Source organism: Poecilia mexicana, unplaced genomic scaffold (assembly GCF_051168715.1).
Source record: "Poecilia mexicana isolate PSO_F unplaced genomic scaffold, ASM5116871v1 scaffold_23, whole genome shotgun sequence".
Classification (NCBI taxonomy): domain Eukaryota; kingdom Metazoa; phylum Chordata; class Actinopteri; order Cyprinodontiformes; family Poeciliidae; genus Poecilia; species Poecilia mexicana.
In genome coordinates this window covers 7,478,582-7,541,160 of record NW_028263392.1, presented here as the reverse complement: position 1 = coordinate 7,541,160, position 62,579 = coordinate 7,478,582, and the positions used below count along the sequence as shown (strand labels likewise).

Here is a 62,579-nt window from a genome sequence, read left to right as displayed (position 1 = left end):
AAGTTCCTACAGCAACTAACTGTACTGCAGTGCACAACAAAAAAACTCGTTATGTTATTGTTTTTAAGTGACTTGCATCATGCTGTAGGTAAGAACTTGCAGTGGAGTTAATTTTCTGTATAATTTAGCCACTTCAGTGGAAGCTTTGACCCCAGCCATCCTCCCAATTCCAACAGTTAACGAGTGAAAGGCTTTAATGACCAAATTAGACCGGTCACTCTCACTGAGCCCGGTTCTGCTGGAGCTTCCTTCCTGTTAAAACGGAGTTGCTAATTTCCACATTCTTCCTCAGCATGAGGGAGTCCTGCAGAATCTTTGACTCAATGCAATCATCTACCCACTCTTGCAACTTTGCTTGCTCAGGAGGAGGAAGTGTTGCTGTCAATATAAATAACTTAAGCAACTTTTTTTTTTTTTACCAGTTAGTATTGAGAACCGAATTGGATTTTCTTTTATACATTTAAGATCAAAGTGAATCGCGTGTCACTGAATACAATCTGTTTCTATGTTCACTGAGTGTTTATGTAAAAAAAAAAGAAAAGAAAAAAAAAAAGAGTTGGATTTTTTTTTTCTTTCAAAGTGCCTTCAGATGCCATTTGTTTGGAAAACGGCGGCTGTATAAATAAACTTAATTGGATAGATTTAATAGGACAGTAAAGTCATTACAAGTCAGCCGTTTCCTTAATGCGTAATGCAATCAAGAGGCAACAGTTAAGGATAATGGGGGAATCAAGAGTTGATATCTGGAGGGAAACGTAAAGAGAAAATGACAATTGTTTGTTGGGAGAAAAAAAAAAGACACTGATTGGAAAAGATTACCACAACCCTTTAGGATTGCGACACATTTATCATTTTAGGCAGTCTAAACTTAATAAGAAAATATCTGAAACACACGTCATTGTCTAATTTTGTGTGTCATCAGGAGTGAACTGAAAATCACCACTAATGAATAATTTTTAAATGCAGAACAGATAAAACTAGAAAGAAGAGTAAAACTATTAGCAATAGTAAAACTGCTAAATGTGACATTTGATGATTTTAAAATAAAATATCGAACAAAGGCAGAGGAGATAAATATAGTATTCAATCTAATTTAATATTTTATCAGCAGTGGGAATATTTATTGCTCTTTTAAAAAAAAGAATAAAATCAGTAAGATTGTGCTGAATATTTCTACTTTCGGCCAATTCCTATTAGTAACTCACTGTAGCACAAAAGAAACTATTCACTTCTTACTAAGGCAACGAAACGGTCACAACGTTGTCACCATGGTGAGACTAAAGCCATCTCATCTAAGACAACCGCCTTAAAGGCATGCAAGGGAAAGCAAAGACGGACACAGATGTTGAGGAATGGGAGTGGAGGTAAATGAGAATCAGACCGGTGGAAACGAGGATGAGAAGAACAAAAGCTCCGCGAACAAAGGAAAGCAAACGTTGATCTGAATGGACCTGAAGGATGAGTGGAAGATGTCTAATATTGACCGCATGTCTTCCAGCTCACAAAGACAAAAGGCAGAAAGAGGGGAAGGAGATTGAGGCCTGCTAATATTAGTAACGCCAGAGGAGAGGGATTTCTCCACTGGTGTGATCCCATTAATTTAGGACTGATGTAAAAAAAAAAAACCAAAAAAAAAAAACATCTCGTTCTCACAGTCGTGGAGCTGCGATGAGGAGCCGACACAAAAGATATCTGGGTGCAGACTGACACCCACATTCTGTCTGGCAGCGTAGCTGCAAGGAAGCGAGACTCGCATGAAAAAGATAATTTATTTTAAATGGTTCAACTGAGGATTGAAGCCCTGATTGAAGTTTTATCACAAAAGGCCCAGCTATCAGCTCTCTTCCTGGTGTCGGATCAGATACAAGACTCGCAGAAGGTTTCTATTTCTAGAATATCATGTTGACTTTGCCTTTCAAAGTAGTTATTGCCAATAAATACATAATAGATCTTTTAAATTTATTTTTACTTTTTTTTTTTTTTTGCTGTGCCATCCTAAATCTTTCACTGGTCCTCAGTCATTTTCTGTGTCCATTTATTTTTTTCCCCTCTTTGGGGTCAGACAATACAAGAGAATTAGGGGCATGCCAAAATTGTGGAGACAATCAGATGATTATGATGGCTGTTTCTGTGTGTAGAGAATTGGTGTAATTTTTTTAAAGGCACATGCCGAACACAAAGGCAACAAATTGCACTGCTGCCTTCTAGTTTGTGGCACACTGGACTCGATGCTACCAACAGACAAAGCAGAACTCCGTTTAATCAGCGGCATTATCCTCCGTATTGGGTTTGTGTTCAAGCTGATTTGTTCCCCGTGTTTTGTGCTTTCAAATTTATTTAAGTGTCGTGTTTGTTTACGGGGGCTTGTGGTCAATTAAATCCCAGCTGCCTCTCACCATAGCCCCGAGCTTTGTCAAAATGACAACATTCATTACGATGACAAAAGCAGACACATAATGACGCTCCGGAGCGCCGTGAGTCATGACTCCACCTGAGCAGCAAAAATAAACGGGGACGACGCAACCCTTTTGTTTGGCGTCGCGGTTCAGGGATCGTTCTCCCCTTCCTTTTGGAGCGGAGGGTCATTGTGCTGAGAACTCGGTGCAGTGCAGACAAATAAACCCCGCTTAATTTGCTTGTTTTCTTTTGCCTTGATTTCCATTAAACAAATTCTCCAACTACACTTAACCTGCAGTCAAATGAAGCGCACAAAACAAAAGCAACCAGTCCGCCACGTTGCTCTGAAGAGTCGCGGGTCTTGCAGCATGCAGCAAGACCAAACTCATAGATGTTTCTACCGCTTTGGTTCTGACGTGTTGGTTTCCACGTTCCTAAAACTCACAACTGGATGTTGCAGTTAAATAAGATAGACCAAAGAGACAATTTAGTCATTGCTTGTTCATTATGTAGCTTTAACAGTGTTAATAAAGAATAAATAAATTATTCTACACGCATCTCAAATCTGTGCCGTTTTCACTGTTGTTCAGGTTTGTTTCTTGCAAATGTGGGATGTCAGTGACTGTAGATCTTAGCAGAAAGCCTGACTATCAACTTTGGGCTCTCTTTTAATGTTTTACTTTTTTTTTAAATAACTGACCATTTTTGCCCTAGAGCTTTTTTATAGGTGAAGACTAAGCTTCTCAAGTTGATAAAATGCAACCCAGAGTGTTCAGAAACAATCTTGTTTAGCGTCAAAATTCTGCCATACAAGAAGACACAATTAAAAAAAAAAATGCAAAAGTGATGCGAGCTAAGAAGTAACAACATTTGCTATTGTAGATTTGATACTTTTGAATAATTTTCTCAATTGTCTTTGTTCTGACAGTATTGCGTTTTGGTGCTGGCACAGAAAATCAGCCAGCGTTGCACAGGACATCTGCTGCCTTGGCACACACCCAACCGTGTCTGACAAAGCTCACAATCTGACATACGGTCGGCTATACAGACTTTTACGCCCTTTTTTTTTCCCCCTCTAAAATTATACCGTATATGGAACCGATAAAAGTCATTCTTCGTCACCGAAACATCTGCAAATATTTCTCCAGTGAATGTAAACTCACCAGTCGGGTTCTCCTCCAACTGTATCTTAGAGTAAAAACAAAACAAAAAAAATGCAAGCGCTCAGGTTTCAGTCACAGCTCATATAATTACAGCTCATCTTTGGCAACAGATGCCAAACGCGAAAAGAAACTCAATCAATAATAGTTGCGGGAACGATTCAGAGCTCAGCTATGCGCTGCAGTAGACCAACCAAAGCAGCTGAACATGAGCAACTATCACTTCATCTCTCATCACACATGCATGCACAAAGCCAGGGATATTCAGGGGCTGGAATATGGTGCTGAGTTTGGGGAAGCCAGACAGCATGGACTCTCTACCGGAGAGGCTGCAGCCGCCTCTACACAAAGGCCCCAGTCAGCGATTTGGTACTTCAGACACAGACGGATGCTGCCTGCGCTAAAGTGGGTAGCTCAAAGCAAAGCAAAAGCCACTTTATATTGGGAACACACTGTGTAATTACATCCACAATTCCTTTTTGTGCGCTTAATCAAGAGGAATATTTATAAAATATTCTTTCTTAGCTTTAAATCCCTGAATGATTTGCACGTAAAACATAAAAAAAATAAATAAATAAATAACCTCAGGAGTTCTGCCTCAACCTACACACGAAAAGAGGTCAATGCATGAAATTCATTCGGTTCTGGTCACAACCGAATCCTTCTGCTTGTGGCTGTTGGAAACAAAAGGCCCGAGTGCGAGAGGTTTGGGCCGACGAGGATAAACCCAGCGAACCCACAGAGACCGCCGGTGCGACTGAGCTCCCAGGGGATCATTTCACTGTGTAAAACCAGCGAATCTACATTCGGCTACACTAATGCCCCCGAGGTCCCTGATTCTAATCCTAAAGTCAATTATCTTAGTGTCAATAAAACCTAAAGTCCTGCCACTTAACTGGATGTCCGATACCTGATCCTACGTATCAATCACTGTCCCCGCTGTCCCAAATACCTTCTCATCAGACACAGAGTGTGATGAAGCTTTGAATTATGACATACTGGTTATCAACAAATACAAAATAGATCAAAATTCGGATTGTAACCTGAATCGGCAGTTTTATGTAAATGCAGCCTCGCAAGTGGAAGATGTCAAATTCTTATAAAAAGAAAACAAAGGCGATCAATAATTTATCTGTAAGGAGACTCTTTAGTTGCTTGGCAACGATTCATCAAAAAGACTGTCAAATAAAGGCCCCTAGAGCCAATAAAACCTTTAAAATTATATATATATATATATATTTTAAAGAAGAATCACGTCTGACGACTGGAAGACATTGGACGTTCAACACCGCTGTTGAATAAAGTGAGGCGACCGTGAAAATCACTGGATGAGCAGTAAATACCGTTTAAGGTAATGGAAAGTTACAAAGCTGCAGAACATATTGCTAAGTTGCATCTATCTAATAAATTGCAAATAACAGCTATAAGTGTAAACAAATTGTTTAATTTGTTTACACTTATTAAAGTGTAAACTTTAATAAGTGGATCCATGGAGACATAGGCCGCCATGGATCCAGGCGGCCTATGTCTGTAATAAACCTAAGGATAATTGTTTAATGCAACATAAAGGTTTTAGGACTAACAGAGGTGATAAGTGGTAAAGTCATTAAGAAACTACAGCTACCTTAAGCAGATATAGCTTATCACTAGCTTCACCACTATTTGTGGATATCATTACGTTTCCCTAACAAGGTGCCACTAAATTTAACCAAAAGTGCTGATAAAACATCCAAACAAGGTCTAAAAAAATGCAAGCATTCAGTGTAAATTAATTTCACTTGTGTGTTTCTTAATGCTTAAAAAAAAAACATACAGTGAAATCAGCTGATGACTGGGAATAGGGAGATTTTCAGCTTGACCAACTCCACCGGTAGAAAAGCCGATCAGAATCTGAAAAATCGGATATTTTTATCGGTGAACAAAATACCAAATTGCCACCAGGTCAAGCTAACGCAAAGACAAAAAGTCTCCAGGTTAGCCATTTTCAGAACTGTCAAGTGTTTCATAAATTGACTTAAACTCTAAAGTGTTATTTTTTTTCCTGAGGATTTGATATATTTTTCTTTCACAGCCTCATCAACGGGACACATCTGTCAAGTTTTCAAACAGCGTGCCTCTGAGGAGTAAGAGCAGAAAATATTGAACAAAAGTGAGTAAGTGCAGCGTCATTTTCAACCGAAGACAAGGCAGTTAATCTGAACCAACGCTTCAAGGACACACCCTTGGTCACTTGATAGCTTGTGTGTATACAGAGGAAGACACCATGAGAAAAAAGCATACGATACCCATTTTTGGAAAGTTAGCTGCTCTCCTTTGTTTTAATGGGCCTTTTTGTAGAGCAGATATCTCGCAGGTAACGTATAGCTGAAACGGATGACCGGCTGGAGCGGATATGTAACAAAGCACAGGAGTTTCCTGAATTTTACTCTCGTTTCTTCTTTGTGCTAGGTTATTTCCTAGCCAAAAACAGGTCGTACAAGGGCAGCTAAAGCTTGCCGTTATATATACCGCATATATTTCTTTTTATACCCAACAACCATACCGCTGCCTGTTGAAATATCAAGTGTATAAAAGTGACGTAATAAAAGGCAGCTGTACAGCGAGACACGGTGCGTAAAAAAGTATCGGAAAGGACGAAAAATAGATACCGGGGTGCTTTTAGCCGGAGGGTAGAAACAAAGTGTTGGCTTGCATTTAGCTGGGTGAAGGTTAAATGGGCTTTGTGAGTCATGGATGAGACCGGAGAGTGGAGGAGAAATGGAGTGAGATGAGAGTCAATTCCAGTAGTGTGCGTATGGTGGGAATATGGTGTGGAGGAGAGCAGGGAAAAGAAGGTTTTTGCAAACAGTCACTATAGTATAATAAACCGCATGAAGCCTCCCAGGTGTCTGAGTAATTGTAATTTATGAAATTGTAATTTATTAGGATTTAATAAGGTTGTGCCAGATGTCAGCTGGAGAAAAAAAAAAAAACTTTGTTTTCACTGTATTTGTGTAAAATTAACTTTATGCAGAGAAATCTCACAAAAATTGAGAAAAATCCTACTTTTACATCAAGAACATTTAATTAGAAAGGGGGAAAAATGCCAAGCTAAAAGAATAATTTGACAAAATCAATGCTTTAAAATTAATAGTTCTTATCACTTTAGCTCAGTTATCCATGACTTCCTATTTCTGGATAACAGAATCAATCACTCTTTAAAATAGATAAGGCAATTCAAAGCTGGCAACAAACCACAACTTTCATTATATTGTATAATCACAAAAAAAGTCTAAAAATAAAGTTGGCTATCAACTGTTGCTGTGTCCCAACTTCTCTTTTTCACTTTTGACATTTTCCACATCTGCCTTGAAAAAAATTCAAAGATGTTTGTTTGACTGTGACCCGCTCACCCTACAGACTGACCATGACTAATGCAGACTGACATGGACTTTCCCTGATGGGGACTTGCGGGTAAAATGGGGTAAAACGTTGTATAACGTGGCCCCTGCTTCAGGCACATGTCTGTCGATGTTCGTAAGTCAGGCCCAACGTCGCTAAAGAGGCAAACACTCATGATAAATTATCCATACCTAAAGTGGGAGCAACAATTTAAAAGTTTAAAACAATACACTTGTAACAAACAAAGCCTTTTCAATCTAATAGTCGCAAACCTTTAAATCGTCAGTTTCCCAAACATCTCAGGAACATAAGTTTCCAGTCAAATTAGAACAAGATTGAACTTTTACAACAAGCAAAAGAAGAAAATTCCTCCAATGTTCCTCTACAGTGATGTAAAAGACTCATTGCCATTTGCCACGAATGGCTAATGACCGTGTTGATGCCAGAAGTGGCTCAATCAGTGGTTTGGTGGGAATATTCAATATTGATTTAGACAATCAAATCATTTAGACTGATTGGCTCAAACCAATCAGTGGTTTGAGCCACTTCTGGCTCAAACCACTGATTGAGCCAGAAGTGGCTCAATCAGTGGTTTGGTGGGAATATTCAATATTGATTTAGACACATTTTACCCCTTCATGAATTTAAAAAAAGTATTTCAAAACTGTATCTGTGTTTACGCCGAGTTTGAAATGACTCTGATGGCCTGGTTCCAGTGATTCAGAGCTGAACTTTGAGGAATCAGATTAGAGAGATGGATTGTCTGCTTCCTGCAGAAAAAAAACAAAAAAAAACAAAGATGCCTTGGAGCGCTAGCAGAACAGCAGCTAATGAAGTAGAAAATGGCTCAATCACAGTCTGCTCCTCCATTTGATCACATACACCCAACTGAGCGTCACAAAAAAGGGAAAAACAGTTCTTGATAAAAGTGCATTAACTAGAAATCACCAAGCCAGGAAAATTAAGCTAACTCTTAAGGTCAAACCTACAAAAGAAGCGCTCACGGACTTCAGCTGACTCACGTTCTTTAGTTGAACTGCAGTGAGCTCAGATGCTAAGACAGCAAACCGGGGAAGCATTGTGTCATGTAGCCAAAAGCCAAGGTGAGTAACGCCGCAAAACAACCACCTCATCAGTTCCAAGGGTAAAAGTGACAGAGAAGACACAGCAGCTAGACTGGCATGGTATGACTTTATCACTGAGGGGAAATGCCACTGGAGTACACCATGGCAGCAGTCCAGCTGCATCAAATCATGCTGAGCAAGGATAGATGTCTTACAGTAGAGACGTGTACCCCGCAATAAAATAAGATCATAAAAACGATACTCAAACTTTCGGTCCTCATTAGCCGTTTGATTAAGCGCATTGCTGTGGAAACAGAAATCAAAGGATATCTGTTGTCCCCGTTATCCGGCAGCTGTTTCAGCTCCAGTTACATTAAAAGTTAAGGATGTTTCCTACTAATGTGGGAAGATTTTTATGAGTGCAGATGTCCCTTTCCCGACTTTCCTTAATTGGTTTAAAACGCAGACAAGACTCGTCTTTAGCAGACCAACGGCCTCTACGTGGCGACATCCGCTCCTGTTCTTCGTCCGCCGCGTCTGTGTGCTTATCTTCTCCCACAAAGACATTCTTTCAGTTCAAGCAAAGGACTGCCGGTGAAGACAAGAGTGGCCTCAGAGCAGCCTCCCCCTGGGGGGGAAGAAGGCAAGCAGGGCTGAGAACTTGTGAGGACCGCCATCAGTTGGAGATAATACATTTACCACTTCATGATGACAAGCAGAGACTCACCATAGTGTGTTCCTCCAACAAACAAGACTAGGAGTTCATTTTATACAGAAAATACGGCTTACACCATGCAGCGATTTCTACATTTTACAATGACATAGGTATTTAAAGCTTTACATAAAATTAAATATTTTTTTTTTTAGTATACAAATCTCATTTGACTGAGCTTGAGCTATTAAGTGCATTTTATTAAGACAAATGCATAGTTACAAGCCACTTTATGTGACTCTATTACATAAAGTACAAAACTACAATGAGGTTTATTGTAATGACACAAGATGTGAAAATGTTTAATGAACTTTTAACTGCTACCAGTCTGGCATATCAGTGTTAACTGTGTTTCAGAGAGATTATAAACCAGATATCATGAAATACAGTACATTTCATGTATAGGCATTAAAATAGTTTTTTCATACCAGTGTTTTCTGTTCTATAAAAAAAAAAAAACTTTACAAGGGCTAATAGAGTTAACATTTTACAGTATGAAACCATTCCCCCCCCCCCCCCCCAATAACGGCTGAGGCAGAATTACTCCAGCACGTTACTGCACACGACTGTCTGAAACCAGCTGGGCTTTTTAGAGTGATGAGAGGAACTCCTTAAGGATTCCAGTGACCCAAATCTGTACTAATGATTTTAAAGCTGCGACAAAGATTGCGGTGCTGGGGGAGTGATATCATGCATAAGGCGAGAATACGACGAGCTAAAGGCCCACCGCTGAAATTTTAACCAACTCTCTCCTCCTCCTTTATTTGCTGGTAAGTTTGGTTTAGGAGACAGTACAGCAGAGTGTGTGACAAATGGAGTAAACAAGCCCATTAGAATAAAGTTATTAATCAAAGAATAAATTATATTGTGGCCAAATTTTAGATTTATTGTATGGCTTTACTTTCCTCAGTTAGCATTTGCAGCCTGTTTACATTGAATGTTGATTTCTTTTTTTGTTTTTTTGTTTTTTTTAATTTTGATAGTACTCATTTTTTTTGATAATTTTGTCATTTACAGCAACTTTCCATGCTTTATCTGGTTCATAAACAATCAAAATATCCAAAGAGTAAAAGTCAGACCTCGTTTTAAAGACATTCTTATATTTGACCACCTGATTCAGGACTTCAGGACAATCATCTGCAACAATTGTCTTAAAAAACCCTTTCGCTTTGTTGCTCAGAAGACTTGTTCCTTAGGCTGGTAGAGATGGAACAAGATAATCACAGTCTGCAGGCGACGGCCAAGGATTTATGTTTGGGTCGAGCTTTGGGTCAGTCAGGAGAGCTCGACCGTTGTCCCTAAGGATTTTTGCTGGTCGCCCCAGTGAAGAATTCAGCCGAGCAGACATTTTTGGGTGGATTCTAACAGACATTTACAAGTTTGCTCTACGACTCTCCAGCCAGACAAGTTGATGACTTTACCCGATAGCTTGTAGCTTGTTTCTCAGAGGTCGAAGCATGCACCAGGTGAAGCCAAGATAAAAGATTTGTCTATTTGTCTATGACTAATCAAGCAAGCTAGTTTTGTTTTTACTGAGGTCTTCATTCTTCAAAGTTCTGTTTTTTGGCAAGTGAAAAAATGATAAAAGCCTCATCAGTATTCAATGCGAGCCAAATTTAAAACTTTTAAAAAATTTAGAGTACAGTTAGTTTATAAATAGATTGGATATGCAGCACATTGCACCTACTCAGCTACCATAAATTAAATTAAAATGTAGTTTTATGATCATTTTATGTGCATGCGTGCGTTCAGTTTTTTCAGTCTTTTGGGCATCTTGTATAACTATTCCACGTCTTATTTTCTTGAGAACAGTTGTTTTTAAAGCTCAACATATGGTAAATGTTTGATGCTAAAAGATTCAACTTCAGCAGTAACCAGTTGTGTTACACAGATAACTGCAACCAAGCCACCTAAAATGCACCACCGCCTGTACGCCTTTCAAAACATGAAATCAAATCGGCCGATGTAAACCGGACACACGTTCTGCACTGCGACAACCATAACCAGTCTGGCAACCTTTCCACTTTCCCCATCTGCTGCCCACCTGATCAACACCAGCTCCTCTTTGACAGACTAAAAGCAGACTCAAACCTTCTGCTGGCGTTCCTTTCCGACGACTGGACAATTTTAGCTCCGTGACCTTTAAGGCACATTTACCGCATCATTGCTTTAACTACATATGCAAAACTCAGTAAATTAAATGTGCTTTTATGTCTTACGGCGGTTTAGGATGTTTAATTTATTCTAATCATCTATAGCCCATATCAAGTTTGCTCTAGCACAGCCACATGACTTTAAATTGCATACACAGGACAAATGGCGCATAGGCTACAGATGCAGAACAGGTAACGTGACACTATTGTGAAAAACTGAATCTCTTTCAATAGTAATAACACCCTCTAAAAAAAAACAACAACTAAAAAGCATCAATAAAAACCCATCTGTCCTGTGGAGAAAACAGTACTAACAGCAGCTGCTTTCTTTCAAATCAACCATCAGTCTTAGCTTTCATCCCCGTTTTCCAATTCATCAATCTCCAGTCAGTCTCGCCAATTTAATGCGTCGCAACGATGTAATGAAAACAGCCATCCAAACACGCCGAGTCGCAAGGCGCCGAGGCTGGTTATGCTCCTCCCACCTCCAGGAACTCACCATTATCGCCACGGGGGGCTATTAACCCAAAGTGCTAATTACATTCATTGGGCTGCAGATTGGATAAAACATATGTCCAAAAATTTTCAAAATCTTACAGTGATTGGTGTATTTATTTATTTTTCTTTTGCTGTATTTTGTTTTTCATGTTGTTTTCTTGTCCATTTTCATGTCTTAAGATTTGAGAGTTCATCACCATCAGCACCTGCAACACTTTCCTTATGAAGAAAATCAACTAAATAACCTCTGGGGATGAATTAATAAGAGGCATTGTTTCCTTGTTTGGGTACTGCCTCGGGCAAAACAGGCTATGAGAACATAAATCTTCATTTTAATCTTGCTTGCATTGAAATTAGAACATTAAAATGAATAAAATAACAGTCATTTCCACATTTTTGTTTGTATTAAACACATTTAAATAAATATTAGTGGAAAGGGACACAGTGCAATATCTTGTACTAATATTTAAACTAATTGTTTATGAAACTGTTGATGAAAAACATTTTAAAAATGTCAGCTAGCATCTTTTAAGATGTTTGTTTACCCTGTAAGAAGCCAATACTCAGTTGTCCACTTCAGGTCAGTAATAAACTCTGAATAGAGCATAGACGTTGGTGATCTAAAGTAGGTATTTAGAAATAATGCTCAGAATAATGTGAATAACTCATTAATAAACAGCAAGTGTTAGTTATAACAAAAGTTTATAGAGACTGTTACTTAAAAAAGGAAGGCATATATATTAGATTTGTTATATTTGTACATCTGTTCGCAGGATGATAAATATGGGGACTTGAATAAATAAATAAAAATTGTCAGAAGAGACGTCTAAAGCGATGTGGCACCAGGGCTTCATTTTAGCTTACCTGCTACAAAGAATCTTAACCAATGATTTGATTTGTTTGTTTTCATTTTCTCATGTAGAATCCACAGAACCAATAAAATTTGACATTTCCTTACGCCCGAAGAGACTGAAAGCACATTCATCCGCTTTGGGTTGTGCCGTCGCTTACAGGTACGGCAAACAGAACGAGGAACGCGCCCAAGCCAACCATAAACTCTTATCCACTCGGTTTCCCGTCTAATGAGCCGTGGACGAAAACAGAGGAGAGCCGGGATGGTGACACCACATCTGCCGTGAGTAATGGCTCCGAGCTGACTCTGCTGTGACAGCCTGGTGGTTGGGATGGGGTGGTGGATGGAGGTGGGGAGGGGGTAGCTGTCAGAGGAGACTGAACCCACGTCGTCTGATCTCCTACTGTGAGAAGAACTTGAAAGAGGTGGAAGCAATGGCCGGCACACACAGACACACACACCACATGCCATGCCAAGGTATGAGCCAATTTGTTCTGTAAATGATTCCCCGTCCAGCTAAATCAGCAGTAGTCACACAGAAGGTGAGTTTTGGCAAACCAGATTTTCCAGATTAGTATCTATTGACAAATTTCTTTCTATTACTATTCATTTTTGTCAAGGTTAGACAGTAAATGAACTTCTCTACAGTAGCACCCACAGCTAAGATAGATAGCTAGATATTCTGTTCATCTATCAATATGTTTACCAATCATTTTGCCATCCTTCCTTCTCTCCAGGTTCTACATTTGAATCCCAGTAAGTGAATAATATATGCCAAAAAAAACATCTTAACACAGAGCTATGCCTGTCAATCTATCACCATCTAACATAAAGACTCATAAACTCATAAAGACATGAGTGGAGACCCAGTTGCTACATGCATCCACTCGGTCACTGAGCAACACTTGCTGCGATTGTTTATTGTGCAACACATACAGCCAGAGAGGAAAATGCTCCAATATGCAATCTCCGAGCATCACTTCTCTAATTTGCCATGCCATGCATCTGACAAATTCACGCTTGGGTCAATTTTCAATTATCCCTACTGTCAAAATTGGTCAAATTAGCCAGATTGTGGCAATGAATTACATTTTCTATGCGCTTATATGGGCCAGATCAGATGGGATTGGAAGCAACTCTGAAAGCGTGATGAATTAAAACAAGGCCTTTGTTGTCTTTCTTTAAGTCCAAATACTAAAAGGGAACTCGGAGGAGGAGGAGCGGGGCTTCCAGCTGGCTTCGTCCGACCATCCGCTCAGCTTCTGCGGGGCCTTCCTGCACCGGCCGGCAGTAGGCAATACAAATCCTGCCGCACCACCGGAGGGTTGGGGCGGTAGGGAGTGGGGGGGGAAGCGAACCCACAACACACCGCCTTCCCTCCCTCCGCTCGCCTTTGATGGCAGCTCCTCAAGATGCAGTGCGTGCCGCGCAGCGAGCGCCCAGACCGCAACGGTCTCTCAGCCCTTTGATGCTCTGCAGAATCGACGTTAAAAACACGCACACGCAATCTCCCGTCCTCAATCACTCGCACCTGACGTCGTTCTTGATGGTAATTACGATAGTGAGGATGCCGCATCCAAGGAATGACTTGAATGACCCATACCCGCAATATATGTTTTTTGTTTTTTTGTAATAATCATTATAACAATGGGAAATGAAGCCATCGTTTTTTAAGGAGAGCGGGGTTAAAAAAAAGAGATAATCGCATGTCCTCACTTACCGTTTTCTGCAATCCGGTTGCAGTTTCCCTTTTCTTTCAGCGAGTGTGTCTTGATGCTGCTGGAAACGATGAGGTGTGTGTGTGTATGTGTGTGTGTGTCTTTGGAGGGAGCGTGCCCCTGCTGGTGCGTCCGTTCCCCCTCAGCCCAGCCGCTGCAACAGCAAGCTGTGTATTTTCACCAGCTTCCCCCGCCGCTGTCATAAGCAGCAGCAGCTGAGGAGACGATCTATGATTGGGAGGGCGCACTCTTCTGCGAAAAATACCACCGCTCTCCTGTGTGTTAATTCTGTGAAATTTTTATGATCTCTGTTTTGGATTATTAATGTCAGGATCGAATTTTGTGAAATAAATTATCATTGATGTTTTATTATCTTTCACATTATATTTGATTGTAAAATAAAGCGACATGTTTTGTTTTTTTGTTGTTTTTTTTAAAGTGGTACTACAATGTTACTATACGCAGCTACGGATGACTATCGGAAAACGTTTGTTCCAACAGAAACCTGTACATCAGAATAATATCCGAGTGACAGATCTTCAAGTTAAATTGTCTCCAGAGAATAAATAAACCGCACCGACAGCGCCATCTCCTAATGAGTGGCGTAAATGGGAAGTGCAAAACTTGAGATGAGTATTGGAAACAAGAAACTTCCAGAAGAGTGGAGTTAACAAAATATTGTACAAGGAAGGACCTAATCAAAACGTCATAGGTTGGGGGGAGCAGAGGGCAACTTAATTCACTCTTGGTCTTTGCCATTTTTAATTCTTGAATAATTTTGTTAATAGCTAGTGGTGTGTGAATATCTAAACTGCTCTACGATAGATTGACAACATTAAAATCAGAACCACCAGACTGCCACACAGCTTTCTGCTTAGAATCGTTTAAATGGCAGCACTACGAGTCCAAAATGGTGAATAACACTTGTGAAATGGTTTCCATTTTCCTCATCTCTCACCAATGTAATTCACATTTTAAATAGCAGAGGATTCCTCTAAACAGCACATTTCACCAACACTTACCTCTCTCAATTGAAGTCAGACAATGGCTCAGCGTCTCTCTCAAGCAATAAGACTGCTGTCACTAAAACAGTCGTCGCTAAGTGCACAATGTTTGTTATTTTATATGGACAAATTGGAGAATTAACCATAAGAGCGCATTCGGATTAACAGTAATGTGTGAAAATGTGCTAAAGGTGATGATAACGTAGGCCGACAGGCCACATTTAGCAATGTGAGCTTATAAGATATGGAAGTCACTGAGTACAAAAAGTGTCAACTGCATGCAGGAAAACAAAAAAACTGTGGTTTCGGACTTTCTGCTAAGCACACAACAGCTCCACGGCGTGTTACTTTAGTTTATCTTTCAACACTACCTTACTGTTGGGGGTCAAGACTCCATAAACGTCCAGACTTTACACCAGTGGGCACAGGCACCTTTGACGACAGACAAATAGGATGCATTTGTGTGTCCAGGTGTGTCCCCGGACTAACCGAGTGGCAGGGACACGCGGAGGGGCCACACCACCGTCTGAATGTTTCTGCTCAGAGAGGAGACGTGGAGGCGGCCCCCGTGTTTTCCTTGCAGACATACCATCCCAGTGCTACAGTGCTCACAACTTACCCATACTTTAAGCAGACGTCACATGAAGCTCAGAAAGTAAATCACCTGAAAGACAAAACGTTTACTCTCAGAGCTGTTTAACAATCACTGGATCCACTCCAGAGTTTCTTTTAGGAACTGGCCTGTTTAAACAAAGACAAAAGATAAATCAGGATGAGCCCATGTTGCTTTGACACTCACCAGACTTAAGCTACCCCTACTGGTGTTGTTTGCACGGCAGCCATCTTGACTTGATTTGATAAACGCCGACGTGAAGCAGTCTTCAGTCTTCCCATTGTCGATGCCTCTGGGTCTTTATCACACATCTTATCCTGGCAGGACTCGGACGAGGGACCGGAAACTACAAAGAATGTTTCGCATTTGCTCATCAGGTGTCAGACTTCATAAAAGTTTATTTGCGGGATCCAATCAGCTGCAACCTAGAATGTGAAGATGTGTTCAGAAGTGGCTTCTATAAAATTAATTCATGTCAAGACTTTAAATTATGTTTGCAAGAAAGAAAGGACATTTGTTGTGACAAAATGTGAAAAAGTACAGTGCGTAAGAACACTTGCTGCCAGAATGAACAGTGAAAGACAGGGATCCCATCATGCATTTCAAAACAACACACATCCATAATAACACAAGATCACACAACTTGTACTAAACAAAGAGATTGTAAGCCTATCACATCCTTTCGTGCATGACAAAAATACACTTGGAGCAATAAAACATACACACAGCAGACACACGGCTTCTTGCTCCGTTTCTGCCAGATCCGGGACAATTATAGGCAAGCGTGGGTACATCGACAATATTGTAAATAAGACTGAGCTACAACAGTTGCTAGGGAACGCCACCGGACCACACAATCCAACCCGGCTTGTGGAGGAGGTGGGAAAGAGACAGACAGGTCCTGCCACAACAAGCGACTAATGATGCGGTGATGTGAGCGACAAAAATATATTTTTTGTTGCCTGTACCAGAGTTTTTGGCATTTTGGCTTTAAAAACTCTGAGAAAAGTTGTTGACAGACTTAAAGACTGGGGAGCTTTAGGCACCATCAGGTATTTATTCCTAAAAATAAATACCACTTCAAATTTAATGAAACAAAATTATTTTACTGGAGATGCTACAAAAAAAAAAAAATTGCAACCATTTCCACTGGTATTTACATATGTATTTTATTTCAAATTTATTTGAGCCAAGATATAAAACAATGTAACATTCACTTTGGAGATCCCTGCCATGCAGTGCAGCCTGTGGTTCAAATCAGGTTTGTGTGTTTATGAGACAAATTAACTTCATAAAATGCATGTGTGTTTTGACGAAGGGTAACAAATTTATAATCTGCTGCTGTGTAATGGCATAGTGACTTTGCAGTCTACTGCAAGCACTTAGAATGCTGAGGTGAGCGACCTTTCATTGGTATGGACAGAGTCCTGTTAGTGCAGTATTTTAGGGTTACTGCATTTAAAGTTGTATTTACAAGTTTCCAAAGAAAAGCAAAAGTGTCCATACTAACGTGACTTGTTTTGATTTTTAATATTTTTATATTTTTTTTAAAGCAACAGAAAGCTACATAAAGGGCTGATAAAGTTACTTCAAAATTTAGGGTATTTTTTTTCCAAACAAATGTAAAAAAACAAAAAAAAAAACAAAAGAAAGAATAAGAGAAGATCCTTCACTTTTAAATATCGGCAGACGTTGTGGGTAAGATCCATGGTGGCATATTACTCATGGTGGCCATAGCAACAACGGCAAGACATTTAGTGATGTCAAAGAATTTCACCAAATAATAATTACAGAGATCAAAAAATGAAGCGGGGAATTTGCAGCTGAAAGAAACGGGAAGACAATCAGCATTGAGTGACGACTTTATTGTGCAGTGTGAAAGTGTGTCAAACATAATAAGCGATACTGTCACACAGAGTGCCATCGACTCGGATGAGGCGACAAATCAAGTGCGTTTTAATAACTTTTATTGTTTCATGACATTGTGGATCTTTTTAAAATTCCATTAAGGAACAGAGACAGAAGGAATCACAGCAAGTTGATTCTCATAGCGTTAAACATGCTCACAATATGAAAGGTTTTACATAACGACGGCCCAAAAAGTCAATGCTTCAAGCAGAATAAGCATGCTTTGAAAAAATTTTAAAAATGAGGCCAGTGAATGCATTTGTTTTATTTTCTTCCTAAAATCTACAAAGAGGAACTTAAAGACATTCATGATCGTTTCAAATAATAATACATTTTCTCATTAGGATTAAAAAAAAGGTTATCCTACAAAGTGCACAAGTTTTCTGGTTTTACTTTTGTACAGTGTTAGTAATAGGCAGTCCTATTTCAGTTCCCAACGTGCAATCACATATCCTTTACACCCTAATCTGTTCAAGTTACCAAGGACACAAGCAAACATCACTTACAGGTAGAGATGCACCTATCAGACATTTCATTGCCGATACCAATTTCCAGTTTTCTTTGAGGTCCCACTTTCTCGTAATTTAATTCCCTTAACGACTTTCACATGAAAGATAAACGTTCTGCAGTTCCCGCGACCGAGGTAGAAGTTTTGAATTGTATAGACAATGGAAAATTTCCCAAATTCCTTGAATTTTTTTAATATTAATTAAGCGCAAGCGGCAGGTCAACGCATCGTTAGAATGTAAATAGCGGGACTTTGTCGATTTTATCCATTTAGTGCACAAGAGATAAAAAGAGTTCTGACTGATGGGTGCAGCTCTATTTTCAGGCATTTGTTACACATGTTGAAATGAACACGTCACACATCCACATGTCAGGCCATGAACATGTGTCTCATACATGTAAGTTATTTACATTTTCAATGTTCAAACTCAAGTCAACTCATACTTATACAAAGTTTTCTTTTTTTCCTTTAGAAATGCATACTTTTTTAAATCTTATATCAGCCATAATATTGTCTATCACACATAATCCTTTTAAACTACAAAAAAATATATAACACATTATTTAACTCCACTTCTTTCATCTCAATAATGTAATAAATAAACTGTTTTTAGCATTGGGTTAATATCATGATTAGCCCATGTAAACGTTTAGGAATGAATCAAATTCCAAATAAGAATGCGTCAGAAAATGCATCCCCCCAGCCCCCCCATTGCCCCTCATTGCCTTAAAATCTTACAGTTTGGACACGAAGGGGATTCCCTCGTACATGTCGGCCTTCAGCTTGGCCCACTCGGCCAGCTTCTGGATGGCGCCCTTCTCCTGGCCCAACACGCTGGCCGCCTTCTTCAGCTTGGCCTCGTTGCGCTCGAGGTAGCGATCCCCTTCGCCTTTGAGGAGGTTCAGCTTTTCCTGGCGGTTCTCGTTCAGCGGCACGTCCTCGCTCATGTGGGGGTTGAAGCGGAAGTAGGTGTCCGGTGGCAGCAGGGCGTCCAGCATGGTGTGCACCTCTGAAATTGAAAGTTCACGTCAAAAGCCAGGACCTACACTCTGATGTGAAATCAGTAAAACTCGCTTTAGATGGAGTCTGGCACCTACAGAAACAGCACTCTACGGTCAGTGGGTTAAACATGATATTTCAAAGATAAAATACGCAATCCGAAAACAACGTCTGAGCTGCAAACATGTCCGGTGACATCACATGGGGTAAAAACAGAGAGCTTGTCCAGATGTAGAGTATAAATAAGAGTCTTAGTGACAACATTTTTTAATAAAGAAAAATTACAACAGTTTGGAAGATTAGAGACACATTCATTATTTAGCCCAAACTCATTTGGGCTAAATAATAATACCAGCAGCTAGTTAGCGGTAGCCTCAACTTCCTCAAGTCACAAAACCCAATGAATATGTATGGGGGTGACTCAAACTTTACGTTGACAAAGTCATAGGACATACAAGGTGAGCTAGTTCTGCCATGGCAAAATTTAAGACCTCTGATTAACAAATTTAAGGAAAATTTGCATTTTTCAGAAAATAATTTAAGACATTTTAAGGTGACTTAAATGTGCAACTCTGGACAGAAAATAGAAAGACTTCAGTCTTCATTGGGTAGCAGCTTTAATCCTTTCCCCCCCGCCACACACATCTTACCTTCCGTATCCGTGGCACTGCTGATGACGTGAGTCAGCTTGGTCTTCAAGCTGGTGTAGTTCGTGCTGTTCGTGCCCACGGTCTCGTACCGCCCCGTCCCCAGAGACAACACGCACTCCAGGGGTGCGTTCGGCCACAGACACTTGCACTCGTGAATGGCCAGAGCCGTGGGGTTGTTGATGAGGAGTCCTCCGTCCTTAAGTGACAGCGGGAGAGATTAAGGTAAAGAATGGGGTGGGGTGCTTGGATGCGTAGTTTAAATATAGTCCTGGTGACAGATTTCTGGGGATAAATGAGGCGAAGTAGACAGGCTGTCACTGAGCCACACAGCTTTGGGTTAGAGATGTGCTACTCTGGCAAAAATAAAAAATAAAATAAAAAAAATCTGTTTACCCAGAAGTAAACAAGCTCCCTGAAACTAAAATAAGTAAGACATGACCTATATACTGAGTCACACAGCTGTGTTACTCTGAATTCAGCTTGATTCATGAATTAAATTGTCTCACAGTAATATAAAGTGACTGCATGTTGTGGGAGAAACTGTGGAGCGAAACAAAAAATAAGGACAAACTGTCTGAATAAATGGCAAGAAAGATTTAGCACTTTGACTTTATCTCAGATATTCCCCCTCCCTGAATCCGTGCCGAGACCTTTCCCGAGCCCCGACGTGCTTCTGATCCAGAGTGAGATAGTGACTGCGAGTGTGGTTGCTTATCTTCCTCTGCACTGCAGGAGGAAAGATTACTTCAATGACTGTGAAGGTGATGTGGAAGTCTGCCAGAGAACTGCAGGTCTTGGTTTGAGTCTGCGTTAGCCCCAAAAAGTTTTATGTGTTGATGCTTTTGTGATGGTGTACAGTCTTAAATAAACAACAACACATTAATCCCAGCTAGAAATAAAAGTCTAAACGTCTACAGCAATTTTAGCAGATTTATATCGATTTCTGTACCAGAAACTGTATCAGTGAGTGCGTGAGTCTCTCCAGTGTGGGTATTTTGGCATGATTTTCCTGCGAAATACCTCCGCTAGGTGCTGAAAACTCGAGTAGGAGTCAGGCCTGTGGGTGGTAACGTAAGCTCAACCTGCGCTGCTCCACAGTGAATGTGGACGACGAATCCGTCTCCATCTTTTCTCGCTTGCTGCCGTTCCCCGAGTTCGCTGGAGATGAGGCCACGCCCGTGCAAACGGAATGAACATAAGGATTCGATACATGCAGATGGGAATTGGCGAGAAACGGGATTTGACATAAAGGAAACCACGAGGCCATATGTTGTACGTCTTGCTTCTTGGAAAAGATGAAGGCAAACTGAGAGATTAGGATCTTTTATTGACCGAAACACAATCAGACGCCAGCCATACCAGCATCTGCTGAAGGAAACAGCAGAGCAATGGGGACCAAGCTAATTTAGCTTAAGTAGGTTATCAAAAAGAAGCTAAGCCTCCAGCCTAATTGCTCTCTAATAGGAGCGGCTAAAGATATCTGGCCTAATAATCGAACTTTATAGAATAACACCAGTCTGTTTGGCAGCTCCCTGGAGGCACAAACATACTCTGACTAAAAAGACTAAAGAGGTAGGAGGAAAAATGAACCAAGCATTATAAAAAGTATTCATCCCGCATCAATTTTGTTTTACAATCCCATGTTAAAACCCCAAACTTCAGTGTTTTAATGGGACATTAGGTGAAGAGGGAGGAAAATTCAACAGAGTTTTCACTTTGCAAATGAAAAACTGACAGCACCTTTAATCCGGAACCTGCACTGACTTAATTGCAATAAAAAAAAAACTATTCTGTGAAAATCTGGAAGGGTAAAATTGAACTCGTTGGCCCACATCAAAGCCAGTGCAACACATGGTGCTACTATCCCTTAACTAAGACAGTCATTAATCAAAGTGACACCGAGTGAAGTGAAAGTAATCAAAGAAAATTCTAGCAGCACTAGACTGCATCCCTTTGCAGTCAACTACAAGTCTGCAACGTTACAATTAAAAGCCATTGTTGAGATACTTTTCTGCACATCGTTTTTCATTTGAGTTCTATGCAATTGTACTACTTCCTCTTAAACGTCTGAGCCAAAGCTGAACTGAATTTGGCTGGACCGGACCTTTGCCGACCCATTTATCAGTCCGGTACCTGATGGAGGTCTTTTCCCAGAACAAATTCCTGGAAGTATCCGGGGGCGGCAGACGAGGCCCGGATGGCCTGCCACATCTTGTGTTTGCAGTCTCCAAGGTAGTGGGACCTCACTCCGGGCATGAGCCTGTAGTTCCTGAACACGTAGGCCTTCAGAGGCAAACCTCTGTTGACGATGGTGCTCACCGCTGCCACCTAGTGGACAAACACAAAAAACGTAGGAGATTTTTGGAAATCAAAACAAAAGAAACCAATCCCACCGTAGTTACAGAAAAAAGGTAAAAAATTCCAACAACAAAAAAACATAAATGTATTACTACTAGTTTTAAGAAATAAAATAATAAAATCTCTATTTACTAAAAAAAAAAAAAAAAAAAAAGAACTTACTTTGGGGCAGTGTGGGTCCCTTGCACTCTCAATCATGCGCCCCTCACCCATACGTTCCCTACAGGAAAAATAAGAGATCACAAAACAAAGTCAGCACATAAGCTGTTCCAGTTGCGAATGAGCCACAAACTTTAAAGAGTAGTTGGACAGAAAGAGACTAACTTGAGGATGCTCTCCCACATCTCGCTGTCGTAGAACGCGTGGCTCCAGCCCATCTTCACAGTTCCAACGATGACGTTCTGTTTGAAGATGTCCGAGCCCAGCTTTCTGTACATATCCTCGCACTCTTCTAAGGGGATCTGGAAAATCCCCAGCATGAAAGCCAAAATGGCACCTGTAGCAAAAGAAATAATTAGATGCAATTTATAAGTGTTCGTTAATTCGATCAAATAGTGGCTCGACAAAGTGAGCAAATCATACCAGTGCTGACTCCGCAGATGTAGTCGAACAGCTGATGGATGCGTTTGCCAGTCAGGTCTTGCAGCTTGTGAAGAGTCTGGAGGGCCAGCAGTCCTCTGCAAACCCAAATACAAACTTTAGATTCTAAAAGCATAACAAATGTCAGCTTTTTTGTTTTCATTGCTAATCCAACATACAGAGAGCAACAGCTAATTGCCTTTTTAAAAATGTCTCAGCTGTAAGAAAGAAAACATGTTCAAAAATGTTTTTTTTTTATTGCAGAACTAAAATTAAAAAGTTATTGCTTCTGTTTATACTTGTACATACAGCCTAATTTACCAATAGGATTGTAGTCAGTCTACTACTACAGGCTAGAATGTATGCCTGTCGACTGAAATGAAAATGATATCAGATTTGTTTGGCGTATGTGTTAATTAGGCTACAGGGTTTTGGTTAAAACATCAAACGATGAGCCATTTTCATTTTCCTGACACCAAAAGACTTTTCATGGAACATGTCCTATAATTTAAAATAATTTGGAATGTGTCTCATTACCATTTGATGTTCAGTAAAGTAACAGAGTAACTGTTTTCACAAAATATTCAAAAGGCTGCAGCTTGTATCTTCAGATTAACAATATCTGTTGCATAAAGCATCCTTTTTTTTTTCTATTTTAAAAAATTAAAGAGTTGTACCTTGTGCCTCCTCCATCTATGGCCAGCACCCTAATTCCTCTGCCTTTGACCGGGTCTGTGTAGCCAACCAGTGCCAGAGCTTCCCTAACAGCCGCCTGAAGGGAAAGGTCCCTGGCCTGGCGCAGCCGCAGCAAGCACGGCAACAGGTTCTCCTAAAAGACACAATGACAAGAATGTAAAACCCAACAACCACGTGGCAGTGAAGCAAACTGCAGGAATCGTCAGAAAGCTGCGTGTCCAAGCCGACCTTGACCGCCACGCCCCGGGTCTCGGGAAACTCCAGGAGGTGAAAGCTGAGCTCCTCCACTCGAGTGGTGAGGAGCTCCACGTCGGAGACCCTCTGCAGACCCTTCACCAGGGCTCTGGTCCTGTTGTCCACGCTCACTCTGGCTATTATCTGGTGGACAAATTAGAACTAAATAAATAAATAAACACCAATGTGGGACATGGGCATGGTAGCGTCATGCTGTGGGAATGCTTTTGTTTGACAAGAAAAAGCTGCAGATTAAATGCTGGGAAAACCTGTTCGAGGCTTCAAAAGACCCAAGACTGAGAACCAGAAGTGGAAGGAGAATATTAAACATATAGCCAGATACTTCACAAAAAAAGGGCAAAACTATCCCCCTATACCTATAGGGGGATAGTTTTGCAACCTGGTAGACATAATCCAAAAGACTTTAACAGAAGTTGCAATTTTGTTTGAAACATGACAAAAAAAATTTGCAAAAGTGTGAATACTTTTGCAATAACTCTACCTTTTCCCTTTGACTTAGCAGCTGCTGCTGCTTTGCCTTTTCAGCTTTTTCCTCTTCACCCTCGGTCTTCTCCACTGCTTTGTCCGCCGTGCGTTCAGCTACACAGTCTGCGGTGGACTTTTCCTTGTCGACCGTCGCTTTTTTCGGATCGCCTCGAAACTTGGGAACAAGGGGCGCGATGTAGCTGCCAACGAAGGCCTGGACGCTGGGCCGGGGGTACGACAGGTAGTGGGTGAAACCTTTTTTGGGGGAGACGGACGCAGCCGTGCTCTCACCAGCTTGGGCAGCAGCGGAGGTGGTCTCTTCGGCCGGACTGGGTTGTTCTGAGGGTGGAGAGGTAGTGGGCGCTTCGGTACTCTTGGTCTCCGAAACTGGAGACAAAACAGGAACGGGTTCCGTCGTTCTCAGGGTGGTAACATGTGGAACAGCCTCAGAGAAATGCTGCCTGTTCTCGCCACCTTCTCCCGGTGTGTTTGGACCAAAGTAACTGTTGATGTGGTTGGACAGAGTCTTGTACGTCTCGTCCATGTTTGTGGACAGAGCTGCTGGGTGAAACAGCTGCCTGGTTTGCTTTGCCACAGTCGAGGCAGAGCTCAGAGCGGCTGCGTTCGCTGCTGAAGTTGAGGTGGGCGATGACTTTTTTTGGGCAACGAAAGGCTGCTCTGCAACTTGCTCCCTCTGCTCATCTGCCTCCTCCATTGCTCCATTTGTCCCACCTGCCTTTTCCTTCATTCCTCCAGAAGAGGCGTCATTAGCACTCAGGGTCTCGGCTTTCAGCGGCGTTTTCTCAGCGAGGGCACCGTTGGTTGCGGCACCGCCAGGTTTGAAGCGGGAGAACCTGGAGATGAGGTCTGTGCCTCCCACTGCCTTGGTGACGCTGTCGATTGTGGACCTGAGCCGTGACATGCGTCTGACGACCCGCTGGAAACATTAGCGGAGAAGAGGAGAGGCTAAAATATTTGTTTGGAATGATGTGGCATCCTGGCAGGTTTGTCTTCTGTGATCTATGGTTGCTTTAGCTCCATTTTTAAAAGGAAAAAAAATTATTTGCACTGAAAGTTTCTGGTAGCTTTCACTTCCTGTAATAAAAACAAAACAAAACATTTTATTATTGTTGTTACACCAATAAGCCACCAAAATAGATGGTTCTATTTTCTACAGCAGGGGTGTCAAAGTCAAATGGACGGAGGGCCAAATAAAAAATTTAGCTACAAGCCGAGGGCCGGACTGATCGAATGTTCATTGAAATTTTTTTAAATGACGCATATAGTCTAGTGCAGGGGTGTCAAAGTCAAATGGACGGAGGGCCAAATAAAAAATTTAGCTACAAGCCGAGGGCCGGACTGATCGAATGTTCATTGAAATTTTTTTAAATGACGCATATAGTCTAGTGAACCTAATTGAACCTACTGAAAACCTAACAAATATATTCCAATATGATCAGATAAATAAAGCAATATTTTCTTATGGCTCTGTCAGTAATCTTTAATTTTCAACAGACACAACTGAAATATTTTTAAAATATAATTGGATTGAAATACAATAAAATAAAGTGCAAAAATCTACTAATCCACATATGTCAGAGTCAAGGCATTTAGATGTGTCGCCGGCGAATTACGGTACTGCAAATTTAGATGTGTCGCTGGCGACACATCTAAATTTGCAGTACCGTAATTCCGCCACACGTAGCGCTAAGTGGAAAAATTCCAACGGTTTCTGAAAGGGGAGACGTTGCACTTTCCAGCAAGTATCGGGTTAATACGGTAACTTCGCAGCTGCAGCTGCAGAGAGTGTAATTAATCCGGGGGGCACTCGTTTAATAGACGGTATATTTCGGCAATAACTTGGTGGATATTGAAAGTTCCGGTTGTTATGGATACATGGGTAAGTACATCATCTCACAGAACATTTAAAGAACTACTTACAGTTCAAATAAGGAAGTTTTTTTTTCAGACGTTGTGCCGGCTTGCTGCGGTCTGCGGGCCGGTTCTAATAATAAATCAAGATCATCCCAGGGGCCGCAAAAAAACTTCTCGCGGGCCGGATGTGGCCCGCGGGCCTTGACTCTGACATATGTGGTCTAGTGAACCTAATTGAACCTACTGAAAACCTAACAAATATATTCCAATATGATCAGATAAATAAAGCAATATTTTCTTATGGCTCTGTCAGTAATCTTTAATTTTCAACAGACACAACTGAAATATTTTTAAAATATAATTGGATTGAAATACAATAAAATAAAGTGCAAAAATCTACTAATCCACATATGTCAGAGTCAAGGCATTTAGATGTGTCGCCGGCGAATTACGGTACTGCAAATTTAGATGTGTCGCTGGCGACACATCTAAATTTGCAGTACCGTAATTCCGCCACACGTAGCGCTAAGTGGAAAAATTCCAACGGTTTCTGAAAGGGGAGACGTTGCACTTTCCAGCAAGTATCGGGTTAATACGGTAACTTCGCAGCTGCAGCTGCAGAGAGTGTAATTAATCCGGGGGGCACTCGTTTAATAGACGGTATATTTCGGCAATAACTTGGTGGATATTGAAAGTTCCGGTTGTTATGGATACATGGGTAAGTACATCATCTCACAGAACATTTAAAGAACTACTTACAGTTCAAATAAGGAAGATTTTTTTTTCAGACGTTGTGCCGGCTTGCTGCGGTCTGCGGGCCGGTTCTAATAATAAATCAAGATCATCCCAGGGGCCGCAAAAAAACTTCTCGCGGGCCGGATGTGGCCCGCGGGCCTTGACTCTGACATATGTGTTCTACAGTATTGGTGCCTCGATGTAAGACAATTCAAAAAGTAAAACCTTTATTAACCACACAATTATAATAACCAAACTATTTTTTTAATATATTTTTTTCGGCTGTAGTGCAATTTATTTCCCAGTAATCCAACAGGAAAGGCGCAAGGAAAAAGTGGGACAGAAATGCGGCGGTAAAGGAACCGAGGGCGGGAGTCGAACTCGGCCCGCCCGCTCAACCCAGTGTCCAACGTGACACCCCAAAATCACCAAACTTAATAGAAAACAAAAAACAAGTTGTGTGATGCATCTATATAATAAATGAGTTCCACATTTAGAAATTAATAGTTGTAAAAAAATAAAATAAAAAAGAAAGTATTAAGTTTACATCTAAATAATTTATATAATTGTATTGTTGTTACATAAAGAAGCCAGCAGAGGGAGACGTGTTCTACACTAAGTGTTAATGTTACAACAGCAGGTAGCCACTAGATGGCTCTATTTGACTTATACTTCTTCAGTAACCATAGAAACCGCTAATATAACAAGACTGAAACGACAAGATGGAGCAACCTATCAGTGGCACAAACGAGGCAGCGGAGCTCTCCTTACTTATAAAATCATTGCGGTTTGAGAGACTGTTAAAGGAGGAACTTGAAAACCCCCCGCCCAGTATGATGGACAGCACTGTGTGGGGCTTATGCAAAGACTTCACCATCGGAGGGGGGTACTTTAAGATTGATTCATATATTAAAACATGGGATATCAAGCCCGTTTGGGTCTACAACGTGGACTATCTCCGCACGGAACTGGAGGATGACTTTAAGATCCACCTCTACAAGGCCCTTTTCATGGCCCCTACTGCCAGAAAACCGATAGGGGACAGAGTCAACATCTACTTCGCGATGGAAATATCGAAAACCGAGCCCGAAGCTCCGGTGGAAGTCCGCTTCCTACTCGAGTCCAGGCGGCTCATACACACTCCGGGGAAAAGCAAGTTCAGCGAGAAGTGGTTGACTGACATTACCGACACCAAGGATTTATTCCAGAGAATGATGGAGTCATAAATCAGATGGCCACCATATGTAACATTCAGTTATATAACAGGCCCTGTGTATGGACTTTGGACATTTTTCTTTAGTCTCAGCTGAAACGACGGCACACCTGTTAAAAACACACCTATGTTAGATAAAAAGGTAACAACACACTGGCGATTGAGAGCTAATTCGTTCAGAGGCAGCTCAATAAAAGGACGTGTTGGCTTACCAAATAAAGCATACACACATAATCGTAAGAGTCTGTGTCGGCAAGTGAAATTGTACTGGTTAAAAATGTGTATGTAAACTTTATTCTTACCTCGTGAAACGTAAGGAGGTTTTTCTGAAATGTTTCATTGATTGTAGAGCTAGTACTTTCTGCCTCCACCTAAGCTAGTTGTGAATGATAAACAGGAAATGGAATGCTGCTCTACTGGAGCCAGATAAAATAGACATCACTGCCACCTACAGCCATGGAGGGAAATTAAACAAAAATAAATAAATAAATAAAAATAGCCACGGCAAAGACAACTCATTTAAAGGAATGGCAGAAAATACTGAAGCTAGAAAATTTTTGAATTAGTGGGGAAAATTTTAGAATCACTACAGAAAATGTATTGCAGCCAGTATTGGATAGGATACCTTCTTTAGTTGATAATTGTCCTTTTCACTTCCTAAATTTAAAGAAAACCAAAAAATATAATCGTTTTAAAAATTTAATGGGCACCAGATATGAGAATCTTATTGCTTCATTTAGCTTTTAACTCTAATATTGGAATACTTTCAATAAAAGTAACAGCAAATATTAGAAAAAGTGTTGGATTTAAACATAATGAAGCCGTTTTACGTATTCAAACTAAATAAATGCAATCAGTAAAAATGTATTCATTTTCTCATGTGTTCTGTTAATGTCTTGGTTAAACACCAGCTTGTTATGAATAAATGGTATTTGAGCAAATCTTTATAGAGGAGAGAATGTACTGGAGCTGGTTCTATTGATGGCATCTCTTCTATATGCCAATAGATGCAGACTGAAATATATAAAGATTTATTGCTTTTTCATTCATATGGGAAAAAAGCAGAGCTAATTATCAGGTCAAATCAATTTAAAAAGTGTCATTGGATATTTAATGTAATAATAACTCTAAATAAACACACCGGTTTAATAGATTTAATAGAACAAGAAACAAACATTCACTAATTTGTGATTATTACCTGCAAGATTTTTCTGAGCACCTAAAGAGCCAGTTCATTTCATGTGTGGAAAAAGAAATCTCCACTTCAGAGGCTCGCACATAAATTTCACAGTTCATAGGATGGGCCTCCTCGTATTTACAGTGATAAGAGACAGCCAGAGTCTATACTCTTTGGTGGGAGAATCAAAAAATAAATCCCCGAGCACTGATGGTGAAGCTCCACTTTGAAATGAACTTTTACACATGGAGCAAAGAAGACGTGTCACTTTGATCATTTAATTTATAGCTAATTTTGTATGTGCTTTAGATTTCACAAATTGGTAGAAAGGGAATGGGATGAAATTGAAAATGCTTCAAAATGCTTTAACAATGAGAAATTATCATGCAGTAAAGAAAAAAAAATCTAAAATTATGTTTGGTAGTAGAACATTTATTTATTTTACATATATGCACTAGAAAAATCTGAAATTAAGCATTTTTAAAAGCTTTAAAGCATTGAAATTCTTTATTTGTTTCTTTAATGATAAGAAATCAGGTTTTGGAAAATTAGGATAAGCCAAGTATGGACACAATGTTTAAGCTTAATAAAATAGGAATAATTCATATTCTCACAATTAGAGCTTAATGTTATCACAAATTCTTTCCACTGAATTTCTTCCTCCATATTATTATCCATCTATATTTTAAACAAAGAACAATAAGAAGTTGTGATCTCTGTGGGTTATAGTACATAGAAGGCAATAAATAAATAAATAAAATAGAACAGCCAATAAGAAGCTGATTTTTACACATAACCTCAACATTTATTTTACTTGGCATGAAACGGGAATATGCTGTAAGACTTCTGAGGTGTTACTCATTTTGTGTGACCTTCTGTTTGATGCATTTTCTTCCTAATTTGAGAGACGTGCACAGATAAATTCCCAGGGAAAGGTCAATGTAAAGACTAAGTACACGCTGTTCGAGAAGCAAATTCCTAAAACATTTCTGCTTAACAAAAATAAAAAATAAAAAAATATATGTTTTAGAAAATTGCAGAGATTGATTCTCGGAAAAGACACTCAAGTCTGTAAAAAGCGGTGTGTGGTGTGTGAATAGCTCGTGAAAAAGCCATTTTGATTTATTGATTTTCCCAGAGAAAAAGCAAAGTTTGACATAAGTTCTTAGAAACTACAATCTTACCAAAAGTAAACAAGAGAGGAGAGAAGCAATGCAAGAAAGAGAGAAAGAGAGAGAGCAAGAAAAAAAATCCTTCATTCACAACACCAACCTGCCATGAAATAGAGTACAGATTAAGAGTCATTTGTCATGAGTGGAGAGTCACTGCTCCACAGTGGAGTGGGGCCTGAACTGAGTTTCATTATCCTGTTGTATCAGGCTTCTCAGTAAAGCTGGCACAAAACGACAAAAGCTCACTGGGTTGAAATGTTCAAATAAATCAAGACTTTTAGCCGTCTAATCAAAACAGATGAAGACTAGATCCCAGTTGACTCTTTAATGGAAATCTCTAATCAAACATTTGGTTAATGGAAAAGCTAACTCTCTGCCGCTCGAGAGTCATAATTATTCATATTTTCTTCAGCTTTCAAGCTTTTAAGAGCGTTTTTCTTTTTTTTAGTCTGACATTTGGGCAAATGTGCCTTATACTGACGGATGTTTTTCTCTGAATTTCTATCAAAGAGTTCTGAAAGTCAACATCAGAACTTTTACCATGACCTCAAGCGCAATTAAAGCCAACAAACCCACACGCCATTATTATGATTCGATAGACTCTTGCTCAGTCGCGCCTTCGGATGCAAATAAAATGGCCGAGCTGCCACTTTCTGGGAGGAGGAGAGTAAAACAGATTTCATTATATGCTGCTAAAGAAACAGCAAGTTGCAATCAGTCTCCTTGATAGGCTGAATGCAAAAGGCTTTTGATGGGCCTGGCCAATTTTAAATCCACTTTGCTGACGTGCTAATCTGGAATAGAGAAGAGAGAATGGGAGAGAATGAGAGAGGGATTTCATATGAAACAAACACCATGTTGCGTGTTGCTGAGGAGGAAAAGTATTAAAAAAATGTTACGGTGTGAACAAAACGCTGTGGTATTCGGCCACTTTTATACTCTGTTCATACAAACCAATTGCACTTAACAAGTGAAGAGCCGCTGCTGAAAGAAATAAAGAGATAAGAGGATCAGTTTGCAGATTACCTCAAGTGCGCCATCACTCTGTGGGGAAGGTTTTGTTCAGCAGGTTACAGGGGAGCTTCTCAGTAGTTGCTTGGTGAAGATGGATTCAGGTAAATACAGAGAACACAACCTGTCAGAGGCTGAAAAACACTTAAAAGGTCCACCTTCCAGCAGGGCTGCACAAAGGGTGGTCAGTGTGTGCTCATGTGTCAGAATGGCCCTGTCAAAGTTCTGACTAAAATCTAGCTGAGAATGTCAGGCAAGACTCGAACATTTATGTCGCTTTCCATCCAATCCGGTTGATCTTGAGCTACATAAGTTCATTGTCTAGATGTGCAAAGCTGACAAAGACAAAAGCATGGATATTTTTCCCCCCTTCCACTTAATTATACACTACTTTGTGTTTATCACACAATCCCAATGAAATACATTCTATAAACATGGACGTTTTTGTAGACGGTTAAATTCATGTTTGTTACTCTCAAGTAAATCGTGATGATTTTAAACATTTATGTCAGTGTGTGTGTTGTATTGGCGATAACATTGACATTAGTCATACTTCAGCCCCCTCCTCTCCTCCCTTCTTTTCTCACAGTCACCGCTGACACCTGCGACGCGTTTCTTTTGTACGCACGAGAATGCTGCGCCAAAAAGGCAAAATCCTATTTTTGTAAAAGAGGTTATTGATTTCAAGCCAATCGGAAACGACAATATATATGTATATATTCTCCGTCTAAATGGATCCCAGCAGCAGGAGCAGCAGCAGTAGTCCTGCGGTGGCAGGAGATGAAGACGAAGCCGTCCGTTTTGCGCTCCTCAGAGCCGGAGTTCTGGGGTTAATTTTTGTGTTCGCCACATGTGGCAACCTTTTCTTCTTAGTCACCCTGTGGAAGAGGAGGAAGAGGAACTCGCGGACCCAGCTTTTCCTCTTGCACCTGTGTCTGGCGGATCTGGTGGTGGCCTTTTTCCAAGTCCTGCCGCAGCTTTCCATGGAAATTACGCACAGGTTCCGCGGGACGGACTTCCTCTGCCGCCTCGTCAAGTACTTGCAGGTGGTCGGGATGTTCGCCTCCGCCTACATGATTGTGGCCATGGCTATTGACCGCTACCACGCCGTTTGCAAGCCCATGGTCTCCTTCCTGGAGGGCTCCTTCCGGAGGTACATCTCCATAGGCGCAGCGTGGCTCATCTCGCTAGTCTTCAGCTCCCCGCAGCTCTTCATCTTCTCCCTCCAGGAGGTGGAGGTGAGCCTGTATGACTGCTGGGCGACGTTCGCCGAGCCCTGGGGGAGCAGGATCTACATCAGCTGGATCACTCTGGCGGTTTTCGCGCTGCCCGCGGTCATCCTGTTGTTTTGCCAGATGCGGATATGCACAACCATCTACTTCAACATGAAGAGGAAGGCTCTGCAGTCGGGGCGCGCGGGCACGAAGGGGGTCTCCAACGCAATGCTCAAGACGGTGAAGATGACTTTTGTGATTATAATGGCGTACACGGTGTGCTGGAGCCCCTTTTTCGTTGTGCAGCTGTGGTCGGCGTGGAGCCCGAGCAGCGCGCCGACGCAAGGTTGGTTTCAGGGTTTCAGCGGGGCTGGATGTAGGAGGATGTGGGCCTCCTGGGCTAGAGCCGTCCTTGAGTGCGCACTAGTCACTTAAGTTTGTTTTACGCATGTAACTTACAGTCAACATATGATTAAGTAGCTGAACGTAACATTTCTGGGACTTTTGAATTTCTCTCATTTCTGTTTCTAGAAATCATCTTAAGTTACCAAAATATTCATCCTCGAGGAAACGAATTTGCTTCAGTAATTTAAATGACAGAATATATTCACAGATGCATTGTATATTGAATAATAGATGTTCTCAGATTTCCTGGTTCATAAGTGGTTAAACTAGATATTGCTAGTGCACCTGTTTCTGCCACATGTTTTTCTTCCACTCAATTTTACATTAGTGTGCTTAGTTGCAGTTCTTAGGCACTTTTTGAGGCTTTCTCTCTGTGTTGAGTGGTTTCAGCTAACTGTCAAATCAGCAGAAATCACTACGCAATGAACCTATGCATTACTTTTATTATTAAATGAAATCATATTTTAAGAAGGTTCTCGTGCCTGTAGTAGCTACAACATGCTCGTCGTTGCATCAAACAGGAAGACGACCTGCAGCAAGTGCATAAACACTCCCAGGCTGTGAGTATGACATCAGTGTTTCATCACATTTATTCTTTTTTTTGTCTTGCAGGTCCTATATTTTCAATTATCATGCTGCTCGCCGGTCTCAACAGCTGCACAAACCCTTGGATATATCTCTACTACAGCTGAAAAAAAAGAGGAAAAAATAAATAAATTGAACAGCATAAGAAAGAGAGAAATAATTAGCAGGGTTTCTACAGATTCCCCACCTGTGACGACTGAGGTGAAGCGATCCTTTGTTGAACCACGTGGAGAAGACTTTGAGGAAGAAAGGCACGTTTGTTTGTGTTCTCTGTTGGCGAAAAATATCCTCTCGCTCCTTTGTGCGAAACAGAGAGGTGTATATTTAGCAGACTGCGGGGAAACCGGCAAAGGAACGGAACATAAATATATTCAAACATGTTTAATCTTTTCAGAAGGCGCTGCAGTGACTGCATGGAGGATTGTCTCCTGCTGGACGAAGATAAAACAGAAATGAGCAATCAGAGACATAAACATTCGGGGGTTTTTTTTTTTATTCCTGTTGGTGTGTAGCTATGGGTAAACAGGACACGTGGAGGCTGGGAGTAGAAACTGGCATGTTAAAATTCAGTTTTCTGTGACACAAGTGAAAATAAATTGTCACGTCTAGAAAGTTGACTTTGCAAATGTATTTTAATTTCAGTTTTGAAGCAAGGTATTTCTTACTTACTAGAAAACACCATTCAGACGTTGACTGGACAATATGCTATTATTAAATAATTTATATTTTCCAACATATTTCAAAATTAATAGAAAATGTAAGATTTATTTTTGTGAGCATTTTAGCCAAGTTTGTAGGGTTGACCCCTAAAAGTAAGTGACATCACATACATTCTTGGCACTAGGGATGATGTAAACAGTTTGTTCCCCTCAAAGATTAGACTTTTCATAAAAACATATACATCAACATGTAGGTATTTTTGTCTTATTTTAAAATATAGGTCAGACGTTAATGCTGGATCTTTGTTCATCTGTAAAATACACCTAAACTGTAGTAATCCCAAACCTCATCTCCCATTGACTTCTATACAAATTTCATTCTAAATATTTCACAGACAGGTCAAAGAGAAAGCTCCCATCTCTGATATTAAAACAATGCAGGAACAGGAGCTTCGACCATATTTGCTGTCTGATCCTCCTTCCTCTTCATGGGATAATATTCATCACTTTCACACACACACACACACACACACACACACACACACACACACACACACACACGCACACACACACACACACACACACACACAAGAAGAAGTTTGTTAGACAAAAAGACCACAAATATGAATGCAGATAATGTCACCATTAGAGTAATTGAGAAGCGTTTATTGTAGCCGTCAAGAAGTTCCTTTTGACTTCTTTCTGGAAATTCCTGACACACATTCTTACTTCTACCTACTTCAAAATGTTTTGTCTGAAATGTTTAACCAAGGCAAAGATCTGTGTTTATCTGAAGTCAAACCAGGTATAACTATGAGTCAGATTTTCTTAAACCTACATACCCCACAGGACGATGGAACCTCCGACATAAAAGGTTCTCCTTTTGCTGGAGAACCTTAAATTTTGGTTACGACGTCGGCATGACGACTTCTTTTTCCTGCAGCTGCACACCTTCACCAAACCGACTTGATTCCCGTTTTGAATATGAATTACGTTTCCTTTTCCATTCCAGCGAAGCCTAGCGCAATAGTTTGTCTCGTGTTGTTTTCCCTTGCACCTCACGAGCCCATCCATGTCTGCCAATTTGCGGCAGCCCGTCAACAGCACGTGCCCATTAGCGCGCGTGGCGCGGCTGTGTCACAATATAAATGATCTAATTTGCTGTAGAAATTCCCATCAAGTCAACACAGAGAAGAAACATGCCCAATTCGAGACGCGTGCAGATTTTCGCGTCAGGTAAAAGAAAAAGAAAGATAAAAATGTTCTCGGTGTAACCTGAGAGCCTGTGGCACTTGGTTTTATATCTGCTTCAAATAAGATTAGCTATCTGATGCAGCCAAAATACAACTGTGACTAACTCAAAGCCCGAGGGTGGAGAAGTGGGAGATAAATCCTGCTGCAGGTTTTGTGCTAGTGTAATTGCATTGTATAAAACCATCACTACAGACTTAATGGGAGGAGGAAGAGGGGGCTTTCTGAGATGCACGGAAAGCAGCAATTTATTTCAGAAAGGCCAGAATATGAAAGCATAGCAGCGACAGTTGATGAGGCGTCCTTTGTCGGGCAGTGTTCACCCTTTTCTTGTTTTAGCTTTAGCATCGATGCACATTGGCCTCATTTTCATTTTGAAGCCCACTTGCAAATGTTTGAAGCTAAATTTTAAGTGAAGGATGCAGAAAACAAGTCATTTTATGATGCATCCTAAAGGACGTCATTAGAGCAGACATGGCTGTCAATATATTCAATCCAGGCTTTTGATTAGCTTTAAACCTACTTGCAATTTCTTCCGTCAAAAGTTTCTCCAAGTTTTCCAAGACCTCAGCTTGACCTCAACCAATCCTGTTAGCTGTTTATTTATTTATTTATTTATTTATTTATTTTTCTACCTAATCGAATTTCAAACAGGCGGAAGCTGCTTCCTGGAAAAGTCTCTCTATCTTCTTATAGCCTTGTCATGCTTTGTGGGCATCAATTATTCAAATTTCCAAAGTGTTAGGCAGACGCTTGGGGGCGCACTAGTGACTGATGGTTGAGCAGATGCAATGTGACAAGCAAGAGTATTTATACCGGATTTATAAACACCTGGGTCTTAAACCTTGAGAAAAACATGCAAGAGAGAAAAAAAAATCAAAATAATTAATTATTTTAACTAGTTTTTGTACTAACTCGTCACAGCAGTTGTATTTAAAAAAAAAAAAAAAAGCAGCATACCACTGTGGTCAAGGGATTCGTGATACATCGGCTGTTCCATTAAAAATAATATCCCCAGAGTTACAAAATTAAAATGGAAATAATTGCACAATTATTTCCAGGGTAACACAACACTTAACCACCGGCGCTGTCTGCAAGTCGCAGGTTGCTGCGATGAGTCATCAAAGTGGCTTAAATATTATGAAGTTAAAAAGGAACAGATGTAACAAAGCAGAACCACTAATAAGGAAGAAAACAGCACTGAGCACGAATGAATAGAAACTGTTATTCAGTTAATTTTACTCAATTAAAGTGCTTTTAAAAAAAATAATAAACACACATTGAAATACTTTTTTACATTTAAAAAAAGTCACAAAAATTAATACCTCTTGGTGTTTTACTCTATCAATTAGTTTTGATAGATACCACAGCTTAAAAAATGTTAATATTATAACAAAACTCTAATTGTTAAAGTAATTTCAAAAAGTGAGCTTTTACATGATCTTACATATAGATTACTTACACAGAGTGATGCATCTCAAGTGTCTATTTCTGTTCTTTTTAATAACCAGGGTTTAAAGATAATGGAAACTTAAAAGCAATAAAATAAAACTCTTTATTATTTACACAAATATTACTTAATGGCGTCCGCAGTCATGGGAAAGATGGCAGACGGCATGCAAACACTGACTCAGGAGGTTAACTTTTTAAACCTTAATTGCCGACTGTTCACATTGTGCTCTGTTCAATTATATTAACTGGAAGTTTAGTGGAAGGAAAAAGTGGGCCAGAAATGGCGAGATTTTTCATATCAAATTTCCGTAGCTTTCTTGGCTTCCAGATTACTTGATTGACATGCTTAAGATAAAAAGACAACTTAACTTAAATTTACACTTCACGGAAGAAAGCAATTAAGGAATTAACACCTGTGTTCCCAAGAAAGCTTACAGTCCAAACATATTTCAGGTTCAGATCCCATCGGCCCATCAAAACCTTCGTAAGTGCATGAGGTCATGATTTTCAAGATAATTATTCCTACAACGCTCGAGTCTCGATGTGGTATGAAGAAAGAGGTGAAATGGTGGTCACCATGGTGACTAGGAAGGAATAAAAGTGTGGAAAACATGTTTACATTTCTCCATCCTCTATTTTATTATGATTGATAGTCATACAGACGTGAAGAGTGGTGAAATGAATAGTTTTCCGAACACCACACGGAAAGCCTGACAAATTGATGACAAAGGTCTGGGGAGGATTATGAAGCCGAACGGCTAAGATGAATTTAAATCATCTTGTAGATTGGTGTCAGGTTGTAAAATTAAATTTAGTGCCATTCAGAGAAAAAGTGAAATGTGCAGTTCACATTTAAAAACATAGATACGTTATTAAATTAGAATATGCGTTCCAATGAGGCTCGTATGTCAGGATAAAAGTACCTTTTGAAAACTGACAACATTTAAGCAGGTATAAAGCATATTTTTCATTAAGACTGCATTTTATATTACATTTTTTTCTTTTTAATTGGTCTGATATATTTTAATTTTAAAATGCAGCATAATTAACATAAAGACATTAAAACATCCATCTTTGTGTAATTATTATTATTATTATATAATGTTTTACTAAGCAATAATGTTCTTGAAATAAATGAACTTTTCAAAAATATTCTAATTTGTTCAATAGGCCTGTACAGCGGTTAAGCAATGAAAATGACCACAGTGCCACCACATGGATATCATCAGACCTGCACCTATAGCAGCATGTGTTTCACCCAAGACGAACAATTAACTGACCAAAATTTGCTACAGAAAAGGAAATAAAATCACAAGTCAAATGTCTAAAGATCAGAGTAAAACAGATGATATATAATCTTCTAAAATCTTTTGCTTCTCTTTAAAAACGGCCCCATCCCTCCTCAGTAGTGCAATCTCATTTTCTAAAGTTTGGATTTTAGCCACAGTGCTCTCCTCTCTACGGTCCAGTTCCAAGATCTTTGCGTGCAGACTCAGGATCTTACTCCACAACTCGTCCTTGTCGGTGTCCGCTCTGCAGTACGAGTGCTCGTGAACCAAAACGTGCTCTCTGTCACCGGGCTCGGCCTCCTTTGCAAAACTCCCCAGAGATCTGTCGCTAATCAATTCCACAGGCACAAAATGAAAAGTCTGACTCTGGTCTGCTGCAAAAGAAGCGCAAGGTGCATGTTCCTCATCGCCGGAGAAAGGGCCAGGTGCCTCGCAGCACAACACGGTCACAATCGAGTCAGTTTGCTCTTCAGAGCACGCCGGCGGTGTGAGGCAGGGCACTGCTGAAACTCCACTGTCATCCGTTACCTCGCAGACAGTCGTGTGCGTCTCAGGTAGACTTGACTGAGAAGTGATCCTTGATTCTTGGAAGAGAGGGACTTTGAGCAGCATCGTGGACTGTTCTTTAACAGGTAGGCGCATTTTCCTCAAAATTAGAGGCATCCTACTGGTATCACACTCAAAGTCCTCAGCTTGTGACAGGGATGTGGCTTCAGGACTTCTCTGAAGGGTAACCTTGTTCTCACATTCCTTGGATGAAAGAGAATACTGCAGTTAATTCACAGCAACGCAACACATGTCAGCTGTGGATTTACAATAGAAAAAAAAATATAGCTGCAGTGTGAAACATCTGTAAACTCAAACAAATTTTCTTTAAACTTTTTTTTTAAATGGAGGTTACTACATACATTCTCAACAGAGGGGAAGAGGGTGGGAATAGCTGTATTCTTCAGATATCGGATACCCCAGCGAATATCAAAGCAGTCCTCTGTGAAGTGCTCGCTGCAGAGATACTGATGCCGACTTGGGGTCCACTCCCCCCGCCTCATGTTGTTCACCCATTTTTGGAGCCTGGATCTGTCCTGCAAGGGAAAACTGTGCAGAAGGAGAACAACGAAGGACATTAATTAACCTGAATGAAAGGTTATTGTGAATTATGAAACTGAACTGAGCCTCTTAGACAGTTAAACGCACTATACACATTTCCCCCCTTTCATAATAAATTAATTTTGACTAAATGACACTTTACCTTAAAATAACAAAACAAATCCAGAAACTGATTGCATGTTATACCAATATGATCTATTGTATTCTAATTGATACAGAAAGGTTTGGCATGTAGCTTTAAAGGTGAGTAATAGCAAGCATCTCCGTTACTAGTAGTAGTTTATTTCAATCTAGCACAAACATGACACTATAAGCAATTTATAACGGTGACGGTAAAAGCCTAATTAAAATAGCTGAGAAAAAACTATGCAAACAGAAAAACTTACGGATAAAAGCTGATTTTCTTGTCTTGTTTTGATGAAGTCCCCCCACGGTTTCGGCAAAGCTTTTCTGCGCAGTACCGTGGCATCTCTTCTGTGAAGCCGCATCGAAACACCTTGACACACGTTTAAGGATATTTTTAACGCGAAAAATCTCGAAAAAGTCAACTTCCGGTATGCTGTCTGAATGGCGGAGGTGACGTTTATTTATTTATTTAGCCAACACATTGGGTCGAATCCTTCACAATCAGCCAGGGTGATGATTGGAGCGGAGTTAAAGGAGTTTCTTAAATGGAGGGAAAACGTGCAGAGAATATATGTCAATTTGTTTTTACTAATTAAAAAGGTGACAGATAAAAATGTATTGAAAATGACGCCGACATCGGCACATCTTGAACGGCTATGCGTATTCCCCAGTTGAAGCGGAATTTGAAATTGTCAGCAAACTACAACCATCCGGCAAGCCTAGTTCCTGCCTCGCCGGCTGACAAATCGTGCGTACCCACCGCATAGTTACTCAACAGAAGCGCATTAAAACATTTACATGTAAAAATACAGATTGAAAAAACCAAGAAAATGTAACAAAAATAAAAATGGGCTTAAAGAAAGAAACTATATTAGTTGTCTAATGCTGCACGGAAGGGAGAAACAACATCTAACAAGAAAAAGATTATAAGTGTCAGAGTTTTATTCAACAACATATTTAGAGCAAAAGGCATAGGAATATTACAAATATAAGCTAAATAAAGTTAAAATATATAGTCTGTCAAATAAGATGTTCGACTTTAATCTAAAATTAGCAACGGAACCCGAACACGGAAGCAAAATACCTGTAATTATCTTTTCATACCGCTACTCTTTTTCAGACTCCTCTCAGTCAAATCCACGGCTCTCAGTCCTCAAGCCTCCACGTGCGCAAAATTTCCACCAATCACAGCCTTCAGAGTCAGCGTGTTGAGTAACGGACCAATAGGAATGCGAGTCGTGTTGTTGAGGTTCAGGAATGCTTGTCGTCAACAGCTGCTGGGTTTCGTTTCGCATCAGCTGGAGCTGTTGGCGGGTGACAAGAAGAATCCCTGAGGCTGTTCACTTCTTCTGCAGGTAACTGTTCGGATTTCTGTAAAAATAACGGTTTTTAGTGTACAAGGGGCTTATTTGTGACTGAAAATAGATAAATGTGGTTTTAATAAGGTTTGTTACGGCTAAAAACTGATCGAAAGTTTCTAGTCTGTTCCAGAGCGTTCCCTTCATCAGCGTAATGGCTCTGTTAAAACAGCTAGCAAAAAAACAAACAAACCCCAAAACAAATCAAACGTTAGAAAACGTTTACCTGCTTTAATTTTCTGTTATCCAATTTTGAACTTCGATGTTTATTTTCAACGTTATGTATCCGGTATACGTTCTGCTTTTACAGCTAACGGGTGTGAAAACCGTCAGTCAGTATGGCCACGGCGCAGTCGATGCTGCTTGTCGCAGTTCACATTCTTCTCATCTCGGAGTTCATCCTGGCTAAGAGGGACTACTACGAGATCCTGGGGTTGCCCAGAGATGCCACGGAGCGCCAGATCAAGAAGGCTTTCCATAAATTGGCTCTGAAGTATCACCCTGACAGAAACAAGGACGCAGACGCAGAGGCGAAGTTCAGAGAAATAGCAGAAGGTACAAAGCGCTCGTGATTCATCATAGTTTTTCTATTACGTCAAGGAAGTGTTTTGTTTACAAGTTGGTCGGTAAAGTGTCTGTCAGGTACTTTAGAATACGTTCCTCCTGTTGTGAAAATGGACTTAAATTGTCACATTCAGCTTAATAAGTTTCTTTAAAAGTATTTATTACTTTTAAAGAAATAAAATAAAAACGCAGCACTACTTTGCTGTGTTTTGTATTTTTATTTTTTATTTCCTCCTTCATGGTAGGAAGGGAGTTTGCTTTGGTGTCTTTACTATGTTTGGAATAGAGACATACACTTAAATTAAAGCCCAAGTAGTAATTCCAGAGTTAAAGATTAAGATGAGGCTGCTAAGCGATTATCCTTATCTTATTTTATGACTCTCTTGATTTAAAAAATAAAAAAAGATCAGTTTTATGCATCATGCTATTTAACGTTGCTGAGAATATGCTGACTTGCACATTTTGCCTCTTAAGACAACTGTTTGTGTAAATTAAACTAAATATACCGTGTCCTAAATCATGATACAAAACCTACTAATATCTAGATTTGTATGCAGACCTAAAGTCTGGAATCCTCTATTTTACTAAAAATCTTAATATCTTCCAAATTTAGCCTTTATTGAAGCATTGGCTTAGTTCCCATTGTAAAGAAAAAAAACCCAAAACAAACATATTAAAATATTTTTGTTAAAATGCAGTTTATTTGCTGCTCTTGATTAAAAATCTAGTCACAAATTGGTCCAGTGCTGAAGTACAAGTTTTATTCCCCAGTATTGATGCATAGTTTACATAATAAATGTGGTTTTGAAGAAGCTTTTAAAGCCGTCACTAAGACACAAACTCCTATTAAAATTAGGTTAAACCATTCTTATTTTTTCCAAAAGTGGTGCAAATTAAATATTTGTACATTTACATGAACAAATTGCAAAAAAAAAAAAAAAAAAGGTGACCAAATAATCTTTATCTGGAAACTTTTAATGTTTTGAAACAGGAAATGTGCAGAAACTCTGACATTAGTTCAGACACAATGTTGGAAAGTTAATTAATTTGTACCGATCATTCAGTGAAATTCCAGTCAAGAAGATTGAGCTTTTATTTAAAAGTCTTTAATTTGTACATTATTAGTATGAGACAGGATGAAATCTTTTGACAAAGGGTATTTTCTTCTTAATTTTGTCAACACAAGTCATCTACATTTTTAGCTAAGGTATTCCAAGTTTTTTGGGGGGGTTTTCCAGGGCTTTTGTTGAACTTTAGAGCACCTTTTAAAAGTATTCATAATGTTAGTTTTTTTTTCTTTTTTACATTACAAACTTCATAGTTTATCCTCCCATCAACTGACTGGCTCCCCTGCCCTTGCTAAAGAAAGCCATCCCCACAGCATGATGCTGCAACCGCCATGTTTCACCATGCAGTGGTGTTCTCAGGATGTGACATCACATTTCCATCTTGACCTCATCTGACAATAGCAGCCTTATCCTCCCGCTTGCTGTCTCCAACACACGATGTGCATCAGAGCTTAATTGCAAGAAACTCTTTTTGAATGCTCTGCTGTTTGTTGATATTAAAATACTGACGCTTACTTTACGTCTGTTTTGCTTCTTTTAGCTTATGAAACGCTATCGGATGATAAGAGGCGGCGAGAGTATGACCAGTTTGGCCACTCTGCCTCATCAGGAGAAGCTCATCGAGGAGGCGGCGGCGACGACTACAACTTCAGGCAGCACTACCAGTCCTTCAACTTCAATGACATGTTCAAAGACTTTGACCCGTTCGGTCAACAACGCCAGCACCACTTCCACTCGCATCATCAGTCGCACCAAAAGAGACACTTTGACAGCCACTTCCAGGCTCACAAGGAGGCGATGAACCGGCAGCGGAGAAGCTTCCAGCAGGGGAGCTTCGGCGGAGGAATGTTCGACGACATGTTTGAGGACTTGGAGAAAATGTTCTCCTTCAACACGCACACTTCCAGGACTGAGAGCAGATTTCAAGGCTCGGTGAAGCAGCACTGCAGGACGGTGACTCAGCGCAGGGGGAACATGGTGACCACCTTCACCGACTGCTCCTGAGACCAGATGAAGGAATTTAAAAAAAAATGTTGGGACGCTGCACAATTTTTAGTTGCGGTGTTGAAATCGAATTGAATGCTAATTTATCACTTGGTTTGGCTTTTGTAACGCGTTGCGTTTTTTGTTTTTTTTTTCTCCCCCCGCAAATATCAAAGCTGGTCAAATTAGTGGCTGTTCTGAAGCAATAACAAATCCACAGTTTTTGATTACAGCACGGGGAATAAGTCTTAGGACCATTCAAATACCTCCCCTTTATTCAGCTTTCCTTGTTTATTGTGTTTGTTTCGGTTCATTATGACTGTACGGTTCCGACACTCGGGTACGGCCCACGTTTAAATGACAAAAGCTTGTTTTCCGTCGAGGGCAGGAAGGCAATAAGAGTTCTCGAAAACCATCTTTGGTTCAGCAGCTTAATCAGGCCACTTTTGCTGTCTAACTTCAAAACAACAAATTCCTCTTCCGGGAAATGTAGCTGGAATGCGTGCAGGCTGGCCGTCGTCAACAGTTACCTCGTTTTAAGTTTCTTCCTGCAGAGATGCATCTCCTATCACTCAGTCAGGGTCAGGAATTAACATCAGTCCCACGATAAATCCTGGGAAACGGAGACGCAGGCAGTTTACTGCTTCGTCCGCTCGTTTTTCAGTCAAGGTGGATGGTCTGACAGGTTAAGTTTCCCAAACTGATAAGAATGTGCAATACTTAGCACCTTTGCTCGTCATGTTGCCTATGATTCAAAGACAGTGCCCTGCAAATGTCATTGTCTTACATCTGCACTTTGTGTATGTGTGTGTGGTAAGTGTGTGTGTGTGTGTGTGTGTTTGTTGACTGCAAAATGTTTGGAAAGAAATTAAAACATGAAAGATCAAAGAATTGTCTTTTCTTTCTTCTATGACTAAATTAGGAACTCGCTGTGTAGATTATTTAGAAAATAACTAAATTAATGCAGAAACATGCTTCTTTTAACACTCCTAAAAGTACTTTTTATGGCACTAATAGAGCACATTTTTATGCAATGAGCAACTTTTCTACTTTCCAAAAAGCAAAAGGTTTATAATCCAACTGCTGTTCCAGACATCTCCACCAGAGGGCACACTTTCTCAAAGCTAAAAACAAATCTACATCTGGAATAATCTTAAAGCGGCCTAGAAAAAGCAAATAGATTTCGAGATGTCAAATACAAACTATTTTACCTACATTTTTCTTCTTTGTTTGAATCTGACCAAATAAACCAAACATCAAAGTGACAAAATGAGCTCTTAGCCCTAATCTCTTAAGTAACCTCTCTAATATTTCACCTTAAACCCAAAACTTCCCTTATATCGCTAATATATTTTGGTTGTCATCGCAATCCACAGAAACTTGAATGAAGCACAACTTAAGCCTCTCACTGTGCTCACAATTTCTCTGCTCCCACTAACCAGGAAGGATACATTTATCTGAAGGAACTGCACATGACCAAGAGTGACAACATTTAGCCTGAAACCAGCACAGCTGATTGGTCATGAGTTACAACCTGAAAATTTGGTTGCATATAAAAACAATAAAGTACACACACATATAAGTATATGAAAGGCCAGTGAAAACTGCTTGGTCACGTAGGCTGTGCCACACCTAAATGCTGCTCAGCTAAAGTAAGCTAGATAAGGTTGCTCCTCAGAGTTTAATACTCTAGAAGACAATTGCTGAGTCATTACAGATCTGCAAACTGGCGCTTGAAAATAAGTACCACACACTGTTTGAAAACAATATAAAAATGAGAAAAAAAAAAAAAATCAAATGTCACAGCTGAAATTCTGAACTTCAAGCTAGCCAAACTAAAAACATAATTGATATACATTCGTTTGCAAATATAGAATATTCTGAAATGGGTTTGAAATCGCAGACGGGACCGCACGCCACTAGATAGATTCCCAATCTCCTTATATTCTGCTAAATCATCCTTCTCTTGTACTTATTTTTGATTATGCCCTCTGAATCAGGTGACCAACATTTGTTATCAGGTACGGCACATCAAAAGCCTCCACTACCCTACCATGCTTGTTGTATATTTGCTGAGTTATTGTGCAACCTTGCATTTTCTTTTTTTCTTTTTTTTCTTGTCAAGTCATGGGATGACTAGGATTTTTAGCAAATGGCACAGTCGGTTACAATATCACACCTGTAGTAATGATAACAGTAGTGGGTGTGGAAATCTTTCAATAAGGAGCTGGCACATAAGCGATCGGCACAAGAGTGGATAAGTGCTGACATCATAGGCGAGGGTGCTTGTCCTCCCCTGAGACGTCTACATGGCCCACATTCTGGACAAAACTAGGGAAAAATGACCCTAGTTTTTTATAGGGTTACTGTTACACAATGTGCTATCAGTTACACCCTCTAGTGTCCATTATAGGTATGCCAGCTCCTTGCAAAAATGAATCACACAGAATATTTACCCAGATTGTGCAGACTGTGTGCTCTCTCTCAACTCAATTCAATTAGCTGAGCTTCCTTAGATAATTTTTTTTTTTTTATCAATTGGCATGAAATAATCACCTCAATTTTACTGGATTTTTAATTTTGTTTTAGTTTGACAGTATGCATCTGGATCTAAATTTACTATTAACCGTATTTTGTTATTTTTTTTTTTTTTAGAATTGTACCAATGTAGACTTAATTTGGACAGAAATGGACCCATGAAGTGTCACTGAAAACTAATGAAGTGAACTGATACAGCACCTGAACAGTTCATTTTCCCACTCAACTGAAGCAAACATGCTGCTTACGAGTTTTTGGTAAACAGGGCGTCACAGAGCAATAACCACCGCCGTTTCATTACAGCTTCATTAATAATTACCTACAAACGTCACTTTGTACCACAATTTGCTGCTTCATCTCTGATTACGACACACTGAACGCCCACCTGATTAGCAAAAGTAAAAAAAAAAAAGCAGGTTTTCAATATGTCATCTTCTGCTGAGTCATCTTTTAGTATGAGTTACTTTCAGCTTTTCTTCACCTCCTGTTCAATCGACAGAATACAAATCAGAGATTTGTACATCTCTGTTTCATTGCTTTTTAGGACAGCAAGGCAAATCAAATATCTGTAGCCTTCATTTTATGTCAGAACAGAACATTTTAAGATTGTACCTCTTGAAAATGTGGATGTCTAACATTTTGGAGAGACATTAAAAATATGTCACATTGATTTGATTTATACTGTTGCTGTGAATGAAATGAATAGAGCGTTGTTCTACAATTTGGCCTAATTTCATGGCATGATAAAAAAAAAAAATCTCATTTGAACAGTCACACCCCTTTTTCAGTGTGTACCGCACAGGGCCGGTGGCTTTAACCCCTCCCATTTCGAGATCAAATAAAAGGCTGCCTGCATCTTCAGCTGGCATCAGGCATCTTTTGTTTAACCGGCTGCTTTCTGAGCTACCAGGTTAGATTGGACACACAAAAATCATCAAGATGATTCCTGCAGTTACACTCTACAATGGAGCCAAGATGCCCATAGTTGGTCTGGGAACCTGGAGGGTAAGGCTAAGATATTACACATTTGTTGCAACTGCTCAGTAAATACACTCCAAGCTCGTCTGTGTTGGTTCTGCCTCTCACTGAATGTTTTTTTCAAACTTTTAGCAACTTAAGCTTTAATGTAAGTTTGAATGCTAATGTACCGAGTACCCAGAGTTGCTGAAGTAGAAATAAGCAGTGAAACCACTACAATCACACTGTGCCTCTGTGTTATCTGCGTACAATGGTAAATATTAACACTTTACTGCATGCTGAGCTCCGCCTGCTGATGTTTGTGTGAAGGTCATTTGATTTGTATGTGTAACTAAGAGTACAACAGAGGACCACAGGCTAAAAAGTAGGAGCTTTAAAGTTTTTGGAGTTGAAACATTAAAAAATGACGTGGCCATGATTAAAACTACTTCAGAAACGACAAGACTTACCCACACTTGCTCGACTAAAGATTTCAGTTACTTTTAGGCAGTTTTTGGGTTGAAATAATTTGCAAATTGAGACATTATTTACTACTTTCACACACAAAAAAAGGACATCAAAATATTGCCACAAATGTTTGATGCCTGAGTGTTTGCATGATGTGCGTCTGCGTAAACCTTCGCAGGCCGAGCCCGGGAAGGTCACCGAGGCCGTGAAGGTGGCTATAAGCAGCGGCTACAGGCACATAGACGGTGCCTTCGTGTATGAGAACGAAGGAGAAGTTGGGGAAGGAGTGCGCGCCATGATTGAACAAGGAGTGGCAAAAAGAGAGGACTTATTCATCGTCAGTAAGGTACGCCAAAGAATGACTGCTTGTTGGAGAAATAAGGCCGTATATCACAGATCAATTCTGTGGAAAACAAAGTTTGCCATGCTCCAAATTGTCCTAAATCTCCCAAACCACAGAAATCAAACTTTCACACTAAATATGTGGCCTGTGTGGCTATAAATATCAGTAAGCACTGTACGTAACAGATGTTTCTAGACAGACTTATGTTTGTTGAAGCTTTTCCTGTAGCATCTCCTTTTCAGCTACAAAGTACCTCACTGTGTTTCCTGCTCAACATTAGAAACTCTACAATAATTCAGAGCTTTAGGCCCTTGTTCACACATTAGCAAGAATATTTTGGCTATTGTTAATATTTCCATCCACTTTTTTTTTTAACTGAGAGATGATCAATCAACCATTGAGTCACTAATTCTAGTAGTTTTATAACGGATCAGGTTTGAGGTTTATCAAGTAAATGTAAATCCAGTACTAATAAGTACTACATACACTGATTTTACCAGACAGTCACATGGCAACAGCCATAGTACAGCAGTGAAGCTTACCAACTGTCCATAGCTATTGACTAGTTCTTTATATGAACGATTGGGAGCCAAATCAAAACGGGTTTTCCTTTCCTACTCCATTAAATAAGACGGAGAACAGGCAAAAGGGGAAAGAATGTGCCAGACATTTACAAACATTTCACAACGTCATCTTAGTTGCCTTCACTGTCCCTTATGTCTACGAGGAGTGGTCTAAGAGGGAGAGTGGTAACCACTAGATATAAAGTGAGTGGTTTATACGTCATTTTTTTCAAAAGGAGAAAATGACTGGTCTTAATCCAAAGCCTACTAGTCCTCCCAGTGATTGATAATAAAATGGATTACCCAAGGCTGGCTTCTTAAAAATACATAGAAACAAACCATTATTCTTAAAGGGTGTTTGGCAGGGAATGTCTCATAAGTTTTGGCTTCCTTCAAAGGGCTGCAGACATCCAGAATTCACTTCGACAAAAAAAAAAAAAATATTGCGACTACAACATCTCATGCTTGTTTCTCCTCCTAGACAATCGATATTTCTTTTTTCGTGTGTGTTTCTCAGCTGTGGTGCACCTTCCACGTTCCATCACTGGTAAGGGGAGCATGTGAGAAAACTCTCAAAGACCTGAAGCTGGACTATGTGGACCTTTACCTTTTGCACTTCCCAGTAGGGATGAAGGTGAGCCCACAATTACCCTGTCTCACTTCGCCTAGCATTGATGACCTTACAGAAAAGTGCATGCTTGCTGCTCAACATTAATTTTAGCTACAGCTAAAATCCAAATTTCTTTAACTTCAGAGGCTTTATAGTCATTACCTTCACCCTGATGCATATGAACTGTATTTTCTCCTCACAGCCAGGGGAAAAGATCTTTCCATCAGACGAGAACAACGAAATCATTTGTGATGACAGCTACTTCCTGGACACGTGGGGGGTAATTTAAAAAGTCACTGAGCAAACAGACTAGCTCTGCAAATTATTGAGTGTTTTTATTTTTTTTCTGTACAATACTTGTGTATAATCTATTTAAAAGGAAATGGAGAAGCTGGTGGATGATGGTTTGGTCAAAGCCATTGGCGTCTCAAACTTCAACAAAGACCAGATTGAAGCCATTCTCAACAAGCCTGGCCTCAAATACAAACCAGCCAACAATCAGGTAATTCATACAACCGGGTTTTCTAAATATGAAATATAAAAAAAAAGAAAGAAAGAAAGAAATAGATCAGTAACATTTGAGTGCTTCTTTAGATTGAGTGCCACCCATACCTAACCCAAGAGAAAATGATCAACTATTGCCACTCCAAGGGCATCACAGTTACAGCTTTCAGCCCCCTGGGATCTCCAGACAGACCCTGGTGAGTTGACTCACATCAGTGTCAACACTCAAGAAAACTAAATTATCACTAATTGCAAACAATTCACGTCCTTTGAAAGGGCTTCCTCTGACGACCCCCGTCTTCTAGAGGACGCGACCATCTTGGCCATTGCTAAAAAGTACAACAAATCTCCAGCACAGGTAAGACAGGAGCTAATGACTCCTTATGATTAAAACTACTCTTCTACAAAAAATGAATATGGTAAACATATTTTTCTGTAAGATCATCATGATTCTCCATGAGATGCCTCACACTTTGCACTACAAGATCACTGCTAACGGCGGCATAAGTGAACTTAAGAAATTAGTGAACAAGAAAATATTGTGTTCTGGTGTTTTTGAGGAGATGTGTACAATAAAACCCTCAAATGCCTTCAAAGTTTGAAAATCTAGGGCAATTGATAAACATCAGTGCCCAAAGGCAAAAATCCAATCACAAGAAGGTCATTTGTATGGTGTTTCGGGGCGAACCACCACATATGACATCATGCAACAGTTTCTATTTTAAAAAAAATACTCCTCATATTCCCTTCCTAGGTTCTCATGCGTTTCCACACACAAAGGAATGTGGCAGTCATCGCCAAGTCGGCAACACCAAGTCGGATTAAGGAGAACTTCCAGGTAAAACGACCTCGTCAGCATCCGTGTTAAAAGGGTTTAGGGAAAGAATCATCTGTTCATTCCACCCTTTCAAATTGATCTCGTCTCTCTTTTAGTTGTTTGACTTTGAGTTAAGCCAAGACGACATGAAAACGATCCTGGGCTTGAACAGGAACTACAGAGGATTCCCAGCAAAGTGGTGAGACTATGTCGTTTGTGTGTTACTTTATCCACCTTTTTGTCACGTTACAATAACCGTCAAAGTGTTTGATTAAGTTCCCTGGGTGATATAGGCCGACAACGTTTTCAAAAGTTATCTTACAAATAAGGATCTGAGTAGTTTTTGTTTTTTTCCCCATTAAATTTGATACCGCTTAAGGAGAGGATTGGTGTTACATTAGCTTTATATCATGTCATGTTATTCCCTCAACAAAAACATACCTGGAGTTTTGCTTTAATTCTTTCTGTGAAATGGCCGTTTGCTGATCTCCCAAATAACTAAAACTCAGACGTCTGTAATGTGACAAAATGTGGAAAGTTCATGCAGTGAATAATTTAGAAAAAGAAACATGTCGGCATTAAACTGTCGACTTCTGCTTCGTATCGTGAAGTTTAACAATGTTCCATTGTCTTTTCTTTTTCCCCCGCTCCACAGGGCCGTAAAGCATAAAGACTACCCCTTCAATGCAGAATACTAGCCAACGCAGCACTGTTTCTGTTTGATCCTTCTTTGAGGAAAAAAAAAAAAGGATGAACATACCCTTTAATTAAATTACTACCTAATTATTGTCTATGGAACCTGCAGAAAATGTCACCAAAAAAATTGTTCATGAAGTGGTTAGTTAGACATTAAAAAGGAAGTAAACGGTTCAAATAAAGGCTGATTTGTAATACGACTAAAATCTAGATGAAGCAAGTGTATCATGACAATATTATCTCCATACAAATGAAAAATCGTTAAAACGTTTACGTTGATCTATATGAACAAAATGCAACAGTAATGAATATCTAATTAAGTTACTTTGCCATGATGTTCTTATAGACAACTGCATTTTATCTGTTTTTGATGCACTGATATTGTGAAACATCTACTGAATTTGTTGAATAAAAGACTTGCTGTTTGACATGCCACTTTTAAAGTCTGAGACTCCTTTTCTGAATTCAACATCTCGCACTTCAAAGAAAGTTTGAATCAAACATTAACCACTCCGTTTATTTCCGTCACCTCGGAAGATAGGAAACCGCATAAACTTGTGACATAATACATCACATGACTTTATTGTGCAGCTTAACACACACAGATAACATGAGAAGTGAAAGCTGGAGGTTGTTTCGTGACAGAGTCGATACACATGACTGCAAAGTGCCACATATGAGTCAGTCAAGCTTTCTGGATTGCAACATGTTCAGGTTTTCAGTGGCACATGCTTGGAAATTTGCTAATAACATGTAAACCTTAAGTATCTCTGCCTTAGTGGCGAATTGAAGGAGTGTATTTAAATGTAACAGGTAGTGTCATAAAAATATTTTTATCTTAATAATGTAAAAGTTTACCAAGGACAGCATGTCCCTGTATTTAAAAAGGAATGCCAAACTTGGATTTAAAAATAATTTCATATTCATCAGGGATGGCAACGATTGGGGGACGTCAGTAACTTAATGCAGCTTAAGGCAGAACTCAATTCGCAATGAGACAAACAGAGAGAAAAATAGATCTATGCCAGTATGCTCATATTATGCCTCTGCTCTCTAAAAAAGAAGGAGGAAAAAAAAACTCCTCCAGGAAGTGAGCGCGTCCAGAGGGTATGGAAGCAGAGTTGAGCACCTGTGGAAAATCTGCCGTCTTCCTTTCAGAATTCGACGTTGAACGGGTAATCCTTGTGTTTCAAGCACCTACAGAAAGAAGAAAAAACAGTAACGCACAACAGAAAACATCTCCTATTGTGGACTTTTCATCTGTGAGGACTATTTGCTGTTCTGCTGGATTTCATGAGGTAGACAAAACGAACCCTTTGGTTAGCCTTTAGAGCAGCTAAACAAAATGATACGCTTTCGTTTATAAAACCTTATTATTATGACTAAGGTCACTGTTAGCCATAACAATGACTAACAGTCATTATTAACACTATGTCCTCCACAAGTGCTGACTCAGATGAAATTAGGTCATATTTTCATCACAGAAAATATAGCAAATATCTTCTATGTCATTGTAGGTGCAGCTGTTAAACTACCTTGAAACATAAAATATGTACTTCACATGGATTTAATCTAAGCTATGAGGCTGATTAGATTATTGACCAACAAGAGACAATGAGTTATAAAACACTAATATATTAAAATAGATAATATTAAATCAGACATTAAATAATCTCATAACCATGCAAAAGAATGAACCATCAAAAAAAAGCACAACAGCAATTTTTTTTTTTTACCAATGCATGCTGCAGAATCTCCAGTTCCGATTGAATCCCAGTATGGTCTTCATTTCCTCCTCGGTCAGTTCAAAGTCAAACACCTGGAACAGTTAAGCAGCTCTTGGGTCAGATTCAGAGCAAGAAAAGCAAAAAAAAAAAAAAAAAAAGAAAAAAAAAATTATCTTCCTGAAAAGCAAAATATAATCTGATCACTGAATTACCTGGAAATTCTCCTGGATGCGTTGCGGAGTGATGGACTTTGGGATCACAATCACGTTTCTTTGGATGTGGAAGCGGATCAGGACCTGGAAAAAAAAACAGGAAGTGGGCAGGATATTAAACACGCTACGTGGCCTCATAAAAGCTGGAGACAAATAGCAACAGCATCAAACATAAATTTCTCTTATCGTCTCTGTAAATATCGCCGATGCACACGAAGAAAAATAAAAGAGGAACATGAATTAAGGTTTGTGGCATAAAAAATAAAAAATCTTTCTGTACCTGAGCGGAAGTCTTTTTGTGCTTGTCAGCGATGGCTTTGATGTTGGGATCATCCAAAAGTGAGGGGTCTTCTGGCTTAGCCCTGAAATTTAAATCACTTACAGGGGTCAAACACAGCTCTTTCACTACAGTGAGAACACACCAAACACGAAACAATTCAGTTTACAACAATTACTGATGTTTAGTTCACAAATTACAAAACACATCACACCAGTGTTGCGTTCAAGACCACCTAACCTGAGACCAAGACGTGACGGACTGAACAGCAGGGAGAAATACAAAAATAGCAATGTAGACTGTTTTCTGGGGAGCTGTAGCCACCCCCAGCGGATTCAAACCGTGACATTTCTGGGGTCTGTTTGTGGCTCCTGACAGCAGCTTTGTGTTTCTCACACTGCGGAGGCGCAGAGCGCACACACCGTTCGGTGCTAGCTAGCCTGAAAAACTAGCCTTTTGGGGATGAGAGGGAACAAAAAAAGACTACAAAGAATATGTAAAAGTCTAAGTAGTCCTGCCACAACAAAATTTACATTGGCCTAAAATTTGTTAATCACAAATTAGGACGACTTACATAAAAAAAAAAAAAAGAATTTAAGACATTTTAAGGTCTTAATTTTAGATACATAAATTTAAAAATAGGACTTTTTAAGTCACCGTGATCTAATTTAACAGCAAGACATCCTGTATTTAATATTAAACATTTCTTTATAATACATATAATACAGCTTACATATGTGTGTTTCTTCCACCTTACAGACATTTACACAGCATTTTGATTTGAAAAACATACCAGGGTCTGTCAGGGGACCCAAGAGGGCTGTAAGCAGTCACTGTGATGCCTTGAGAGTGGCAATACTCGATCAGCTTATCCTGGGTCAGGTATGGGTGGCACTCGACCTAGGAAGAAAACGCTATTAGGCAATGGCACAAGTCATTATACACAGATATTGGGATTTCATAGGCTGACAGAAAGTAGAGCAAAATTGTCAAGAGGAATAAATAAAAAAAATAAAAAAAAATACAACTTTCTTCTTTAAGAGAAAATCTGAAATGTGTGGCATGCATTTTATTCTGCCTCAGTACTGAAAGGCCCTTTTCTTAGCTGAAGCATTTCGTAGCAGGTTACGTGTGATGGTATCAAGTGAAACATGTTCTTGTCAAACAGGAATCACTAAAGACTTTGTATAACAGGAACCTCTCACATAGAAACTTGTTACATAAAATAAGCTTTGCAGTGATAAACAATCCGCACGAAGATACAAAAAAAAAATGGCCGTCTCTACAAGTTTTGCCAATTTTTTGACTCCACCAAACCAAATGCGTAGAATCGATCAACATCGGCTTTCAAGTCTTGACCCAAGTCGTTCTACCGTAGCTTGTACAGGAAGAGGAACCTCTGCTATAGTCTTTGCAGCCTTCAACATGTTTTTGCAGGAATGCTCTGTATATTGCACCATCCACCTTCCCATCAACTTTATCCAGTTACCTTGTGTTTGCTAGAAAACATATGTGCTAGAAAAAAGCATTTTCAAAAACAAAACAAACCATGATGCCGGCACCACCACGGTTCATGACTGATATGTTGAGCAGTGTTGGTTCTTTTGCATTTAGAATAATTTAACATTTTTGTTTCACTTAAAAAAGTACACACGTCCTAATAAAATACATTAGGGTTTGTAGTTGATGTGTGACAAAATATGTAAAAAGTCCAAAAGCACAAGGCATGGGAATGGTTTCTTGCATCTCAAATAAGTCTACTTTAAAAGGATAGATTCGCTGATATAAAAGACAGAAAACTTCTTTGTCTGGAGTGTAAGAGACAAAAGGCAGATGTAAAAGAAAAAAAGAAAAAAAAAGAGAATGGCCCTTTAATTTCATTAGAAAGCAGCAGCAGAGCAGTGATTGAGAGCAATGGCGCTCTAGGAGCACAAAAATATAAGGTCACCTCAGATAATCGGTGTGGCCTGTGGGAAAGCTGCTGCCGCTCATTACTAATGGTCAGAGCAGATTGGAAGAGACAGATAATACCATTACTGATGCCCTTTCAGAGAGAGACAAATTAGACATGTTATTTACCAGCAATACTCTCCGGTTTCAACTGGTGACGCAGTGTTGTGGTACTCGAAATTGGTCTTGGTCTCGATACCGGTCTTAAGACCATTTTTTGATGGTCTCGGTCTCGTCTCGGACTCAACCGCATTTGGTCTCGGTCTTGTCTCGGTCTCGGGCACTGAGGACTCGGCATTTTATTTCAAGACCAGTCGAGACCGCAACTGTGAAAATATCACTAAACGTACAGCATACTGTCCAGTTTATTTGTTAACATCTTTGTTTTCAGTGGATGCAAAACGCACCAATTAAAATCCAAGCAACTATGTATTTCTCCCCCTGCCCCTCCCCTCCCCACCTTTCACTCGCACGCGGCGCTCTGAGACATGCGCAGTGGTTTTCTCTCAGCGGCAGAAAATGTTTGTCTAATCGTCAGTAATGGAATATTGCTGCATAAATCATAACAAATCCGATGGCCACAGCTAACTCAGCAGCGCTTAGAAAAGTAGCTCAAAGAAGGCAAGATCCGTTGACGTGATGTTAGCAAAGCTAGCTGTACAGAGACACACATAAGCATTGTGATGAAAAAAAGTTGTCACTGACTGTGCTGAATTATTGTGCGGAGATGTTGACTGACTTGTCGCATATATGGGACAACGGCGCTGTGTCCAAAAGTCTGCAATATAGTGATGTGACATTCAGGAACAGTACGATTCATCTGCTCGTCTCTTTACGTATTAGATAGGACTGGAGTGTCGCTGAGAGCCGTTGTTCTATCAGATAGCCATACGCTGTCAGAATAGCAAACATGCAGTGAGTACCATGCCTGCGCATGCGCATTAAGAAGTCCGACCGTCAGTGGAGTTGTCAGTATATGCAACAAGTTATGACGAAAATAAGTCATTAAATTGTTTATAATATGACATAATATGATAACTAGATAGATATACATGCGTTGTCGTGGTTTCAAAGTGTGTTTAAAGCAGGTCTGGCTGCAGCTGGATGCCATACAACTGTTAATAACTGTTAATAATGATCTACGTCATGATTCTATGTTGCTGATTAAATAAAATCATATGGTAATGACAGCGTATGCATGTCTGAGCTAAGCGTACGACTATCTGACAACGTATGCTGATCTGACTGAACACCGTGAGTTCGTGTTAAGCGTATGACGATCTGACCTGACAGAACACCCGTTCTTTGTTCTTGTATTGCTCTGTGTACACTGCATCATTATTTTATTTAATTATGTACGTTGATATTTAAATTAATAAATAACTACAACACAAGAACGAAAGAGCATGCACATTGCTCTTTGATTGTTTTTGTTCAAAGTGGCAGCTGTAATGTCTGCCATGGTGTCAGACTACCTGGCTTCATGTACTGGGATAGAGAGTGAAAACAGTCACGATGAGCGCCTTCTGTTTGGTTACTTCTTGCTTGTTGCTCCTCGGTCAGTGTTCGTAGTTGAGCGTTATTTACCGTCAGGGCATTGCCTCAATTGCTATGTTTAATGGTGCAGACAGTGGTGGTTTCTTATATGAGCAATATGGGCAAATGTCCAGGGTGTTATGTTTTTAGGGATGGCACGAGACCATCACACATTGTAACACAGAAATGGAATATTTAATATTGGTCAAATGTATTAAGTATTTAATATCTAGGTGTTTTTATGGGAATATGGATCTTTCATATTATTTTGAGAAGCAATTTCGATCATATTTTACATTTTATTGTGTCACGTAGCACGGACCGCTGGTCTTGGTCTTGACTCGGTCTCGACTTCCCTCGGTCTTGGTCTTGACTTGGTCTCGGACCCTAAAAGTCTTGGTCTTGTCTCGGTCTCGATACACTCTGGTCTTGGTTTTGTCTTGGTCTCGGGTTAGGTGGTCTTGAACACAACACTGTGGTGACGTAAACAGCGACCACTGCATCCGTCGCAGGCGTTTGCTGGTCATTAAGGTGGCGGCTAAGGTAAACTCAAGCTTACCTGGTTGTTGGCAGGCTTATACTTCAGGCCGGGCTTTTTGAGGATGGCTTCGATCTGGTCCTTGTTAAAGTTGGAGATGCCAATAGCTTTGACCAAACCGGCGTCGACCAGCTCTTCCATACCCTGAGAAAAAAAACAAAAAACAAAGGCAAAAACAATGCATTTAATGAGACAAGCAGCTTGCTGGTATTATAGTTTAAGCCTTTAAGTAAACATGCACTGCAACTTTTCTGCCTGCATAGTTGCTTTTTTTTATCAAATCTGTTTCATATCTTCACCATGAACTACTGCATTGCTTAATTATTAGGATGTGATATTTCAATTTTCAGTAAACTACAGCTAAGAGAAGTTGTGTTTTACCAGCTTACCTCCCATGTCTCCAGGAAGTGAGTACTATCGCTGATCAGTTCCCCATTACCGTCAAAAGGAAAAAGATCCCCACCAGACTGGACAAGAAAGAAAAAAATAAATTATTCAACCATTTTTAGAGCAACGTTAATAAGAAACTGGATTTAAAAGTAAAAATGTTTTTTGTGACACCATTTAAGTGGCTTATTAAAATGACTTTGAAAACTGTCACATGTGGAAGAAGTCGTTTCACCTTGCACCCCATGGGCCAGTGCACAAGATAAAGGTCCAGGTAGTCCAGTTTAAGATCAGCGAGCGTCTTCTCGCACGCTTGCTTCACCAGAGGCTTCTCGTGGAAAGTGCACCACAGCTACAAAGCAAATATGTTTCGGAAACGAGCGTTTTGAAGATCAGCAACGTTCAACAGTATGTCCAAGTAGTTTTGCAGCAGGCAAGGCACTGGATGCAACGAGATCTTACCTTGCTGACTATGAAGAGATCTTCTCTCTTGACCACACCCTCTTTGATCATGGCGTTGACCCCTTCGCCCACCTCCGTCTCGTTCTGGTAGACCATCGCCCCATCGATGTGCCTGTAACCAGCTGCAATGGCTGCTTTTACTGCCTCTGTCACCTTGCCAGGGGGAGACTAGAAGAAGAAGAAAAAAAACATAAACCTAGTTTAATAGATGAATAGAAATGGCAGATGGGTGGTCAAACAGTTTTGGCTTGTAAAAGTCAGGAAGGATAAAATGGTAACACGTATGCAGAAAAATGTCTGAAGAGCCACAAATTTCCCATTCCTACTCGAATTTTACACACTTATCTAGGCTGGGAAAAATACATGTCTTCTATTCTGAGCCGTCTGTATTTCAGGCAGTGAAATTAGCTAAAACACCTGCCATTTATTTCTGCAAAAATTTAAGCAGACAGGTTAGGTGTGTTCATACAGGAAGTTTTCCAGACTAAGGTTACTTAATATGATAACAGGAATTGATCTGCGCCACCACTAGGCAGTGTGAAAAATAATACGCTAAAATGGATCCAGCTTATCTAAAAGTATTTGCATATATTTATTTATTTATTTTACAACTAGGAGGTTGTAAAGGTTTATATGCAGACGTAACTATTAGACAGAAGGTTGGGAATGGATTTCCTGTCATTTAGCCTGAAGTAAAAATAACCGAGATTTTGCTGATTCTCACTGAAAAAAGTGTAGTTTTAATGCAGAAGCCTTACTTCAGACTGTGTACACCACGCTCATGTTTCCACAAATCGCCTGCGTGGACCGCGTATTAGCCACGGTCAGTGCAACATTATCAAGATACGCTCCGTCAAAACGTCACAGTATACAACAAAAAAAAAAACAAAACAAAACAAAACACACACACACACACACACACACACACACACACTTTTAAACACTTGAGAATGAAAAATAAACTCAAGCCAGGAAGTGAAACCAAACTTTCTTTTAGCTTAGTGGAGTGTTTCGCCCTCCTTCCCATGAAAATGCTCAGCTAGCTTACCTGAACTGTTAGCTAAAGCAAATATGCAACACTTTATTTAAACAGACAAACTCACCTTCCATGTGCCCAGTCCTACAATGGGCATTTGGGCGCCGGTGTTGAGTTTCACTGCAGTTGCCATTGCTGGAGGACGAGCAGACCCTGAATGTGACGCGCAGGTTGGAGCACAGCACACAGTGAGAGCGTCGTAGATCGATTAGTTATGCCTTTTAGCAGACTTCATTGGAGCTGAGCCGTTGTCCACCATGCGCTTCTGTCACTCCGTTTATTATTAGGGAGAGGGAATATACATCACTCTCTATTAATAATCAGAACACACAATACAAGAGGTGTTTTCTTTCATATGCCTTTTACAACCATGCAGCGCCTAGTAAAAGTATTCACACCCTCTGAACCCTTTTTCACATTTTGTGAAAATTCAGTGATTTAGAGAGTTTACTGGGATTTTTACGTGACATATCTAAACAAAAAATAAAATAAAGGAGAAAACGCTGATGTAAGGGGGAATAGAAATAAATGAAACAGCTCTAAATAAAATCTACAGTGCCACAATTTACTTCCAGATATCATCCAATTTGTCCATGCAAAATAAAAAATAATTTCAGTATATTTGCTCTCAAGGCCTCTGAGGTTTGTTTGAGAACATTAGTGAACAACCGACAACCACACACAAGTCAGAGATAAAGCTGAGAAGTTTGGAGAAGGGGTAGTTGATATATATATATATAAAAATATATATATATATATATATATATATATATATATAATAAAATCTGAGTGCAGCGACTGAAACATATTGGCCTGCGTAACTTAACAGGCCGGAAAGCAAGACAATTAACCAAGAATACAAACAAGTTAACATTTGCCAACTTTGGCAGAGCTGCAGAGAATAACAGCTCAGGTGGGAAAATTTGTTTACAATTTAACTGAATAATTATTGTAATATGCACAAACATGAACCTTGACATGGCTGCACCCATTCAGTGAAGCTAGCTAGACATTTTGCATGAAGCTGAACATATATAGTTTACTTCTTTTCCTCTAGATATAGGCAAAGAAGTAATTGTGAACTGGATATGCAGGTCAACTAAAACAACCTTTTTTCATTGTTCAGATCTACAATGATCAATGAATGAGATATAATACCTTTTCTGACAGGGAGTCCAAAGAGAGGGGCAACAAAAACAAAATCTCAAACTGCAAATAAATCAGTAACAACCTTACAGAAAACCAACCATTGTTGCCCTTCACTCTGGGAACAGACAAACGTATCAGCAAGTGAAACTACTTTTCCTTGGTAGCAGGTCAGGGTTTGGTTATGACCTACACAAACATCGAAAAACCACAAAGCTCTGACTAGATGGAAATTAACAATTCCAGCAAAAAGTATCAGAGAAAACTCAAAATCCTGTGCAGAAATATGCAACGCATTTCTAATACATTAGAAAGACCAAGTGTACCTGAACAATGTCCAAGGAAATACAATAAAAAGTAGTTCAAAGAAACTAATCTTGCACATCAAATTAACTATGAATTAAACTGTTATCCAAACTGTGCATACTGCTTCAAATATCTTGCTTTTTATGCATCATTTAAATGTACTTAAAATTCCTGAGAATCGTCCGGGGGGCCCAAACAAAGCTTTCTGAAACTTGGTTAGTTTTGCTGCTGAACCACTAGAGGGCACAGTCACACCTTCAAAACCCCTTTAGTGCAAATCACCTTAAGTGATTTGATCACATCAGTTTATACAGTGGCCAACATGGCGCATACATTTGGTAAGTAAAAAGATTGATAATTCCATTTAAGGTTCCTCCAGAACCCAAAAAAAAAAGAAAAAAAAAAGGGAAAAAAAACCTCAAGAACTGCTTTAATTTGTGATTTGAAATTGAGTCAATGGATTCCTCTTTGAACAAACTCTGGGTACGATCAATTACTTGCATGAAGATAAAGGGAGTATGCTTATTTGAATTATACTTAAAATGTGGCTTTATCCCAGGTTGATGTTTGATGAGGAGCGCCCTTGTGCACACACAGAGATTTAAACCTCAAGAGACTGCTGAAGGAGTGCGCACACATTGCTTATTTTGGCAAAAATCTGATAAAACCTCAGAGACCTTTAACTGAGCCATTCAACATTCTGAGGCAAAGATAAGAGAAGGAGAAGACAGCCGTATGAAAAGAGAGAGAGAGAGAAAAAAAAAACACACACACACAAAGGGAAAAGTTATGTGAGCTAACAGCCGCCGTGTACCTCACAATGGCTCTCGCTAAAGTTTGAGTCTCTTCTGATCTTCTCCCAGCTGGACACCTGCTTTTCAGGCCCTGTCTCTCTCTCTCCCTCCTCTGATCTGACTTCAGACACTGGAAGGCCTTTCGACATCCTCCAAACTGTCAAAGTACCCAAGAAATCAAACACCGCCGCGTACTGTCGGGATCAAAGACCCGCAGGTAAACCAGACGAAGACACAGCCACATACAACTTCTACCTGAAAGGGAAGGGGGCTCTTATTTTAAGTCTGCAGACAAATACTGCTTCACTGTACGAAGGAGATTAATAAGAATAAAAGAAAAAAAAGGGAAGCAACCAAGACATTTGGAGACATGATGGAAGGTCAGATGGACTATTTAAGGGGACCTTCGTTTCGATGATAAAGAGCTGTTGTGTCTGTTCTTCATCGGACGGAGTTCGGGCTTTTGCTGGGTCTCAGTCAGATCTCACACTCCGCCAGTAAAACAAAACCTGTCCTAAAGAAATCAAATCCCGTGGTCAAACGGTGATCAAACAATCCCCGATGTCTGCCTCACCGTGCTCGGCTTCTCTCTCCTTTTAGGAGTTTACGATCAAGTCTAATGCAGAGTGTCAGCTCGTTGCTGGGGCCGCTCACACACACACACACACACACACACACACACACACACACACACACACACACACACACACACACACACACACACGACTGTATGATGAACATGAAGACTAACATGATCGGAGAGAGAAATCCATATGTCATAAATCACAGTGATCTCACAGATGCGTTACATGTTCACTGAGGGATTCTTGAAAGTGATCTGAGCTGACTTTGTTTTAAAGCAGGAGTCTCATTAAGTTGATATCTCAGTTAGGTCGGTAGGCAATTTCCAAAGCCGCATATTAGCTTTAAACTCTCTTTATGTCGTTTAATTTGGACTGGACGAGGCTCTACCGAGATAGTATAAAAGTCTACTCTCTTCAATGAAGTCAACCATCAAAAAATAAAATTGAGAGGATTTTTTTTTTTTGTAATAAAACTTACAAAGTTATTGTAGTGAGTCATTTGTTCCCAGTCTGATTCTCTTCATCCTAACAGAGTTTGTTTTGTAAATTAAGATTATGCTGGTTGCAGTTATTCCAATTATTAAAAAAAAAAAGCGTATATAGCTCATTAGGTACAAAATGGTGCACTGTATATCTGGCAGGGAGATGTTCCTTACTTTAGTTCACATTAAAATAACTTTGTATGTCTTTATAGTCTGCTGTTATAAGATGTGGTTTAGAGACACTAATGAATATCATTTGTCAGTAGGAGGTCAGTTAGACTTAATTTGGTACGGTCAGGGGCCTTAATCTCAACTGAATTACAAATTAATTGAAGTATGTATGCGATTTTAGTATTTTCATGGTCCATGACCATCATGAAAATACTTGGCTGCAAAACATAAATGAAGCAACATTTTCACTTGTCCACTGT

General features: G+C 39.8%; 7 protein-coding genes across 9 annotated transcripts; 4 read left to right on the top strand and 3 right to left on the bottom strand.

The window, feature by feature from the left end:
* Positions 1 to 17,397: 17,397 nt before the first annotated feature.
* pnpla8 (patatin-like phospholipase domain containing 8) lies at positions 17,398 to 28,499 on the bottom strand. 2 transcript variants are annotated; one of them, XM_014970446.2, is made up of 10 exons: positions 28,097 to 28,499; positions 23,988 to 25,066; positions 23,480 to 23,629; positions 23,233 to 23,384; positions 22,559 to 22,653; positions 22,301 to 22,472; positions 22,139 to 22,196; positions 21,752 to 21,946; positions 19,619 to 19,814; positions 17,398 to 18,978 (listed from the first exon to the last, which is right to left on the bottom strand). In XM_014970446.2, the coding sequence occupies exons 2-10, from the start codon at positions 24,891 to 24,893 to the stop codon at positions 18,704 to 18,706; spliced, it is 2,199 nt and encodes a 732-aa protein (XP_014825932.2). In that variant the 5' UTR covers positions 24,894 to 25,066; positions 28,097 to 28,499; the 3' UTR covers positions 17,398 to 18,703. The 2 variants fall into 2 exon arrangements, with proteins under 2 accessions (XP_014825932.2, XP_087859332.1); XM_088003206.1 differs by having other exon boundaries at positions 23,988 to 24,908.
* On the top strand, positions 27,281 to 27,807 carry akap14 (A-kinase anchoring protein 14). Its single transcript, XM_014970455.2, has one exon. It carries the CDS (start codon positions 27,304 to 27,306, stop codon positions 27,805 to 27,807), a length of 504 nt encoding a protein of 167 aa, XP_014825941.1. The 5' UTR covers positions 27,281 to 27,303.
* Positions 28,500 to 31,885: 3,386 nt separating the features above from the next.
* On the top strand, positions 31,886 to 34,260 carry avpr2l (arginine vasopressin receptor 2, like). Its single transcript, XM_014970431.2, has 2 exons — positions 31,886 to 32,714; positions 33,386 to 34,260. Exons 1-2 carry the CDS (start codon positions 31,886 to 31,888, stop codon positions 33,463 to 33,465), a joined length of 909 nt encoding a protein of 302 aa, XP_014825917.2. The 3' UTR covers positions 33,466 to 34,260.
* A 3,074-nt stretch (positions 34,261 to 37,334) lies between these two features.
* LOC106905497 (THAP domain-containing protein 5-like) lies at positions 37,335 to 40,491 on the bottom strand. 2 transcript variants are annotated; one of them, XM_014970393.2, is made up of 4 exons: positions 40,327 to 40,491; positions 39,503 to 39,612; positions 38,918 to 39,104; positions 37,335 to 38,759 (listed from the first exon to the last, which is right to left on the bottom strand). In XM_014970393.2, the coding sequence occupies exons 2-4, from the start codon at positions 39,583 to 39,585 to the stop codon at positions 38,052 to 38,054; spliced, it is 978 nt and encodes a 325-aa protein (XP_014825879.2). In that variant the 5' UTR covers positions 39,586 to 39,612; positions 40,327 to 40,491; the 3' UTR covers positions 37,335 to 38,051. The 2 variants fall into 2 exon arrangements, with proteins under 2 accessions (XP_014825879.2, XP_014825871.2); XM_014970385.2 differs by having other exon boundaries at positions 39,503 to 40,491.
* A 14-nt stretch (positions 40,492 to 40,505) lies between these two features.
* LOC106905541 (dnaJ homolog subfamily B member 9-like) lies at positions 40,506 to 44,106 on the top strand. Its single transcript, XM_014970443.2, has 3 exons — positions 40,506 to 40,597; positions 40,911 to 41,155; positions 42,773 to 44,106. Exons 2-3 carry the CDS (start codon positions 40,939 to 40,941, stop codon positions 43,234 to 43,236), a joined length of 681 nt encoding a protein of 226 aa, XP_014825929.2. The 5' UTR covers positions 40,506 to 40,597; positions 40,911 to 40,938; the 3' UTR covers positions 43,237 to 44,106.
* A 1,837-nt stretch (positions 44,107 to 45,943) lies between these two features.
* On the top strand, positions 45,944 to 51,146 carry LOC106905527 (aldo-keto reductase family 1 member B1-like). The gene is made up of 10 exons (XM_014970422.2): positions 45,944 to 46,758; positions 47,357 to 47,524; positions 48,602 to 48,718; positions 48,897 to 48,974; positions 49,074 to 49,196; positions 49,289 to 49,395; positions 49,475 to 49,556; positions 49,953 to 50,036; positions 50,132 to 50,214; positions 50,671 to 51,146. The coding sequence occupies exons 1-10, from the start codon at positions 46,693 to 46,695 to the stop codon at positions 50,711 to 50,713; spliced, it is 951 nt and encodes a 316-aa protein (XP_014825908.2). The 5' UTR covers positions 45,944 to 46,692; the 3' UTR covers positions 50,714 to 51,146.
* A 120-nt stretch (positions 51,147 to 51,266) lies between these two features.
* LOC106905517 (aldo-keto reductase family 1 member B1-like) lies at positions 51,267 to 59,068 on the bottom strand. The gene is made up of 10 exons (XM_014970411.2): positions 58,904 to 59,068; positions 57,801 to 57,968; positions 57,574 to 57,690; positions 57,341 to 57,418; positions 56,973 to 57,095; positions 53,721 to 53,827; positions 52,931 to 53,012; positions 52,651 to 52,734; positions 52,448 to 52,530; positions 51,267 to 51,908 (listed from the first exon to the last, which is right to left on the bottom strand). The coding sequence occupies exons 1-10, from the start codon at positions 58,967 to 58,969 to the stop codon at positions 51,866 to 51,868; spliced, it is 951 nt and encodes a 316-aa protein (XP_014825897.1). The 5' UTR covers positions 58,970 to 59,068; the 3' UTR covers positions 51,267 to 51,865.
* Between the last annotated feature and the right edge of the window lie 3,511 nt (positions 59,069 to 62,579).

Bases quoted from the DNA above. Each gene is read 5' to 3' on its own strand.
- LOC106905527 (XM_014970422.2), top strand. From the start codon at position 46,693: ATGATTCCTGCAGTTACACTCTACAATGGAGCCAAGATGCCCATAGTT. The intron at 48,719-48,896 runs GTGAGCCCACAA...TTCTCCTCACAG, and splicing joins ACTTCCCAGTAGGGATGAAG to CCAGGGGAAAAGATCTTTCC. The intron at 50,037-50,131 runs GTAAAACGACCT...TCTCTCTTTTAG, and splicing joins GGATTAAGGAGAACTTCCAG to TTGTTTGACTTTGAGTTAAG.
- akap14 (XM_014970455.2), top strand. From the start codon at position 27,304: ATGGAGCAACCTATCAGTGGCACAAACGAGGCAGCGGAGCTCTCCTTA.
- LOC106905517 (XM_014970411.2), bottom strand. From the start codon at position 58,969: ATGGCAACTGCAGTGAAACTCAACACCGGCGCCCAAATGCCCATTGTA. The intron at 53,013-53,720 runs GTATGTTTTTCA...TTTAAATTTCAG, and splicing joins GGGTCCCCTGACAGACCCTG to GGCTAAGCCAGAAGACCCCT. The intron at 52,735-52,930 runs GTACAGAAAGAT...TTTTTTTTCCAG, and splicing joins ACAAAAAGACTTCCGCTCAG to GTCCTGATCCGCTTCCACAT.
- LOC106905541 (XM_014970443.2), top strand. From the start codon at position 40,939: ATGGCCACGGCGCAGTCGATGCTGCTTGTCGCAGTTCACATTCTTCTC. The intron at 41,156-42,772 runs GTACAAAGCGCT...TGCTTCTTTTAG, and splicing joins GTTCAGAGAAATAGCAGAAG to CTTATGAAACGCTATCGGAT.
- LOC106905497 (XM_014970385.2), bottom strand. From the start codon at position 39,585: ATGCCACGGTACTGCGCAGAAAAGCTTTGCCGAAACCGTGGGGGGACT. The intron at 39,105-39,502 runs GTAAGTTTTTCT...CCTTCTGCACAG, and splicing joins AAGAAAATCAGCTTTTATCC to TTTTCCCTTGCAGGACAGAT. The intron at 38,760-38,917 runs GTATGTAGTAAC...CTTTCATCCAAG, and splicing joins TCTTCCCCTCTGTTGAGAAT to GAATGTGAGAACAAGGTTAC.
- pnpla8 (XM_014970446.2), bottom strand. From the start codon at position 24,893: ATGTCACGGCTCAGGTCCACAATCGACAGCGTCACCAAGGCAGTGGGA. The intron at 22,473-22,558 runs GTATGATTTGCT...CTTTTGCTACAG, and splicing joins CATCTGCGGAGTCAGCACTG to GTGCCATTTTGGCTTTCATG. The intron at 19,815-21,751 runs GTACCGGACTGA...CTGTCACTTAAG, and splicing joins TGGGAAAAGACCTCCATCAG to GACGGAGGACTCCTCATCAA.
- avpr2l (XM_014970431.2), top strand. From the start codon at position 31,886: ATGGATCCCAGCAGCAGGAGCAGCAGCAGTAGTCCTGCGGTGGCAGGA. The intron at 32,715-33,385 runs GTTGGTTTCAGG...TTTGTCTTGCAG, and splicing joins GAGCAGCGCGCCGACGCAAG to GTCCTATATTTTCAATTATC.